Source organism: Diabrotica undecimpunctata, chromosome 9, assembly GCF_040954645.1.
Source record: "Diabrotica undecimpunctata isolate CICGRU chromosome 9, icDiaUnde3, whole genome shotgun sequence".
Lineage (NCBI taxonomy): Eukaryota > Metazoa > Arthropoda > Insecta > Coleoptera > Chrysomelidae > Diabrotica > Diabrotica undecimpunctata.
The window spans coordinates 47,607,186-47,679,274 of record NC_092811.1 but is presented as its reverse complement, the minus strand read 5'-3'; the positions used below and the strand labels follow the sequence as shown (position 1 = coordinate 47,679,274).

General features: G+C 31.4%; 4 protein-coding genes across 4 annotated transcripts; 1 reads left to right on the top strand and 3 right to left on the bottom strand.

Moving 5' to 3' along the window:
• Positions 1 to 5,931: 5,931 nt before the first annotated feature.
• Positions 5,932 to 6,447, bottom strand: LOC140450636 (uncharacterized). Its single transcript, XM_072544296.1, has one exon. It carries the CDS (start codon positions 6,445 to 6,447, stop codon positions 5,932 to 5,934), a length of 516 nt encoding a protein of 171 aa, XP_072400397.1.
• Positions 6,448 to 8,870: 2,423 nt separating this feature from the next.
• On the bottom strand, positions 8,871 to 14,204 carry LOC140450634 (uncharacterized). The gene is made up of 2 exons (XM_072544295.1): positions 13,848 to 14,204; positions 8,871 to 13,172 (listed from the first exon to the last, which is right to left on the bottom strand). Exons 1-2 carry the CDS (start codon positions 14,202 to 14,204, stop codon positions 8,871 to 8,873), a joined length of 4,659 nt encoding a protein of 1,552 aa, XP_072400396.1.
• An 18,927-nt stretch (positions 14,205 to 33,131) lies between these two features.
• On the top strand, positions 33,132 to 34,040 carry LOC140450633 (uncharacterized). Its single transcript, XM_072544294.1, has one exon. The coding sequence runs from the start codon at positions 33,132 to 33,134 to the stop codon at positions 34,038 to 34,040; it is 909 nt and encodes a 302-aa protein (XP_072400395.1).
• Positions 34,041 to 42,857: 8,817 nt separating this feature from the next.
• LOC140450632 (uncharacterized) lies at positions 42,858 to 44,536 on the bottom strand. Its single transcript, XM_072544293.1, has 3 exons — positions 44,372 to 44,536; positions 44,024 to 44,092; positions 42,858 to 43,969 (listed from the first exon to the last, which is right to left on the bottom strand). The coding sequence occupies exons 1-3, from the start codon at positions 44,448 to 44,450 to the stop codon at positions 42,858 to 42,860; spliced, it is 1,260 nt and encodes a 419-aa protein (XP_072400394.1). The 5' UTR covers positions 44,451 to 44,536.
• Between the last annotated feature and the right edge of the window lie 27,553 nt (positions 44,537 to 72,089).

The following is a 72,089-nucleotide window of genomic DNA, read 5'->3' as shown; positions in this document are numbered from 1 at the left end:
AAATACTTGGTTATTGTAGTTAAATATTTTATGGCGGTAATTTATATTACTTGCTTTAATTATAGATAAACTGAAATTAGTGTCTATTATATACTTTGAAAAGGCAAGGGTCCATTTTTATGTACTAGTATGTTTTTTAATGCATTGGCACTGAAACATTTATTATATTATAAATGTACGTTCCGATGTTTCAATTGCTACAGTTTATGACGAATAAAATATTTGTTTCATGAAGTAGTAAAATTTGAATTATAACAATTTATAAATCATTCTTAAAATTCCAATTTTTTACTGTCTAAGTAAACATTTACTGTGAAACTGTCTAAGTACTGTGAAACATTTATTATATTATAAATGTACGTTCCGATGTTTCAATTGCTACAGTTTATGACGAATAAAATATTTGTTTCATGAAGTAGTAAAATTTGAATTATAACAATTTATAAATCATTCTTAAAATTCCAATTTTTTACTGTCTAATTTCAGTATTTCGATTTTTAAATGTAGGGAATTCAATATCCAATATACTATATTTTAGATACACATAAACACATAGATACAGTTATGGCAGATACTAAAAGAAGAAATATTTCGGTACCTTAGTGTAACTTGATTCTCGGCAACATATCTGTTACAACTACATATAATATGTTCGGTCTTATTGTTTTAAATGCTTTGTGCTTGTACAAGCTATCATTATTTCAACTTTAAATAATTGTGTTTTTGTATCTTTCACTGTCAGGCATATCAAAATTTAATATTTAATTTAGAAGTAAATGCATATATAATATTCTTTTTTTTTGTCATTTGGTTTAAATATAGATCACTTATATTCTTCTTGCTTATTTATTTTTAAGTACGTTTTTGCAAAAAGCAACAACGGGTACAAAAGATATCGGGTATCAGGGGTGGTATTTGTCAATCTAAATGCCACTTACGACATATTAAATTAGAGGATATTTCTCCAAAACTGTATGACATCGCCTTAGATAAAAACATCACGTGTTTTATCCGCGTATATCTACAGAACAGAAAATTTTTCGTATCATTCAATGGTAAGATGAAGAACGCCGATGAATGGTCTCGCTTGGGGTAGCGTAATGGCACCTACACTGTATTACATTTACACAAATGATTAACCGATACCAGTAGATACTATAAGATATAAGATATAGAAATGAAAAAGTTTTATATAAAAGTTAATTTATCTTTAGATATGGGACATTTTCGGATCTCAAGTCAGTATGGTTTTACCCGTCTAGGGTAGCTCCCTAGAGCACTTTGCTCGAAGGGCTCTGCGAATTTTCTAAGACTCTGAAGCTGAGTTTTTTTCTTCTTAGAAAACCTGTGTTTTATTTCTACAAAAGTAAATAAACCATAAAGGCATTGTCTTTTTCAAGACAATGCCACAATAAGGGCGTACCGGCTAACTACGCAATATTGCAACATATTGCGCAATAGTTTGAGACATTAATAAACATGGAAACTTGCACCAAGATGCTATCGACTTTTCATATGTTTATTAATTACACCGGAGACGACACGGGTAAGCATCACATGCTCTCTTCTGTCTTTTACTTTTGGTTTCCAAAGATATGGATGTTTGTTAACTTCGTATAGCCTTAATGGAGTGTTGTTCCAAGTTTGTTGCCATTTTTGAATTATTTTTTGTTTTAAGTATGGTTTTAAATCGTTTTGTACCATTATATTACTTACTTCGGACATCAGGTTAGTTGGTGCGTTTTTAGCTAGTTTATCTACAACTTCGTTACCTTCAATTCTGACATAAGAAGGCACCCATAAAAAATGAACTTGGATGTTCTTATTTGAAATGTTTTTAAGTTCTTTTTTAATAAGAAGTAGAAGGGGGTTGTCTTTTTAGAATTGCGAATAATTCAGCCGAAAAGATGGTTGTAATTGACGACAATTTGAAACTAACTGAGATAGGTTTGTTAGACTGATGTCGATAGCCGGAATAGATATTGTCCGTGGCGCAGGGTTGCGGTTTGAGGAGGTATCATAAGTTTTTGGAAATTGAAAATTTAATTTGGATAAGTATGAGCGTATACGAAAGTAAAAAGGATGATCAATTTGATGTGTTTGAAAATTTATTTGTAAATCGATCAGCAAAAACGTTATGCAGAACTGGATTATTTCGGTTTCATGACACCGCTGCTGCATATGTTAGGCTTATTGGAAAATATGAATTTCACTACAACGAAATATAAACAATTTATGAAAATTTGATGATTTGAAGGAAAAAAATGTCAAATTAGGCTAGAGCAATAACTGAAACAAAAGAATCAAGTGGGAATAATGTCGAATCAATTTGAAAAATTATAATACCAACATAAAAACAAAAATAAAAGAGGCTCTTTGAGAAAGAAAAATAGACACACTTTATTAAAAGAGGTAAAAGTAAAATCTAAGAAAAAAATGCTTATATAAAATGAAGACCTAAAAGTCCGCCGGAGGGTTTGAAACAGATGTGAAAGAGGGCAAAAACCAAATCAAAGAATTGATTGAGATTAAGTACATCCCTAGAGAAAAATGAATAACATATCTCAGATAAATAAACGGAACAACAGAAACTGAGTATACACTTGTAACTCCAGAAATATCATTAAATTAATTAACGCAAATCGTACGAACTGAAATACAAGAATCCATCACACAGTTAAAAAATAGAACCCCCACGAACAAAAATACAGTAGAGTATAACTACTTTTGTACTCTAGCATTATGGTAAGAAGTTAAAAATATAAATACCTACATAATTATATTACCGAAAAGTTAATAAAAACTTCTGTTCGTTAGCGGCAAGAGAAAGCGTATATCAGAATGTATTATGAAAAATTTTGTTAGTAATACAGTATGCAATATAATATAATGACAAGAATACTTTTATATCTTTCCTCATGGCATATTTTTAAAACAAAGCTTCTATACTGGCATTGTATTACTTTTTCTCTCTACAGTAAAATGCTGAGGTGAGCGTCACGGAACTAGCGCCACAAGATGGCGTCGTGAAGGGTAGCTTCATAGAATAGCGGCTCTTGGCATCGATTCACTACTCTTGATCAATTCGTTTTTAGTCATCATATATTTACTCTAAAAAGAACTAACAAAATATAGACATTAAATGAGAAGTAAAAATTAAAAGAATAATATGTCACTAAAAGACTTGATTTGTAACGATTATCAAAATTTAATAAAAGTCATAAATGTCATCCGGTTAATAACAACATTAAATCGTCTGTCAATAAAAAAAGGGAAGAACAATTGGACAACACATAGTTTGGATTTAGAGGTGGATTGGGAACAAAAGAGGAATTGTGCGCAATGGTGGTACTATTACAAAAATGCAGAGATTATAATGAAAGCGTATTCTTATCTAATATAGATTTTCAAAAGTATTTGACACAGTTCAACCTGGTAAGCCCATACATGCATTAAAACACATAAACCTAGATACCAAGATATTAATTTAATAAAAAATCTACTAAAATCAAACAGCGGTCATGCGGGTGAAAGATGAGACAAATCAAGCAGAAATTCAAAAAGGAGTCAGCCAGAGATGTGTGTTGTGATGTGAAATGTCACCACAATTATTTAATGTGTACTCCCAACTAATATTTTAGGAGACACTATGGGAAAGAAGTAAGGAATGAAGTGAGCATCATTAATAACAAAAAATTTGCATACTAAACCCCAATTATGACAGAAAATATAGATGATTTACAAATTCTTATATAAATCATTAACAGCAAAAAGATAGGACTAAACTAAACAGATAAAAGTCAATGTTTACAAATAAGAAATTGAGAATGGTTATTAGATTGAGATCGTCGAATGTTATGTATGGTCGCAACTGCTCTATGGGGTAGAAGCTTGGACCCTGAAAGCCAAATCTGTAAACAAATTAAAGGCGTTCGAAATGTGGCTATATAGGCGTATTCTTAAAATTCCTTGGACTGTAAAAGTCTCAAACGAAAAAGCGTTAAGACGAGTTGTCTATCTGGACATCGTATCTGGGCCACATAGTTCAAAACGATAAATACTCTCTTCTACGCGTCATCATGCAAGGAAGAGTAGAGGAAAGAAAAGTCTTGGGAAGAAAAACAAAATCTTTAAATCTCAAAAAGAATATCTAAAGTGAAATTTAACACGCTTTCATGCCTTGTAGTGAAATTTTGTTTCTTATTACAATACCGGATCCTGGAAAATTTTAAATACATTAAATTAAATCTCTCGTAAATTATAAAGCCTATTCTTAGATTAAAATAACAGACTTCTTAGTATTATGATATGTAGTATTGTGATAATGTATAGGTGTCAGTATTCTTTTAAAAGAGATTTATAGATTGGCATATAAATTTCACGGTCATGTTTCATACGGTTTTATCTTTCATACAAACATTAAAAACCTTAAAAAGTTTCATTTTACATACAATTAGCACGTTGGCTCTGAAAATGACCTATAAATATGCATTGTTAAAAATCGTATAGATTTATCAATTTAAAATGTTCTTTGTCGTCTTGATTATTTATCTCAATTCGTTCCTAATTAAGCACATGTTGTCCACAAGGTACCTCTCTCATTTTTTAATTACTACTTTTTTTTAACTTTTGCCATAGTCTTTCTCATTTTCTTTATTTATATCGATTTCACTCATAACGAATATTGGGTAGTTTATTGTTTCATGAAACTTTCTCCTTATATGTCCGTATCATACAAGTTGTCTAGTTATTATAGCGTATATAATGTCGTATGTTAATTCCATTTTATTTAACAACAAAATACTAAAAACTTTGTTTTCAAAACTTTCACCAAATTAATTGTATCTTATCACTACAGCTGTTTCGGCAGAGTGCCTTTCTCAAGTCTCAAGTTTCTCGAATCCATCAATCATCTATTGTATTTCTTATCAAGATTTTGAAGCAGCTGTGCTCCATTAGTCCATTTTTGTTGCTTTTTGTCACTGTTTCTTTTTTTTCTTTATTGTCATCATTACGTAGCGCTACAACACTGGGTGGGTCTTCGCTAACTACAACTTTTTTCCAAGTTGATCGATTTTCCACGAATCTTCAATGAAATGTTAATTTTCTAAGATATGATTGGATGTTTTCTCTACATTGTATACTGAGACACCCAAGTGGCATTCTTCTGTGCTAAGTTTCTTCCATACCAGTTTTACAAGTTTGACATCTTGGCGTCTATGCATGTGTCCGATCTACCTTAAGCGATTTATTTTCCTGAACAATATCGTTATAAGAGCTTTCTTTATTCAGTATATGTTCTTATTCTATACGGATTTGTAGTGATATAATAATGAGGTTAAAAAATTTTAGAAGAATTATGCTCTGTGTTGGAACTTTGATTGATCTCCAACAATTATTCGGGAGAAAGCTTATTAAATTCCTTTCCCCGTGCGTGTACAGTACCAAATATTTTAGGACCATGGACTGTACAAGAGTTTCCTTCGATATAGATAAGCAGACTTCACGGCGATGGTTCAGTATGTGTTTGGTTTTGTAGGGGTTTGTACTTAGAGAAAAATAAGCGTAATTAATAGATACTACACATTTAATACCGAGAAAATATTTACAAAGGCACTATTACTAAATAAAGAGTTCGCTTTAATAAATTGTTCATTTTTATACCGGCGTTTTAGGGGCGCGCGACTATAGAGAAAACTAAATGCACTTTTTTTTACCGCACTTTTGACAGTCTGTCAAATACAGTCTGTCGCTAAGATAAAATTCAACATTTGTGGAAACGAAAAATAAACTGAAATTAATATAAAATGTTGTTTTTACAACATACTCGCCCCCGTTGAAGCGCTGGCTTTAACACAAATAAACAGATTATATTATGCCAAGAGAGCATGCGGAAGAAAAAATACATTACAATTATCATCTTATACTAACTTAAATTAAATCGTCATTGGGTAGAGGACACAATTTTGTAATAGAGCGCTTGAAGACTCCATCTTTAGTTTTCACCGAGGCAATTCTTACTCTCCCATCTTTTCCGGGAAAGACCTCAATAACTCTTGCTAGTACCCAATGAAGAGGAGGAGTGTTGTCTTCAATCAGCAACACGAGATCGTTAGGTTCTAGGTTTTTATGAGGGAGAAACCATTTAGGGCGATTTTGAAGTCTATTCAAATAGTCGATAGACCATTTTTTCCAAAACACTTGTTGGAGTTTGGACAAATGTTGCCATAAATTCAATCTGTTTTCAGGAATGTGGATCACATCTTTTTCAGGAAAGGACGTAAGAGATTGTCCAATCAAGAAGTGTCCAGGAGTAAGATACGTAAAATCGGAGGGGTCATTTGAAAGGGAGCAAAGAGGCCGGGAGTTGAGCACAGCTTCAATTTGACCGAGAACTGTAGTGAATTCTTCGAACGTAAGCTTAACATTGCCAAGGAGCCTACGCATATGATGCTTTGCGCTCTTTATAGCACTTTCCCAAATACCACCATGGTGAGGGGCTCGAGGAACTATAGTTTTCCAGCGAATATGAGATGAGGAAACGAAACGTCTCCGTAGAGAGGCCGGAAACGACTTCAATATGAACAGCTCGAGTCGACAAGCAAACGAAAAGAGCAATATACGATTTTAATAAAGGAGCCTTACGAAGGTTGGAAGACTTTATCTGAAAGGGGCCGCCAAAATCTAAACCGACGTGAGCGAACACTCGAGAGGAGTTTAAACGTTCTTTTGGTAGATCTGCCATGATCTGGGTAGCGGGTTTGGCACGAAACTTAAAACAAACCATACATTGGTGAGTGACTTTCTTGACTTCTCGTAGTCCATTTAAAGGCCAATATTTGAGACGAATTTGTGACAAAGTATTTTGAGGACCTGAGTGACAGAGTCTGACATGTTCTTTTTTTTTTTTTTTTTTTTTTTTTTTTTTTTTTTTTTTTTTTTTTTTTTTTTAATACAATTATATGACACTTATATAGATTTTGATTGATAGTTGTATCTTCATTTTCTTTTGACTCCGATACTGTCTACAGCGGCAAATCTCACTATTGCGGCTCTCAAATCAACCACTGCTTCAGGATCAATGATGACAGGCATAGCTCTATCCTCAGCGATGCTCGCAGTCTTATGTCCTTCGTAGTCTGTAATAAGAGCATCAACTGTAGCCTGATATTTGGCTCTGCGTGTCCAGCCTCCATACCCTCTTAAAGAAGACTCTCCGTTTACTTTCATGAGTAGTTCTTTTGCTACGTAGGAAAGGTTCTTGTACCGGGTACTGGCCACAACACCCAGATCTTTCTTGAACCCGTACCAAAGATTGCCTTGTACAACAGCGCGGAAATTTTCCCATTCATCCGGATACATACGGGCTATTCTTCCCCAATTGAAATCAGTGAAGATCCTGATTGCACGTCCTGTAATTGACAAGGCGGAGATACCAGAGCCCGCAGCTTGGGTGACCGTCAGTCTTAATCTCAATGCAGCGGGAGGCAATAGCCCCAACCAATGCTGAGTGACCTGCTGTATTGTCACATCTGTAATCCCCTCCCCGAACATGGTGTAGAAGACTTTACAACTATCTACATCAATCCTCAGGTTGGTCAGTTGAAGGTCAGTGGCCATCCCTTCCTGGATTTTGGTAATGAAGGCCTCTGAGATATTGCCTCTTTTTAAGGTAGCCATATACACATGGAGTATCATGCTTACGCCTCCGATTTTGAACGCATGTCCAGCCCTTGAAGCAAGATGTCTGAGGACAGCCATACAGTTCGCATCATTGTAATGCGGTGCAGTCTCATCTTTGACTCCGGTGAACACTTCAGCACCTAAGTCTTCGTAAGCTGCTGCAAAAGAGGCCGCATTAATATCTCCGATCAACCCTAGGACATTGTCATGAAGCAGAGCTCTAACACATCGTCGGAAAATTGTTCTAGCGTCATTCAAATCAGGGAATTTGACTCCAGGCAAGAAAGGACCCATCAAATCCGCCCAACTCCCTACTACCGCGGTTGCTCTAGATACCGGGGCATTGGGACGGACAACAAGACATCTTCCATACCATGCGAGGTATGCCATGGTAGGGACTAGATCATCCTGGTATGTAGCCGAGAAGGGCTCAATGTTGATGACAGACAAGAATAGTTTGTCATAGATAGGGTCGGTCCTGAGCCATGCCCGGTAGTACTCCCTGGTGTCTGCGGGACCAAATTCTCTTACCTGCGCCATGATCGTAAACCAATAAAAAGCTTAATAAAAAAGAAGCGAAAAACGTCCGAACGAGTCTAAGAACCAGAAATGAAGATATATTTTATAGGAACTTTGATTGATCTCCAACAATTGTTCGGGAGAAAGCTTATTAAATTCCTTTCCCCGTGCGTGTACAGTACCAAATATTTTAGGACCATGGACTGTACAAGAGTTTCCTTCGATATAGATAAGCAGACTTCACGGCGATGGTTCAGTATGTGTTTGGTTTTGTAGGGGTTTGTACTTAGAGAAAAATAAGCGTAATTAATAGATACTACACATTTAATACCGAGAAAATATTTACAAAGGCACTATTACTAAATAAAGAGTTCGCTTTAATAAATTGTTCATTTTTATACCGGCGTTTTAGGGGCGCGCGACTATAGAGAAAACTAAATGCACTTTTTTTTACCGCACTTTTGACAGTCTGTCAAATACAGTCTGTCGCTAAGATAAAATTCAACATTTGTGGAAACGAAAAATAAACTGAAATTAATATAAAATGTTGTTTTTACAACATACTCGCCCCCGTTGAAGCGCTGGCTTTAACACAAATAAACAGATTATATTATGCCAAGAGAGCATGCGGAAGAAAAAATACATTACAATTATCATCTTATACTAACTTAAATTAAATCGTCATTGGGTAGAGGACACAATTTTGTAATAGAGCGCTTGAAGACTCCATCTTTAGTTTTCACCGAGGCAATTCTTACTCTCCCATCTTTTCCGGGAAAGACCTCAATAACTCTTGCTAGTACCCAATGAAGAGGAGGAGTGTTGTCTTCAATCAGCAACACGAGATCGTTAGGTTCTAGGTTTTTATGAGGGAGAAACCATTTAGGGCGATTTTGAAGTCTATTCAAATAGTCGATAGACCATTTTTTCCAAAACACTTGTTGGAGTTTGGACAAATGTTGCCATAAATTCAATCTGTTTTCAGGAATGTGGATCACATCTTTTTCAGGAAAGGACGTAAGAGATTGTCCAATCAAGAAGTGTCCAGGAGTAAGATACGTAAAATCGGAGGGGTCATTTGAAAGGGAGCAAAGAGGCCGGGAGTTGAGCACAGCTTCAATTTGACCGAGAACTGTAGTGAATTCTTCGAACGTAAGCTTAACATTGCCAAGGAGCCTACGCATATGATGCTTTGCGCTCTTTATAGCACTTTCCCAAATACCACCATGGTGAGGGGCTCGAGGAACTATAGTTTTCCAGCGAATATGAGATGAGGACAAAAATTCCTTAATAGAACGAGAGCTTTCCTTTTCCTTGAAAAACTTATAGAGTTCAAACAGCTGGTTGCGAGCACCAAGAAAGTTCGTGGCGTTGTCACTGAATATTGTTTGAGGGAGGCCTCTACGGCTAATAAAGCGTTTTAGAGCGAGAAGAAACGTCTCCGTAGAGAGGCCGGAAACGACTTCAATATGAACAGCTCGAGTCGACAAGCAAACGAAAAGAGCAATATACGATTTTAATAAAGGAGCCTTACGAAGGTTGGAAGACTTTATCTGAAAGGGGCCGCCAAAATCTAATCCGACGTGAGCGAACACTCGAGAGGAGTTTAAACGTTCTTTTGGTAGATCTGCCATGATCTGGGTAGCGGGTTTGGCACGAAACTTAAAACAAACCATACATTGGTGAGTGACCTTCTTGACTTCTCGTAGTCCATTTAAAGGCCAATATTTGAGACGAATTTGTGACAAAGTATTTTGAGGACCTGAGTGACAGAGTCTGACATGTTCTCTGTGGAGGATGAGACGAACTACACGATTTTTTGGGGGGAGGAGAAGAGGGTATCTTTGATCAAAGGTAACGTCTGAGTTTCTGAGGCGACCTCCCAACCGGAGCATTTCATTCTCATCCAAAAAGGGATTTAGGGGTAAAAGACACTTATTAGATAGAGTTTTACCTTTCTTAAGCTCAGAAATCTCACTCGAGAAGTTGGAATACTGAAGCATCTTAATAATCTTAAGTTCAGCGTTTTGAAGTTCGCTGACTTCAAGGGTATTAGTTAACTTGCGAGAAAGCGGTTTAGCATTATTAGCAAATCTAAACATATAGGCTAAAGTTCTTACAAACTTTGAAAAATTGGAGAACCTATCAGAAAGTGAGGTGAAGAAATCTATTTGATCATTTCGAGCGTGGAGAATGATTTTCCTTTCTTCAGGCAACTTGGAAGTATACCCCTTTGGGTTGTATTTCAATAAATCCAACCGAAGTTGATTTAAAAATGGAGGACCATGAAACCATAAGGACGAATTTATTAATTCAGAGGGTAGCATTCCTCGGGAGAGTATGTCGGCAGGATTCTTTTTGGATCGTACGTGCCTCCAGTGAGCATTAGGAGAATTATCTAAAATTTGTGCAACCCTATTTGCTACAAATTGGTTCCAACGAGAAGGATGTGAACGAAGCCAAGCGAGAACAATTTTTGAATCCGACCACATATTTCTAGAGTCTAATTGAGATAACTTTTCTTTAACAATATTAGCAATCTTTGCTGTGAGTTTACTACACAATAGAGCACCCATGAGTTCCAATCTTGGAAGGGTCAAGGGTTTTAACGGAGCAACGCGACTCTTAGATGCTAGAAGGGAACAAGACACCTGTTCTGATTTATAGGTCACGCGTAAGTAGATACAAGCTCCATAAGCCTTTAAACTTGCATCTGAGAATGAGTGAATCTCAACACCAGTGATTTCTTGACTTAAAAAGAGACATCTAGGTATACTTAAGTCCTTAAAATGAGAGAGACTGCTAATAAAACTTAGCCATTCATGTAACGTATCTGCGTCAATGGTATCGTTCCAACTGATTTTGGAAATCCAAATCTTTTGCATTATAAGCTTAGCGACAACTGTAACGGGATTAATAAGACCTTGAGGATCAAATATTTGGGCAATCATTGACAGTACTTCTCTCTTAGTGTATGAGTTCTTTAGGGTGAAATCTGGAAGAGAGATTGAAAACGTGTCAAGAACAGGATTCCAGCATAAACCTAAAACCTTATTAGAGCAATTATCTGGAGCTATGACATAAGAAGAGTTTGAAGAGAGAGAAGAAATGTTTTTTAGAAACGAGTCCGAGTTAGAACACCATTTATGTAGAGAAATACATGCTGTTACAAGTAAACTAGTTAATTCCTTGTGAGCTTTGAGGAGAGTTTGCTCATCATTAGCACCGTAGAGAATGTCATCAATATAACAATTATTTTGAAGAGCGTCACTGGCCAGGGGATATTCAGTTTGATGAGTATTTGCCAGTTCCATTAAACAGCGAGTACTCTGAAAACTGGCGCTTTTAGTTCCATATGTAACTGTTTGCAATTCCAGGCACTCAATATCTTTTTCCGGGGAGTCACGCCAAAGTATGTTTAACAGAAAGGTTTGATCAGGATTGATTTTAACCTGTCTGTACATCTTTTGTATATCAGTTGTGAAAACAAAGGAATATAATCGAAAGCGTAGCAAAATATCAAAAAGTTCCGGTTGAAGAGTGGGACCTTTGAGTAGGATATCATTTAACGAGTAACTACTAGAGCTTTTCATCGAACCATCGAAAACAACCCTAAGTTTTGTTGTTAAGGATTCTTCCTTTACTACACAGTGATGCGGGAGAAAATATTTATTTTCTAAATTTTCATTAGTAAGAGAGAGAGGGACTATTCTAGCATGTTCGAGAAAAAGATATTCACTAATGAACGACTTATATTGAGCGTATGTATTTTCATTTTTTAAGAGCCTATTTTCTAAATTAATAAATCTCTTTAAAGCTACTTTAAAAGATTCACCTAATTTTTTATGCGCATTTTCGCAGACAAGTGGTAGGTTTACTTGAAAACGACCCGAAGGTAAAATACGAGTGGTTTTATTAAATATTTGTTCAGCCAATTCCTCATCGGGGGTTAATTTACTAACGTGGGGAACTTCTTCAATTTCGAAAAATTGTTGTATCAATTTATCTAAATTATTCTCTTCGGATTCGGACTGAACAAAGAGAGAAACATTTGACTGAGAAATAGCCAAGTTTGAACTCCGATGAAAGACATGAGGGGGAATAGTACCAAAAATAACATAACCTAAGTGGGTATTCTGAAGAATGGGAAGATTCTTTCCTAAACGAATGAATCCATCAGTCAATAATTCGCTACAGATGTCGCCAGCTAGAAGCAAATCAATTTTACCGGGAACAGAGTACGAGGGATCTGCGAGAGTGAGATTAGGTGGAACATTTATTTTGCTTCTATCTAGGGTAGCTTTAGGAAGCCTACAGGTTATACTATCAAGTACAGCAAAAGAAGTTTTGAAACTTCTATCCTTCACATTATAGGGAAAAAATTCTATGTTAATCATTTGATTTGACATTGAGGTGTTTTCGGATATGGTTGATATCTGTAACTGTTTAAAATAAGGGGTGAGGTTTAACTTCTCAACCAAATCACGAGAAATGAACGAATGTTGACTCCCATTATCTAGGAGCGCCCTGGCATGCATAGGTCTGCCATCTTTAGAATACACTGTCACTAAAGCGGTAGCCAACAATACATCAGTTTTAACTGATAAAGCAGAGAGAGAAGTGGCTGTATGAGAATCTGAAGTATTTTGTACTTCTAAAGGAGGTTTGAACGAACTGGTAGAAGCTTCGTTTTGGGTATGAGAATTATATGAAGGCGGAGTAGATGTGTGAGCAACACGACTGGAAGAGCCTTGAGACTGTTTGGGAGCTTGAGTGTTGCGATCAATCGAGAAAGATTGCCTATTCGTGTTCCTAGAGGAAGAGACATTTTCAGAGGTACTATGCAAGAGCGAGTGATGTCTTTTCTTACATATACTACATGAGCGTGAAGAGTTGCAATCTTGAGAAAAATGTTTATTACCCAAACAATTCCAACAAAGTTTCTTACCTTTTACAAAATTAAATCTTTCCTGTAAAGAGAGACATTTAAAATCATTACACTGATAAATTTTATGAGAATTACTTTTACAACATATACAATTAGTATCCGAAAACGAGTTTGTTTGTAAATTAACTGATGAAAACAAAGATGTTTTTAATTGAGGTTTATTAAATTTTTTATCATTATCAGAAACGTTTAATTTTTCTTGTATATCACATTTTTTCTCGAGAAAACTAAAAAACTGTGAGAGAGTAGGTAAAGCCTTTGAATCTATTTCATACTCAAATGACCTATGCGTCGCGAAATCTAATTTTTGTAAAAATACTTCGATCAATAGTAAATCCCAATGTTCGATAGGTACAGACATATTTTTAAGAGCAAGTAAAGTTTGTTTACAAAGAGTTAAAAATTCTCGTAATGATTTTGCGTTACTTTTAGCTAAAGATGGAGCCTTTAACAATTTTTGGATGTGTAAACTAATCACACGCGATTTATTTTCGTATCTATTCTTAAGCGTGTCCAAAGCGATCCGGAAATTTTCTTCTACAACTTCTATATTTTCTATCAAATGTAAAGGTTCATTTTTTAAGAAAGATTTCAGATATATAAATTTTTGCACATTGTTTAGCCCCACATTATTGATTATTAGCGTTTCAAATAGCTGATAAAACGCGTTCCAATCGGCGAAGTTTCCTGAGAATACCTGCATCGTGATTTCCGGCAACCTAACCTTAGCAGTGGCTACAGTTGGTGGAGTAGAGTTTGAGCTGAGCGAGTGGGAGGGTAACTTTAAGGCTTCTATCTTATGCTGCAGTCCAGCTAGTGTAGAAAAGTATTTTTCCTCCATCAGTACCCTGTCTTCTGTTTCAGAATCGGTTTCATCGATTTCTTCAATCTGATCCATCACGTCTTCATATTTCAGATAACACGTTTTCAATTCGGTGTGTCTGAGTTGAAACTGGAGACCGTCAGTTTCTGCATCTGCGTTTTCTAGTAACCAGTTCGCTATTCTGGTAATCTTGGCCTTCAGTGGTTTTCTCTTCTTCTTGAGATCTTCCATTTTGACTTTAACAAAAGGTACTACTCCAAAAACAAATGCCTAAGGCCGTGCAAACACCGAATTCTTTAGAGAAATTAATGTTTATATTATATACTAATATCTGTATCACACGGCGAAAATAGAGTCAATAATGTTTATATTATAATAACATGTAGAGCACACAACGAGAATAGAGTCAATAATGTTTATATTATATAATAACATGTGTAGCACACGGCGAGAGAGTTTATAGTTTATTAAAACGCGATAAATGTCTTAAATTACACTGAGAGTTTACTTTTCAATTAAATTTTTCGCACACGCGGTAAATGTCTACTAATAAATTTTTTAAAGAGATAGTCTTTTTGAAAAGCGGTTCACTTTGTGCATAAGCGAAATTATAATATGGAAAAATCTCACCCAATTTGTCCAGTAGTTTACAGCAACAGGCCACCAGATAAAATTCACTTCTGTCCTTTTGTTTTAGAGTTTATCGCGACACATTAGTCTTTTCGAGGGTCTTTTAATCACATTTATATAAATATGCAAACCTAAGAGTAAAGTACAAATAACGCGATCACCAAACACAAAATCCGTCGCGTTAGGACCAAAAATAATGTTGGAACTTTGATTGATCTCCAACAATTGTTCGGGAGAAAGCTTATTAAATTCCTTTCCCCGTGCGTGTACAGTACCAAATATTTTAGGACCATGGACTGTACAAGAGTTTCCTTCGATATAGATAAGCAGACTTCACGGCGATGGTTCAGTATGTGTTTGGTTTTGTAGGGGTTTGTACTTAGAGAAAAATAAGCGTAATTAATAGATACTACACATTTAATACCGAGAAAATATTTACAAAGGCACTATTACTAAATAAAGAGTTCGCTTTAATAAATTGTTCATTTTTATACCGGCGTTTTAGGGGCGCGCGACTATAGAGAAAACTAAATGCACTTTTTTTTACCGCACTTTTGACAGTCTGTCAAATACAGTCTGTCGCTAAGATAAAATTCAACATTTGTGGAAACGAAAAATAAACTGAAATTAATATAAAATGTTGTTTTTACAACACTCTGTATTTCTTTAGTGACATTATTATTAACCGTGATTATTGATCTAAGATATTTAAAGTATTCCATACTTTCGAAATTGAAGTTGTTGACTTTATTATTTTATCTAGATGTATTGAATTGCTCTCTTCTTTTGATTCGCTTGTATTTGGTTTTCATTTTGTTGATTGTAAGTGAAACATTTTTCGTACTCTCTTCACTTTGTTAATGTCGTTTGCGGACTGGAGAGAGTTTATTATGAAATCAATATCATTAGCATATGCTAGGAGTGCTTTGTACCTTGGTCCATTAATGGATTGCATCTTAAATATGCGTTATTTCTATTTTAGTAAGCTGTTCATACATTTTTTGAATATTTAAATCGAGAATCTGTATTTATTCGACTGTTTTATAACACAGTTTCTTGGCGCCTATTTTAATCTCTGTTTTTTTGGTTCGGTTATCATTATTACAAAGATTTTGCAGGATATCGACATAGGGAACTCGGTGGTATGTCCTTAACGTTTCCATAACCAACGTTCGAATATTTGTCTTACTGTAAAGTCATGACGATTTTACTAGGAAATATAGTGCTATTTAATAATATTAAAGTTCAAGCAACAATTCCTATATGCCTTAACTTGGTACTGATATCTCTGCTCCCCGATCACAGGTAGCAGTCAAGAAAACATTAAAACTGCTACACACATGTTTCCTATTATCCAACGATTAACCAGTCCAGGACTATACGCCTTATTATAGTACTGATATTGCTTCTGCCCCTCATAAGTGAATCCCCCTCATCCATTGTATTTCTTATACTTTCATTTCAATCCCTTCCAATCAAGATTTTGAAGCAGCTTTGCTCCATTAGTCCATTTTTGTTGCTTTTTGTCACTGTTTCTCCTTTCTCTTTATCATCATCGTTACGTAGCGCTATAACATTGGGTGAGTCTTCGCTAACTTTTCTCCAAGTTGGTCGATTTTCCACGAATCTGTAATCAAACGAAATGTTAATTTTTTGAGATATGATTGGAAGTTTTCTCTCCATTGCATACTGAGACGCCCAAGTGGCATTCTTCTGTGCTAACTTCCTTCCATACCAGTTTTACAAGTTTGACATCTTGACGTCTATGCATGTGTCCGATCTACCTTAAGCGATTTATTTTCCTGAACAATATCGGTATAAGAGCTTTCTTTATTCAGTATATGTTCTTATTCTATACGGATTGGTAAGCGATATGATAATGAGGTTAAAACATTTTTTTTATTATTTTTCTTTCATATATTCGTAGTTCTTTCCTATTTTGTTCATGATTCGCATCCATGTATTAAAATAGGTCTAAAGTTTGAATTATGCTCTGTGATTCTTTAGTGGCATTATTGAAGTTATACTTCTATACGCACGGTCGGCGTTGGAAATTTGCACGGGAGTGAATCTGTGAAACCATTACATATGTAAGATAATGAGTAAGAGAGAGACATAAGATATATTTTCTCTCTCTTCCTACCTCGGGAATAAAAATGTTCCTTTTGTATATATATTTAATATTATAAATATATTATATTATATTATATAATGTTATATACTTATATAATATAATATATATTAATATTATTATCTATGTGATATGTTTTGTATTATTTATTAAATGTTCATAATTATTTTAGGCTTTTGCATTTCAAAATAATCACTGTATGACAGACAACTGTCAATTTTGAAATCTGTTAGTATCATGTCTAATTGGCAAATCTTTTACGTGTTTGGTTCATACGCTGGTGTACGTGAGTTCGAATCCCAATATGAATTTCCCTTTTTTATTTTTGAAATATTTAAAAACCTCACGTTAATGTTATTACATATATGTAATATACGCAAAAATGCTAAATTTTAAAATTAAATGAAAATTACAACATAATCCGAGTTGTTGGTTTTTTATTTTTATCTTCGTAAAGTAAGTTATGTATATTGGCAGTTTTAAATACTTATGAATATTGCATTTTAATTTGTATTGTATTATTATATTGAATTAGGTTGCAGTGTATTGTATTGTAATTTTTATATTAATAACAAAATAAACAATGCATTTTACTGCCGAGTATGCGTAAAAAAATTTTTTTGCATTCAAGTCCTTTTATACATATATGAAAATAAAAATATATATTTTCATTAAAATATTGATACAATCCTTCATTTACTATACTCCTATTACAGGTCAAATGTTTATATACAGCAAACGATGCACCATATACCTATATACCTAATTATTTTTCTCTTTCTGCTCTCTCTTACCTATAGCATTAAATATGTAATGATTGTGCAGATTGACTCCCATCCCATATAAATTTGTAACGGCGAACGCGTGTATAGAAGTATAACTTCTACCGGCAGTCCCACTGGACTGCCACAGCCGTTTTTTTATTAACCACGATTATTTATCTAGGATATTTAAAGTGTTCCATATTTTCAAAGTTGTAGTTGTGAACTTTAATATTTTATCGAGATTTATTGAATTGGTCTCTTTTGTTGATTTGCTTGTATTTGGTTTTCATTTCGTTGATTTTAAGTGAAACATTTTTCGTGCTGTCTTCACTTTATTGTAGTTTTTGGACGGGAGAGTTTCGTATTAGAGTTATGAGATATATATCATTAGCATATGCTAGGAGTGCTTTGTCCCTTGGGCCGTTAATGGAGTACTTCTTAAATAGGTGTTATTTCTATTTTAGTAAGATGTTCATTAATTTTTTGACTATTTGAATTGAGAATCTTTATTGTATTCGACTGTTTCATAACACAGAGTTTCTTGGAGCATATTTTCATCTTTGGTTTCCCGTATCATTATTACAGGGATTTTGCTGGATATCGACATAGTGAACCCGGTGGTATGTACATGATGTTTTCATAACCAACGTTCAAAAAATTTTCTTACTGTAAATTCATAATTATTTTACCAGGGAATATATTGTTGTTTAATAATAATAAAGTTCAGGCAATAATTCCTATATTCTCGGTATATAACTCGTTAATGATAATTCTGCTCCCCGATACCAGGTAGCAGTCCCGAAAACATTAAAACTGCTACACTCATGCTTCTCATTATCCAACAATTAGCCAGTCCAGAACTATACGCATTATTATGGTACTGATATTGCTGCTGCTCCTCATAAGTGAATAGAATATGCAAGGAAGGTTTTGACAATTTAATAGGATTTTGTATGTTAGAATATTATTTCTCTGAGAAAGTGAAGAATATCTATTTGCTATCCGGATTTAATACATAAATTAAATAATAGAATGCTATAAAATAATGCTAGTAGCAGCAAAAAAAAGCGGTCTAATAGTCACTAATGAGAAAATCAAATAAATGTTCTTTAACATACAAAAGAGAGGATCTAGATTAGGGCATAGCGGAACAATAAAGCCATATAATTTTGAAAGATTGCAGCGTCTTAGATATCGTAGGTAACGTTGTTACATAAGAAATAAAAGGAAATATATAGGTAGCTAACTGATGTATATGTATATATAACCCTCTTTTAAATCCAGAAGTCTAATTCGAATCCATAAAATTAGGGTATATAAAATAGTGAGCAAACCAGTGCTAATATGTGGAGACGTGACGAGAACGTATTAATTAGACCAGGATTGCTAGAAAAGCCATCAGAGGTATTTTCCGACTTACAGAGGTCCGAGTACTAACCAATACCGAACAGAACTAATTCCAAGATCAAACACATATATAAAGATAGCAACGTCGTACAAGAAACTAAATCTCAATGCTAAAGTTGCGCTGGCTTTATCCAAAGACTCTATAGTAACTGCATTTCCAAGTTAAATTGGGAGGATGCCCCAAGAGAAAAAATGTCCTTAGGACTGCCACAAATGAAGGGGGAGGTAACATATGGTCAGATTTAGGAATAATGAGACTATCTACCGACCCATCATATTTATCAACACCTGCTATCCTACCTACAATCAATACTTATCTGTTGTGGACTATCAAATCAATTACATATAATCAATCGAACTAGGCTTAAAAAAATTATCCTAGAAAAGGCACTTCAGAAATATTGACATAAATTTTAAAAACGCCATTTACGTGGCTGTATTTTCAAAAAGGCAGTATAATCTTGTTGCGTTCTGACTATACGATGACGATGATCTTTATATAGAAAATATAGAAAATAAAAGCAAGAGAACTATAATTATGAAACGAAAAGATTACGAAATGAAAAGATTATATAAATCCCTTATATTTACACAGACTGGTTTACAAAAGGTGAACGAATGAGCATAAAAACACAGCTGTTTTAAAAACTTAATATTATTAGACGAATTTAGGATCAATTTCACTCAAAATATGATATGCTAAAATATGATACGACAGAAAAAAAGGCAATGACTTATACAGCTGATTGCCACATAAATATCAATGTAAATATAATAATTGAAATATGAAACCCAAATATGATAATTTTGCCACAGTATATGAATATTGTCTCGTACTGTTATATAGCAATTAGTTGTCACATTTTAACCTGTTTATTTCCTTATTATCCATATATGAGTTGTAAACCGATATTACAAGCTCATTTACTTTTTACAGAGACTATATAAGTACAGTTATTACTAAACAAATCTGACTCGAAATATCGTCTATAAGTAACAGTATGTAAAATTTAAATTTTTATGGAGTTCAAAGTAGAAGTCTTCACGAAATTTGAAGTTACAATAAGACCACCGCAATCGAGCGTACTTTTACTCTGGATAATGAATAATTATTTAATCGGTTAATTCTTCAATCACCCGTTCAATATGATGTTTGTCAAATCGGTCCTTCTTAGGACCAACTATTCTACTTATGTCTATAAATATTAAGGACATATCTACAGATACACACACTCTACTTTACTTAAGCTTATCAGACATATACGCTTAACACAAATGTGACGTATTTCTACTGCAGGAAGCAAATAGAGGGCCAAACCTAGGGTATTTGGTATTAAGCTAATCGCTGAAAATAACGAAATAAACATAATAAATGCCGGCAAAGAAGCAAAGAAAAACTTAAAATAAGAGAGGACAAAACCAGTCAGCTGAGGAAACCTTTCAACGATGTTGAGTTTGGATCCACTATCCACGTATATTATGAACAATATTACGGCTCCTGACTGAGGATCTAAACACAAAACTAATTATAAAATTTGGACAAAAAAATACAACAGTGGCTAATATCCAAAGTCTGTAGACAAGCAAAGTAAAGACAAAGTTGTTGCCTTGCTTAAACCTGACAAAAACCCCAACGACCACAAAAGCTATCGGCCAATATATCTATTTATTTTTTCAGCTATACACAATACTTCTGCATATGATCCTTAATATAAACCGATAATAGAAGGAAAACTTAAATTTAAAGATAAAAGTGGCTATATATGACAGGGTAGATCATGTTCGTCACACATACCTACTAAATCTTGCCCAACACAACGAAGACGGATATAAAAAATATCAGACATGAGGAGTGGTATTTGTCAATTTAAATTCTGCTTACGACACCTTAAATTAAAGGACATTTCTCCAAAATCCATGTGATATCCCCTTAGGTAATAGAACAACAGAAGATTTTCCGTATCACTCAATGGTAAGAAAAGATGAAGATTGAGAACGTAGAAGAACGGTCTCCTTTGGGGTACCGTAATGGCACCTACACTGTATAACATTTACACAACCCATTCCAGTAAATACTAGGACTTTTATTATGTAGACGATACATCTATTGTTGCAGAACCACAAACTTTTGTTGCTGAAGTGGAGAAAAATCTAAATCATATCTTAAACACAATAAAAATAGATTATAAATCAATTTTAAGCCAAACCCTGGAAAAAGTCAGGTGTGCTCCTTCAATGTCCCTAACAGAGACGCTTTCACAAATTTGAACATATACCTGAACCAATAGTGTCATGAAATCATTAAACACACTTTGTAATTTACAGAACTTTGTTTAAAACTAAATGGCAAACTAGAACCAGAAAAATAGTATTCTCCGCGAACTTGTCAGCTAAAAACGGGAAGCACATCCTTCCACTCTTAAAACGTAGACGCTTAAACTCTATGCTTCTGCTGCCAAATATACCTAGCTTGTATGGGTGGCATCAATACATACTTGACACGTAGATTTAGCTATAAATTAGTCAGCTAAATTAAGCGGATATTAAGACTCTCATCCATACATAAGCTCTACAATATCGTAGTTATCAATCCACCTAATATCCGAAGATAAGTAGCTAGAGAACAAAAGAAACAAGGTCTAGATTCGTAACATTCACTTCACGAATAACAACCCATTTTATGACTAGAATCAAGGAAAAACTGGCTAGATCAACACATCTGCAAGATATACAAAAAAATAAGCTGCTTCTCGCCATCTGAACCCTCAAAAGGAACTTCATTATGGTAGTTATCTTCCTTAAATCTGCCAGGAAGACTCTTGCCTGCAAACAGCGGTTAACCTGTGTGAATTTGGGGTGATAAAAGATTCATTACACTTTCTTCGTTGACTTTGCCATTCAAATCGCTCTTTTCTGAAGGGACAAGGTTTATTTATTTGAACTCAACATGTAAAGTACAGTCAGTAAGCTATTACTTATAAAGATCATTGCAAATTTGACACTAGCTACACTTATATTGACTACATATTACCCCTAAATAGGAGATAAAACATTCAGAAGTATGTAATATGGGTGAAGTGGTATAATTCTTGTTAGATAAATTAAGCATTCTTCCCTTTTTTGTGCACTACTATCCATTTTTACACAAAAATATCTATTTAAGCAAATAAATATTTATTTTGAGATAACCTTCTATCCAGAATTATATGTAGTACACAGATAAAACCAGAAATAAAATAATAAAAATCTGTATACAAGATATCATAAAACATTGGATGAAATAAAAAAAGTTCTTATTTATCGAATTCTTAAATAAAACGTATGAAGACATACTCACGTTAACAAAATACATTAGGAAATTTCCGCATATGAAAAAAATCCAATTTGGTAACGAAATCCTTTTGTATCTATAAAGCTATTTTTAGAAAAGCACGTACCTACCAAAACCAGGTAGTTAATAGTATACATATCTGTTACACACTATAATGCGTATGAACGATAACCAAAATAAGGAGTCCATATCAACCGTTCAGACTATTCGCGAGAAGTATACAGCTTAATGGCAGAGTTGCCAAACTATCAGAGCTTACTTAAACCGATATACCTATGGTTCCAACATACAGTGAAAAAGATCTGAACGACCCCTATAAGATATACACGTGAACTATGCAATATACATTCATGATACAGGGGTACTTAAGGGCTCCACAAAATTTTTAAAAATTATGAAACTATACATGTTGACGAATCGACAGAGCCAATATTATGGAATGGTCAAGTGAGCTCCGTATATTGGTGTCCAGTTGACCACGGAGCTCACTTGAACCTGAATTTTAACATGGGCGGAGTCCACTTGATGCCGTAGATATATATATATATATATATATATATATATATATATATATATATATATATATATATATATATATATATATATATATATATATATATATATATATATATATATATATATATATATATATATATATATATATTGATATGATTGGTGTTTAAAGAAAATAATTTATAAGTTATATACTAGATAATTTTAGATATAACAAGTATTTGGTTATTTTAAGAAGTTATATACTAGAGAATTTAATAAAAATATATTTATGTGAGGGCATTTTTAAGAAATTAGCATATAAAAAGTATTTTTTTAGTAATTATGATGTTGTAGATATATTTAAGTGAGCCATGTGACTAGGCAACCAGATATACATACTCTGAAGTGACGTTTAAGAATAATTACGAATATAAAGTGGGGTTATAATGATAATATGTTGTTTAAAATGTGTAATTTATTAAATTAAAATGTTTAATTTATATAAGTTACTGATTTAAATGTATACTCTGATCTGAAAAGCCTAAATGCCAACAAAATTCTCGATAGATAAGTAAGGAATTCTCTAGATCACCGGAGATGGCTTTGTTTGCGAAATGGTTTGTTCCAGAAAATTCAGACATGTATTTAATAGAACAAATGGAACATGATTTCTTACCAGATGGTTCTGGAACATCCAAAAAGATATAAATACCCGGTGATTTAAATTCAAGTCAGTCAGAAAGTTTAAGTCAAGCAGTCAGAAAGTTTAGTAAGAAAGTCGATTCAGTTAGTTATGAGTTTTTTTAGTATGAAAACTAGTTAGAGGCAGTCAATCAGTTACAATTGTTCAATATAGTGAGTTAAATCAATATTAAGAAACAGTATAAAGAAAATAATATTGAAGATTAAAAATTAGGTTATGTATAAATGATGATAATGGAAGAAGTATTAATTGAATATTAAAATTAAATGATATTTTGGTGATTGGATATTGATATATTGAAAAGAAGAATAAAAATAAATGCTGTTGCTGATTTGCTTGGTGGTTTATAAATGCTGTGAAGAAAAATATCTTAAATTGGTGGAAGCTGATAATTGGAAAAAGTAATTTCACAAAAACGGGGATAACCGAAGCTGAGAAGAAGACATTTGAGTGGTGATTATAATCTATATAGTGGAAAACAGTTCATTTAGGCATTCAGTGACAGAAAGGTACAAAATTTTGTTAATATAATTTAGTTAGTGTCATAACAATTTTAATTTTGAAGATATTTTGTTTAAATTTTACATTGTCTATAGAATTTAATTAGTTTCATAAGAATTTCAATTTAAAGATAGTTTATTTTAAATTTACATTGGCTAGGTTAGATATATATGTGCGTTTCATAATAGATATAATAAAGATAATTTAAAAAAGTACTTACAAACTAATTCTTTGAGAACCGCGATAAAAACCCTATATTATTAAAAAATACTCATTGCTCATCATTCAAACAAACAATACATCATAACAATATATATATATATATATATATATATATATATATATATATATATATATATATATATATATATATATAATCATATATTTCTTCATATGATCAAGTATATTTAATTAACTTTTTAGATTCTATGAAAAGTCATTAGTGCAATAGAGCACCAAATACAAATGATCCTGTAAGACCAGATCTGGCATACTATAATAGGAAAGGTTATTACAGTATAAACGTTCAAATGGTAATTAATAGCATTGTATGTATTATAATATATATATATATATATATATATATATATATATATATATATATATATATATATTAATTGTTTATTTTGGTTTAGATTTGTGATGCAGACTTAAAGATTTTAAATTGCAATGCTCGGTTTCCTGGATCATCACATGACTCAGCAATATGGGGTATGAGCGGTATAAAGCAGCATTTGGAAAATATGTTCCTAAATAATGAATTACATTCAACTTGGTTAATTGGTAAGTAATATAATGATTTTCAGGAGATAGTTAAAAATAAGGCAGAGACCATTTTCAAAGTTATTACAAAAAACTGTATTTAAAACTATTTTGGATGTTGAGACATTTGAGACAAATGTAAATCAATATATTGTGGCTTATTCCCAATATTCTCCTGAACGTGCAGAATGCCACAAGCAAAATGCTATAGAACAATATAATGAAAATAAACAACTAAACAGCGCTTTAGATGCCTTCTAAAACATAGAGTTCTTCATTATGCACCACAAGAAGCTGCCAAAATTGTGTTGGCTTGTGTGGTACTTCACAATTTAGTTATAGATAGAGACCTACATTTGCCAGAAGACGTAGAAGTAGAACATGAAGAGAATCTAAATGACCCTGTACAAGGTATAGACAAAATAATGTGCGTACTTAAAAGAAAAATATTTTTTTTTTGTTTTATCACAGGACCTCAAAACTACCTAAATGATGGCAGGAGAATTCAGGGGCAACTAATTGAAAGACATTTTAGATAAATTAATCTTTATTAAAATAATTCATCAAAATTATCTAAATTGCCAAAATGTTTAATGTATTCCAATTTTAATTTGGCCTTTTCCACCACAGCTAGTTCCTTCGTTCTTTCTTTATAGGCAGAAGCGAATTGTTTGATGCATTTTGCCAATTCAAGAATGTGTTTCCCCTTTGCTTGTTCAATATCTTGAATAGCTTTTTGGGCATCAGCAAATGCAGTACATGCAGACTGCAACATTTTTGTCCGGTATCTACTGCTGGTAGTTGGCTCTGCAGTTCTTGGAGTAAAATATTCTATAAATAAAAGAATTATTAATGTATGTTTAAGAAAAAAGTGTTAGGTTTACCTTTTTTGTTTGTTGATGCTTTTTTCGCAGTAAATCCTTCTAAAAATGAAATTTAAGAATAGGTATGGTATTTTGATATTTTACATGGGTATTTCTAAACAAAAAGTATATTTTTATGTCACACCATTAAAAAATATTTAAAATATTACTAATTTTGTTTGTCTGTTAATTAACTTCAAGAAATACAAGTGTTTATACAGAAGTGCATAAAAAATCCAATATTCTTTTAATACATACAATTAACATATTTGCAAATTTAAAAAAACAAAAAATGATTAAACTTTAATTACTCTATGTTTAAATATATAAATATTGTTGTAACTGGATCTTGAATTTTTTTATATTGTTTATAGTTTTTAATTTTGAAGGCAAATTATTTGTATATATTTGTAATTTGTATAGTATATTTGTAATTTGTATAATATATTATATATTTGTATATCTTAATTTAATATTTTTTATTGTTTATTCTTATTTAGTTTCAATAGTGTAAAAATCTCTTTTCATGTTATGTCCCACCTGGACATTTTTACATAATATTTTCTGTCTTTTGGTTAAAACTGAAAGTTGAATTAATTAATTGTAAATAAGCAGAACATTTCAACTAACTTGTTGAATATTTATATGGTGAATTAAGAATGTATAATTCATAGTTTTTTTATGTTTTTACTGTCACAACAAATTCTGTCTCCAACGTTATCTGAACTGAATTGGCTGATAATGGCAATAAATAAAAGTTAATAATTATCTTTTCCAATGTGAAGAAGGTACTTGTCAACACTAATAAAGGCAAACATGTTGTATATTTTAAGAACATTCATATTTCCATAAAAAATAGTTTTTCTGTTTGAATTAGTTCATGTGTCAAATATCATAATTGATTGTGCTATAAATATTGTTCATTATAGTACTTATTGTATTTATTTAATTCCAAAATATAGTAAGTACATTCTAATTATTTTTTCTTCATGTGACAAAATCTTCTAACAAAATATACATTTGTCTGAGAAATACCTACATGCACTTTGTTTCTTTTTTTTTAATTAAAAAATAGATACATGTATATACCTTCTTCAGTTCGCCTTTCCTCCTCCTCCCCCTCGCCCTGTGTTGTGATCTAATAAATAATCTACAATAAATGTTTGTTTTATTTATACACAACCATAAATATTTGAACATACCATTTGCAGATTCCTCCATTTTTGTAGCATAATTGTGGATTGTTTCTACTAAAGGAATATCTAAAATAAAGAATATTTTTAGAAGTTATTTTTTAAATTTTAAGAAATCTTACCTTCAACAAATACCAAATTGGTTTCTTCATTTACCACATCTACTTTTAATGCTGTAAAAAAAGCTATGAAAACATTTTGTTAATTAATTGATCATTTCTCTTAACACTGGTAGAAGGTTGTGGAAAAGTATCGAAGATCTCAGTATCTCCTAAAGGAGTTTTTGATATTACATTTAGGAGACGATCTTCGGTGTCACTCAACTGTTTATTACTTGCAGGTCCTCCACCAGTTTTCATTAGACTAGAGTGAATTTCCCTACTTTTCCTCTTTGTGTTTACTTTCCACTCGAGAAATATCTACGGGTATAAAAGTAATTATTTATATTTATTTATTTACTTTTTGATTGCAAATATCAGAAATTCAATTTGGATTTATGCAAGGCAGGTCCACAACAGGCACAATTTTTATTATTAGGCTAATGGAAACAGTGAAAGAGAAAGATTTACACTAAGTATTTCAAGGCGTCAGACATGCATTAAGTTGTTATTGCAAAAAAACCCTTAAAAATGGTAATTGTTCAATATTACACTTTTTTAAATCTAGGTCTTTGATTGGACTAATTTAAAATATTATTATTTACCTTTTTCCACTGTTCCGCAGATTTCGCTACCACAACTTATTTATCTTATTTACTTCACTGGGTTTTGTTTTACCCGTCAGTAACACCCTATTTTCTTCTACAAAGGCTATTAAATTTTCAAGTTGAAATTTGGTGTTTTTTTTTTAAACGTTGAGCCATTTTGTACACAACACGAAAAGCAAAAATGCAATAATTGAAATGCACAAGAAGAACGCGACATGGACCGGGAAGTTTCAAATAAAATCTTGGTGCCAGATGTGCGCTGAATAAGATGCGTACTTCGCTGCCTGTTATTGACGTCTGTCTTCTTCTAACTTATTCAATTTCTGTATAGTGTTGTTCTTGTCGCGTAAGACAATACTTTCTTCTACTTTAACGTTTTGAGAATAACGTGCTTCATAACGTGCACGTTAAAAACTTGATACATCACATCTAATTGTTGGCAACACGTTATACAGACTGTTATGATCAAACGTTATTTTAACATAACGTGTTAACATGTCATATAACGTTTGTTATACATCACAGGGCCCATTATAGCCTGTTTTAATACTGTTATGGCGAGTTGTTTAAAGAGTGATTAACGTTAAGCATGCAGATTAAATCGAGTTTACATTCGATTTGTGTTGTATAAAACTTTAAACCCTACATTTGACCAGCTGTAAACCAAACTGTAAACCAGCTTTAGCGACGGTTTAACTTTTAAGCACGCTCTTAAAAATTTGTGTTTATTCTGTCAACTTCAACTAATGTCAACTTAAAAATTTTAATCTTTGTTGTGTGACCGTTTTATGTTAAACAATTGTTGGATGTTGTTAAACGATATGACCGATGATGAAGATTTTGCAGAATTGGTGGTTCTTGTAAATCGGGCTCCTCGACATTTTAGAGCTCGAGTTGACCATTTCCAGAAGTGGACTGACGAAGAATTTCGAAATCGTTTTAGAATGTCAAAACCTGTAGTGCGCTATGTTTTGAACAAAATTGCTTACTCAATTACTTCAAGAACATTTAGGTTGGTATAGGTATTTTAGTACGTCTGATTGAAAATTTAATATGTTATTTTTTAGGAATCATGCACTGTCTCCCGCGCAAATGCTTTTTGCTACTCTTAGATTTTTGGCCACAGGTTCAATGTTTGTGATTGGAGACCTAAATGGTATAGATAAAGCAACTAGCAGTCGTGTTATAACAAGAGTAATACATGCCATAGCTGCACTAAAAAATGAATTCATAAAAATGCCACAAACCAATGAAGAAATTGATAGTGTTCGTCAAGGCTTTTACAACATTTGTAGATTTCCGAGATGTGTAGGTGCTTTGGATTGTACTCATATAAAAATAATATCTCCAGGAGGTAATCAACTTGAAATCCACAGGAATAGGAAAGGATTTTTTTCATACAATGTGCAAGCGATTTGTGACTCCAGATTAATTATAATGAACTTAGTCTGCAGATGGCATGGATCGGCACATGACTCTATGATATTCCGTCATTCTCGCTTGCGTGTCAATATGGAAGCAAATGTGTATGGAGCAGAAAGTTTAATAGTTGGAGATAGTGGGTACCCACACGCTATTTGATTACCCCTTTAAATAATCCAACAACTAGAGCTGAACAACTTTTTAATGAAACCCAAATACGTACTCGTAATACAATTGAAAGATGTTTTGGCATATGAAAACGTCGTTCTCCTATCCTAACTTTAGGAATAAGGTTAAAACAGGAAAAAGTGGAACCTATTGTAGTTGCAACCGCAATTTTGTACAATAGTGCAACTTACATGAATGATGAGTTTCCACATGTGAACGAAGAAGAAGTAAATGCTATTCAATTAACAATGCATGTAAATAAATATGCTACAAGAATATGTAATCCTAATGGCAATAATACCAGAAATATTTTAATAAATGAATATTTTCAAGCCCTTATAAATAATTAAATATATAAGTTCTATGTAAATATTTTCTATTTGTTATATTTGTCCAATATCTTAATAAAAATGTATGCAGTTAGGTGATATTTTTTGTTGTTATATACCTAGTTCAAATGTACAAACAAGTAAGTTTATGTTAGTATAATGGTTTTAATAGTAATGGTAGCAAATAAAAACATTTACATAAACAGAAAATTATCGTTATTGTAAAAATTATAAATTATGAACTATATGTACAGTGACCAGGTACATTTTTGTGTTTAGCATAGTAAAGTAAATCTAAGTTAGGCTGAGGCCTTTCGGCTATAAAGCCATCTTCAGAGCTAATTTTATTGCTCTGAAGATGACATTATAGCCGAAAATGCTCAAATAAACTTAGCTTTACATTAATGTGCATTATAAATACAAAAATTTTGAATGCATACTAGTCTTAACAGTCCTTCATACTATATGTCTATATTTACATGTGACTATCTTTGATTGTTTCTAAGATTAAAAATACCAATAGTATTCAAAGCACTTAATTTTATTTAATGAATTCTGTAAGTAGTTCGCTGTAGAAGAAATAAAAATTTGTGGAAAAAATATTTATTGATTAATTAGGTAATTAAAACTTATGATACATAATTGTTTTTTTACATCAGAATTTATTTTCTTTATCCTTGCTTCATGTTCCTTCCGTTCAAACTCCATCCTTATTTTGGATTCAACTTCCATTAATTTTAGTTCTTTTTTATGTTTTTGTTTTAAATGCAACATTTTCAACTCATGTTCCTTCACATGTTGTTCTCTTTGTAGCTCTGTGAGGTGTATTTTCGATTTAGCCCAACTTCTTATTTTGTTCTTCATTGGTTCATCCTTAAGTTGCACTGTAACAGTCACAATAAATAAAATATTTGTAAAGATTAAACAATAGAAAAATACCTTTAGTTTTAGTTGCTTTCAATTCATTTGATACAGGAGTGCGTAAAGTACTAGGTGTGTAAGACTTCCAATTTATATGGTCAGTTTCTGTAAAATAAAATAAAACATATTTAAAGGATCACAACGCAGGACCTTGTAACTAAATTTTTGATAAACATTTTATTACTGTAGTTGTAGAATAACTGCCAACATCTACTGGACAATGGTTGACACTGACACTGTCCTTAATTAACAACAAATTACAGAAAATAGTAGCTCGTACACTAAACATGCTTAAATTTTATAAGCGGCACCGTTATATTTATATAAAAAAATAAATACAGCATATTTTTTTAAGCTTTTTTTAAATATATTTTCTAGTAATATCTTGATAACTACAAATTTCCTACCATATGCAATGAAAATAAAGCATTTTTAATGCTCTACTGTATAATTTTCAAATTATTAGTTACAAAGTCCTGTGTCTGAGTCCTCAATTTGTCTATTTATTATTTCTTTATTAATATCAATATATACCTGTAGAACACATATTTTCGCTTTGCATTATTACTACTGTTCTCATCAATTACTGGTTCATCAATGAACTCATAAGTAAGATCTTCCTGGATTCCAATCTTGTCTTTTTCTGAAACACATTTTACTTATCACATGATCCATATAATAAAAGCGGTTTTAAATATCTTACCAGTGCAAACTATCATTGGAGTGTCTTTCTCATCTTCTAATGCTAAAAAAATATCAATTATAATAAATAAGTAGTAATAAACAAACCACTTTTACCTGCACTAGCTTCGGCATCATCGTCATATGAGCTTGTGGTTCCAACCACTTGCGGACCATGAATATATTTTATAGTCTCATCTAATTCGGTTATGATAATATTATTGGGGAGACCACCACCTGTGCCTCGATAGTTTAGCTTTATATCCGCAAATTTTTTTGCAGTTGTGCGCAAGTTTTTATATTTTGTTTTAAGTACTTTACTTGAACGGAAGACTCCCCCTATTTGTGAATTAAACTTTTGGGTAATTTTATCCCATGTTTCCTTCCTGATTTCTTCCTTGTTTAGCCCTTTCATATGCTCCTTTACTAAAGCTGCCAACAGTTGAATTTCAGTCTCAGTAAAATTAGTTGAACGTTGCCTATTAGCCATATTCAATTAATTTTTACACTATAGTTATTATCAATAATACAAACTTTTTAGTAGGTTATAATCTTCTTTCTTTATTTGGGTTATAATTATCATAGAACACTTGCAGTATGACATCTATTTGACAGATTTAATACCAACCTTTGTGAAATTGACTTAATCATGCGCTTGCTAAATCATCATAAGGATTAGCATTATACAACACTGTTTGCGTAGTAATCTAGTTTAACTTTAAGCCAGCTTTTATACAACTTGCCCTTAAGGCCCGCCGCAAATTGAACACAGCCCATGCACATCCCACGCGCAGACCACGTGTGATCCAACCTAGCCCAAGTACACGTTTTTCAATAATAACGCATATTGAACACAGCCCACGCCCATGTCAAATATTTGTATTCTTCGTTCAGTACAGAAAATGGCATCAAACGAGCAACTTCTGCTCGATTTAGAATCTGAATCTGAAAGTGACGAAAGATTTGTTATGTTGCATCTTCTAAAAAAAAAAAGAAAAAGAAGTAAAACTAATGAGTATTTACAAAAAAGAGAGAGTCATGGAGAGTTCAAGTTATCCAGTGAAATTCCAGATAATGTCTTTAAAGAGTCGTTTCGGTTAAACAGAAGACAGTTCAGTGAGGTTCATAAATTAATTAAAGAAGATAATACCGGTCAAGAGTGTAATGCTTAAAAGTCCATTGGAAGTAAACAAAAATTAGCAGTATGTCTAAGGTAAATATTTGAAAAATTAAGTATTTTTAGAAAAAAAGTTTTTTTATTTAATATTTATCTAGTTTATTAACATTCAATAAATTGATTCAAAAATCATCAAAATTTTTCGAGCAGCATGCTTCATTTCTCTCTTCTGATCTTAAAGACCCTGTATGTGAAGGAGAGAATAATTCTGGGTACTCTTGGCTTATCACATAATAACTACTAGATTGGCTGGTAGATGGAGTAGATTGCTGGCTGTACATCTCAGAATTCTTCTCAACTTCCTTCTCGGCCATATCTTCAGCCTGAGAAACAGCTTGGAATAGTTTTCTCCTTATATCTTTATGGTATTTTTTCGGAAGATTTTTGTCGTTATGTTATGTCGTACATCGAGAAAAAAAATTGGTATAAACCATCCTTATTGAGATCATCCTGTATTTTATGTTTTAACAGGTTTTCTCGTATTTCGTTCCTCTTCTTTGCCCTCTTCTCACTGTCCTCAAAAAACTTTTAAATAACGGGATCTGTGCGTACGGTGGATTTTTTTAACCTTTTGGGGCTGTGGTTCTGAGAAGATTCTATTATTTCTTCATTATTTCTTTCTTCTATTATAATTTCACTCTCTTCCAACTGATTTTCTTCTGATGGAACAGATGGGTATTCAACAGTATTTCTGTTTTTCATATACGGTTTCAAGAAGTCCATTTGCTTTTGGTACTTCCATAACCTAACTGGTGTTGCCTGTTGTCCACTTTTTTTATGTTGTCTTCTAAGAGCTTCTCGGTGGCATTCTCTTAGCTTTCGCCACTGTTCCTTAGCAGCTGCGGCTATAATTAAAAAAAAACTATTAATAATGAAAAAGGTTTAAAGCAATTGATTTTATATATGTATTTTAACAAATTAAAAAGTTGGTGGTATCAATTTCACATTTTTTCAGGTATTTGGCCACTGGTAACATGTTTAAAACTGTAGCATTAAGCTATAGATTAGGAGAGAGAACCGTATCGAATATTATATCTGAAGTATGTGCAGCTCTATGGCAACGTTTACAACCCAATTACTTGCCTGAACCAACAGTGGAATCATGGAGAAATATTGCTATGGAATATGAGAGAAAATGGCAGTTTTATAACTGTTTAGGTGCTGTTGATGGTAAACATATTGCCATTCGGAAACCGCTTCTTAGCGGATCTTCCTTCTACAACTATAAACAATATTTTTCCATTGTTTTGATGGCGACTGTAGATGCAAATTATCGTTTTACAACTGTAAACGTGGGTTCTATGGGTAGGTTTAGTGATGGAAATATATTCGCCAATTCCTCGTTAGGAAAAATGCTAAACACTAGGTCTTTACAACTGCCTGAACCAAAAGCGTTACCTGGGCAAAATATAGAAACACCGTATGTCTTTGTTGGAGTCGAAGCCTTTCCTCTAATGCCAAATTTAATGCGTCCATATCCCAAAGTGAGAGTGACTGGCAATTACCAAAGCAAGGTTTTTAATTATCGATTATCCCGAGCAAGGCAAACAGTAGAAAGTAGCTTTGGAATATTAGCAGCTAGATTTCGGGTGTACAAAAGACCTTTTGAATGTAAATTGGATACCATAGATAAAATAGTGTTGGCCACAAATGTACTCCACAATTATTTGAGAACTGATATTCTCTCAAACGCCAGTAAACAGGAAGAAAATGACGAAATAGACAACAATTTGTGTGAAAGTAACTTGAGTTCCCTAGCACCAAACCGAAATAGAAGTTCTAATGAAGCATTTTCTGTTAGGCAACGTTTCACTGATTGTTTCAATTCTAACAACGGATCTGTTGACTGGCAACGTAAGGCTGTAGAAAGGGGACACTTCTGATTAAATAATATGCAAATTATTGTAAGATTATCTCAAACATAGTGTATTGTGAATAAATGATATATATATTGTAATGATGTATTGTTTGTGAATATTTTAATGAGCAATGAGTGTTTTTTAATAATATATATATATATATATATATATATATATATATATATATATATATATATATATATATATATATTGTTATGATGTGTTTTTTTTTTGAATGATGAGCAATGAGTATTTTTTAATAATATTATAGGGTTTTTATCGCGGTTCTCAAAGAATTAGTTTGTAAGTACTTTTTTAAATTATCTTTATTATAACTATTATGAAACACACATATATATCTAACCTAGCCAATGTAAATTTAAAATAAACTATCTTTAAATTGATATTCTTATAAAACTAATTAAATTCTATAGACAATGTTAAATTTAAACAAACTATCTTCAAAATTGAAATTGTTATGACACTAACTAAATTATATTAACAAAATTTTGTACCTTTCTTTCACTGAATGCCTAAATGAACTGTTTTCCACTATATATATTCTAATCACCACTGAATGTCTTCGTACTTCGGTTATCCTTGTTTTTGTGAAATTACTTTTTCCAATTATCAGCTTCTACCAATTTAAGATATATTTTTCTTCACCAGCATTTATAAACCACCAAACAAACCAGCAAAACAGCATTTATATTTATTCTTCTTTTCAATATACCATTATCCAATTATTATAAGTTGATTTATACTAATCTCCAATCATAATATAATTTTAATTTCTTCCAATATCCATCCAATATTCTTCTAATATACTTTTTTAATCTTCAATAATTATTTTTGTATAATTATAAATGTGCATTAAAATATATGCATAATTTTTAATCTTCATTTAACTCACTATATTAAACAATTGGACTATTTGTAACTGATTCACTGACTCCAACTAACTTTCATATTTCTTACTAAACTTTCTGACTGACTTTCTGACTAAAAACTCTTCTGACTGCTTGACTTAAACTTTCTGAACAATTGACTTCAATAACTAAATGAGTCTATCTTCTACTAACTTTCATAATAAACTGGCCATCTTGAATCCAAATCACGGGTATTTATATCTTTTCAATCTTCCAGAACCATCTGGTAAGAAATCATGTTCGATTTAGTTCTATTTCTTCTATATGGATGTTCTCGAAAAAAGTATCTGTTCGATCCACCGACATAATCATTATTCCAGAATGTTCCAACATAAACAAAGGTCAAATTCTGCATTCTGGAAAATTCGTTAATGTTCTATTGATAATTTTGTTGACATTTAGGCTTTTCAGATCAGAATAAACATTTAAATCAGTAAATATATATAAATTAAACATTTTAAACCAACATTATTATTATAACCCCACTTATATTCCTAATTATTTAAAATGTCACTTGGAGAGTAAGTAGATCTGTCTGTCACTCACATATGTATAGTTGGTTGCCTAGTCACATGGCTCACTTAAATATATCTACCACATTATAATTACTAAAATACAACTTTTTACAATTATTATATGCTAATTTCTTAAAAATGCCCTCACATAAATAATTTTTATTAAATTCTCTAGTATATATCTTCTTAAAATAACCAAATACTTGTTATATCTAATATTATCTAGTATATAACTTATAAATTATTTTCTTTAAACACTAATCTTATCAATATATATATATATATATATATATATATATATATATATATATATATATATATATATAGGGTTTTTATCGCGGTTCTCAAAAAATTAGTTTGTAAGCACTTTTTGAAATTATCTTTATTATATCTATTATGAAACACACATATATATCTAATATAAACAATGTAAAATTTAAAACAAACTATGAAAATTCTTATGACCCTAATTAAATTATATTAACAAAATTTGGTACCTTTCTGTCACTGAATGCCTAAATGAAAGTGTTTTCCACAATAAAGATTTTAATCACCACTCAATGTCTTCGTTGTCAGCCTTCGGTTATCTTTCTTTTGTAAACGTTGTCTTGCCAAATACTCCACAATGTTTTAATTATCAGCTTCTACCGTTTTAGAATATTTTTCTTCCTAATAGTATTTAAAAATCAGTAAAGTATTGTTCTCTCCTCTTTTCTATTTATTCGTCTTTCTAATAATCTTTTTTTTTTTTTTAATCACCAATCACCATATATTAACTCCAATCCAACATACATTAACTCCAATAAATATGTCTCCAATCACAATATACATAACATAATTTTTAATCTTCAATAATATTCTCTTAGTTCTGTTTCTTAATCTTCATTGAACTTACTATATTGAACACCTGGACCTTCTGACTGACTATCTTGAAAATCTGACTAACTGACTGACTTTCTTGTCAGTCATATTTCACTATATTGAAATTATGACCGACTGACTTTATACTGACTTCATACTGACTGCTTACTGACTGCTTACTCACTCCTTGAATCCAATTCACATCATATTTATATCATTTTCTGTTGTTCACGAATGTTCTTAAAAAAATATCTGTTCGAATCTTTCTATTTCATAGACATAACCATGTTCGCGAAGACTCTAGTGCGAACAAAGGTTAAATTCTGTCTATTGACGTCTTTCTAGATAATTCTTTTTATGCTATCTAGAAGATTACTATTCTAACTAAAATTCTATCTAGAATTTTATGGAAATTCGGGCTTTTCAGATCAGAATACAAATTTATATATAAATTACACATTTTAAATTAATAAATAACACTATTTTTAATCCATAATTCTATATAAAAGTTCATACTATCCAATTCACTTAAGTGTATACTTGGTTGCCTATAAAGATGGCTCACTCAAATATATTTACAATCTTATAATTATTAAAATAAACAAATTCATTGCAAAAACACTTTTTAACTTATTATTATGTTAATTCCTTACGAATTCCTTAAGAATAAATTATTTTTTTTAAACACTATTTTTCTTTCTCCTATGTTTAATATCATCTCAATATATATATATATATATATATATATATATATATATATATATATATATATATATATATATATATATATATATATTGTAACGTTTAAAACGTTACATTTTTGTTCTTATTAATTTCAAAGTACTTTCCACTATTTTCTGCGCATACTATTTGATTTTTATTGATAATAAGTTCTTTTTCCTTTGTTTGTATTCCTATATTTTATTTCAATATTTTGCTATTACAAATAAATCCGCTGATTAATTTCTTAAGTCCCCTCGTAGTCCTACCTTCGCTTACTTTATAGTACAAGAAACAGAAACCCCACTCCTAAATAATTTACTTCTATCAATCCGACCCGATTTAATTTCTTTTTAAAATGAACCAGCAAACGAGAAGGTATTATTAAAAATATAAGTCCTCGTGGTCAGAAACTTCCAACGGTCTGGGTAAGTTAATACTTTGCTCTTTTTACAACATATTTTCATACTTTAATTAAGAATATATCGTATAATTTTGTGTACGCAAGTACTTAAAAACTGCTTACAATTTTTATTTCCTTTTTACCTTTGCTGTAATAATAATAATTCAATATAAATCGTATTTATCGCACAACTTTGTCTTTTTCATTTTTCATTTAATAATTTATCTATTAATTACAATTATTAATTTGTGAGTTTTGGCAACATCAGAGAATTCTGGATCGGTATACAGGTCTCGGAGAGAAGAGCTTTCCGCTTGCCAGAATTCTTCTGTTGTTGGACAAAACTCGTGCCATGACGAGTTTTATAGCGGCTTTTGTTTTTCTAGCCACCTTGGTTTTTATTCAAGAGAATCCACCTTGGTTTTTATTCAAGAGAATCCACCTCGGTTTTTATTCAAGAGAATCCATCTTGGTTTTTATTCAAGAGAATCCACCTTGAAGAATACAAAAATGAAATTGTTTTTTTTTTTTTTTTTGAATAAGAAATCCATCTCGATTTTGGAAGTCCGCATGGCTTTGGATTGGAGAGGGATCCACATGGTTTCGGCTTAGCGGCATGGTTTTTGCAGACATTGTATGGTCCGAGTTGAGAAGGAAACAGCAGGAGGATTTCTCATAGAGTAGAGCTAAGTTTCTTTATTTCTTGAGATTTTGTATATAGATGCTTAATTCCCTGTTGTTAGAACCTCAATTTAATTGTTATTACATTTTGAATTATTAAAATATAAATAAATAAAGATATGTGTTAAAGAAATTATTTTATTAATAATTCCCGATTTCTCAAATTAAGTTAGTTTATGCCGAACATCACCCCTGAGGGGTTTCAATGTGCAATGGGTGAGCTAGCCGTTACAATATACAGATTGAACGAATTTAAAACGGAACATACAATTTAATATAGGTCTGTTTGAACTGCATTTGAAATAGTGGACCAATATAAAACTTGGACAAAAATAAATCCATACCCGGTGATAGACATTGTATAAAATATCGTTCAACTATCTGTCTCCTTTAAAGGAAAGAGGAGCTTGCCTAATAGTCAGAGAGATAGAGCCGAAATTTTGAACTGATCAGTAATAAGACATTTCTCTATTGGAATATATTCATTGTAACTGGGTTAAGACTTTGCCTTACAGGCGGACGCCCCTCGTGGTACAGGGGGTGGCTATACAGGGATGAAGTTGTAATTTTTTTCGGAAAAATTAACGATCGATAATATGGCTGAAAATTTGCCCAGAGTAAGATCTTGGTATAACTAGACGAAATCCCAAAGGGCGGACGCGAGAGTGGATACATAAAGGGTGGCGGACAGGCGTGAAATTGCAATTTTTTGGGGAAAAATTAACGATAAGTAATATGTCCGCCATTTTCATGGCTCATTATTTAGCCCCTAAAAACTCTAAATCGAAAAGAGCGGACAGCTGGGTTGGTACAGAGAGCCATAAAACGGGATCAAATGTACCACTTGCCTGCGCATTTTAGGTCTCGGTAACAATTTTCAAACTGATTTTATTATGATATTTTTATACCGATTGATTTGAAAATTTGTATGCTCACTTCTGTTACTATTCTGAAAAGCGTCAAGTAGAGTTTTCCTCAAAATTTTCCAAAAAAATTTCCGTAAATTAAAATTTTCGTAATTTTTTGAGGTAAAATCTAATTTGTAGAATCCTTTCGATTTTCTGTCAGTTATACCATGATTTTTTTCCAAAAATTTTCAAACGATTTTTCCGATAAGAAAAAAAAATTTAGAAAAACTTTTCTAAAACATTTGATAAAACTCTACGTCATCGTCTGAATGTTTTATAGAATATTTTGTAGTTTTAAAATGATATTATGATAATGTTTTTTTATTTTTCAAACCAAAGTCATATTTACTTTACAAATCACATTTTTTTCTTAAATATACCTCTGGGCAAATTTTCAGCCATATTATCGATCGTTAATTTTTCCGAAAAAAATGACAACTTCATCCCTGTATAGCCACCCCCTGTACCACGAGGGGCGTCCGCCTGTAAGGCAAAGTCTTAACCCAGTTACAATGAATATATTCCAATAGAGAAATGTCATATTACTGATCAGTTCAAAATTTCGGCTCTATCTCTTGGACTATAAGGAAGCGATAAGTGGTTTGACAGCATAATAACTGCTTGTGTAGTCTAGTTTTTTCAGTGATTCTAGGCAACCTATTTGGGTGGAGTTTTGACTTGTTCTTGAAAGAATTCAGAATCCAGCAGCCCGCTGAAGTATTGGATTTTTATAATATAATTATTTGACAACCTTTTGTTGGCCAACCACCTAGAGCGGAGTTGAGCCGAAATACATTGATTTCGTATGTTCCGTTTTAAATTCGTTCAATCTGTATATATATATATATATATATATATATATATATATAATATATAATATATATATATATATATAATATATATATATATATATATATATATATATATATATATATATAATATATATATATATATATATATATATATATATAATATATATATATATATATATATATATATATAATATATATATATATATATATATATATATATATATATATATATATATATATATATATATATATATATATATATATATATATATATATATATATATATCGTGGGCATACTGCAAAAACTGACCAAGTCAAATATGATGCTTTCGAGATAATTGATGTTGAATATTTTGTAATTTTATTTGAGTTTATTTCTAAATCAATTTAAAAGGATATGTATTTTTTCTTTCCAGGTATTAAATGGTTGAAGTTAGTGATTCTAAGTATCTCAAAAGATCTTTTTGTTTTTCGCAAAAAAAATTGACTTGGTCACTTTTTGATGTAGAAATTTTCTCATATTGACATCATGGCCACAAAATGATAATTATTGATCAATAATAAAACACAAAGAAAATACCTATGTCTAATTTTATTTATTTACAGTGTAAGGCTGAAGTTTCAAATAAAAACATTTACTTTATTTTTTAAATTGGAAAATGATAACAAAAATGTAAAAGTTTCTATACTAGAATTAATCTGACTCCGAATCGGACAAGTAGAACTAATCCAAATCCGAATCGGACAATACTGATGGCTCTGGAGCAACATCTTTTTTTCCACTCTCTGATGGTATTGACTGATACCAAGCATGGAATTCAGAGGGAATTGTTCCTGTCTTACATAATTTTAGAAGATCCTCTTTTTCAAACCAAAGTCATATTTACTTTACAAATCACATTTTTTTCTTAAATATACCTCTGGGCAAATTTTCAGCCATATTATCGATCGTTAATTTTTCCGAAAAAAATGACAACTTCATCCCTGTATAGCCACCCCCTGTACCACGAGGGGCGTCCGCCTGTAAGGCAAAGTCTTAACCCAGTTACAATGAATATATTCCAATAGAGAAATGTCATATTACTGATCAGTTCAAAATTTCGGCTCTATCTCTTGGACTATAAGGAAGCGATAAGTGGTTTGACAGCATAATAACTGCTTGTGTAGTCTAGTTTTTTCAGTGATTCTAGGCAACCTATTTGGGTGGAGTTTTGACTTGTTCTTGAAAGAATTCAGAATCCAGCAGCCCGCTGAAGTATTGGATTTTTATAATATAATTATTTGACAACCTTTTGTTGGCCAACCACCTAGAGCGGAGTTGAGCCGAAATACATTGATTTCGTATGTTCCGTTTTAAATTCGTTCAATCTGTATATATATATATATATATATATATATATATATATATAATATATAATATATATATATATATATAATATATATATATATATATATATATATATATATATATATATAATATATATATATATATATATATATATATATATATATATATATATATATATATATATATATATATATATATATATAATATATATATATATATATATATATATATATATATATATATATATATATATATATATATATATATATATATATATATATATATATATATATATCGTGGGCATACTGCAAAAACTGACCAAGTCAAATATGATGCTTTCGAGATAATTGATGTTGAATATTTTGTAATTTTATTTGAGTTTATTTCTAAATCAATTTAAAAGGATATGTATTTTTTCTTTCCAGGTATTAAATGGTTGAAGTTAGTGATTCTAAGTATCTCAAAAGATCTTTTTGTTTTTCGCAAAAAAAATTGACTTGGTCACTTTTTGATGTAGAAATTTTCTCATATTGACATCATGGCCACAAAATGATAATTATTGATCAATAATAAAACACAAAGAAAATACCTATGTCTAATTTTATTTATTTACAGTGTAAGGCTGAAGTTTCAAATAAAAACATTTACTTTATTTTTTAAATTGGAAAATGATAACAAAAATGTAAAAGTTTCTATACTAGAATTAATCTGACTCCGAATCGGACAAGTAGAACTAATCCAAATCCGAATCGGACAATACTGATGGCTCTGGAGCAACATCTTTTTTTCCACTCTCTGATGGTATTGACTGATACCAAGCATGGAATTCAGAGGGAATTGTTCCTGTCTTACATAATTTTAGAAGATCCTGCTTTTTAAGTTTAGAAATAGGAATTTCTTTAGAGTATAATAGTTGAATTTCTTTTATAGGATTTATAACTCGTTTAGTACGTCCAACTACATTGAACATAAGAAATTCTGGATCACTATAGTTGTACTTAAATAGTATATATTGCGGTTTATCTGCTTCATATCGCATACATTTAATTTTTAGCCAATTAACACGATTTCCGTTTTCATCAATGGTTCTATTTTTAAGAGTATTAGCAGCTAGGGTCTTTATGTCAAGAAAATCATTATACCTTAATTCCTGTACGTTATATGGATCACTTCTTTTGTTTCGGCCTCTTTTGGAGCGTGCCAGTCTAAAATTGTTTAACCAATCATGCATAGTGTATACTGGAACATTCTTTTTAGCATTTTCTATGGCGCTGTGCATGGAATCTACTTCCATATAAGAATGCCCAGATTCCAAAAAATTATGCTGTACAATATTTAAATTGCTGTTTTGTACGATAAATAGAAATAATGCTGCAATAAACTGATTTCTGTTTTGACCGCTACAGGTATCAGAGAACAAACTTATTTCGATAATATTTTGTGGCAAAGATTTTATAAACTTAAGCAGGCATGTACCTATTTCTGAACTGCCCCTTTGACCATTAATTTCAGTCCATGCGTAGCAGTGGGCTTTTTGACTAGCTGCTTCGTAAATTGTGAGATTGTACGCGCACAGCTTTCTACTGTAATACATTGGTGAGACATCTGAAGAAGGTATTTGCAGAACGCTTTGTAAATCAAACGTGACACTTAAAAAACTATTATCAGTCATGAGACTCTTTGTCAGATTTTTTTGCTAAATTTGCTTCGTCTCGTCTTTTAATGTGATTCTGATATTTTTCTTCTAAATCTGCAGCTTTTGTCTTCAAGTAGTTCGTGCATGTTAGGCACTGATCCTTTTTAGGCTTAAAAAAGGACAAATTAAAGTTGGTACCAAAAATGCGACGGTAAGTTATTTGAGATGCGTATTCCTTTCCCGTTTTCTTGCAATCTTCCACATATAGTTCGTACATTTTTGCGATAGATAAATTAGAATCTAAATATTCTCGTTTAGTTGATGATCTACAGTAGTGAGATGCCATGGTTGGAAAACTTTGTACATGCGCTTTGATTGACGCTATAATATCAGGTTTGGTTTTATTAGCCGGTTCCTTTTTGCCACGTTTGTCGTTAGCTGCAAATATTCCTATATCATTTGCTCCAGAAAATGCCTTATCCACTGGCCCGTGGCTTATACACAAAGTGCGTAGAAAGAAATTCTTGCAAACTCGAATTTTTTTACCCTGGTTTAGGAAATGATAGTACCTACTTGCAGTTTTGAGAGCACCTGTTCCAGAACGAACTCTTCTACAAGTAGGTTCTTTGCTCGCAACACAACAGAGAATATAATCTTTTTGACGATTATAGTCTAATCTCCAAAATTCCGAGCATAACTGGTTTCTGAAATCATCATTAAAACTAAGAGAGCATTTGAATTTACAAGAGTTGCAATTAATCAATTTTGTTTTTTTTGCTGCAATGACTGTTCCTTTTGATTTGTAAGGCAAACTTGACATTCTATTTTTCTTTTTAATATTTCTTTTCCATCGGGAAGGGTTAGCTCTTCTCCAACGACATTCTTGTTTTGATAAGGGTACATCACTATCAGTTGATTCAACATTTGATAAACCATCATCATCACTCGGAATATAGTTATCACTACTGCCGGTAGAAAAATCTGAACCACTATCAACGACCATTTTCTCAAACGTAGGTGACACAGGTATATTACTCACCTCAATAGAGCTATTATGTTCTTCACAATGTTTGGTATTCTCTTTTTCATTATCAGACGTGGTAGTTGAACATCCTTGCATTAGAGTAGTATTGAATGAACCTAATTAAAATATTAGTTTAGGATAAAAAGATCAGTTTTAAAATGTATATTTACCTTCCGTAGTGCTGGTTCCAGCTGACAAAATAGGAATGTGTTGTGATGTTGATTTAGAAGACCATAGTTCTGAAACCGTTACTTATTATTAGTCACCCTAATTTGATCTCATTATTATGTTTTATATTTTAAAACAGCAAAATGATCAACAACAAAAATCTACATAGAATATTAACTTTGTATCAGCGGCATTTACTGTTGATGGTTAGGAAGTGGGGCGATAAATATTATTTTTTAAGGAAAACGTTTATCTGCTAAGAGCTAAGTAATAGATACTTTTATAATTTGTTGTCCTCATCATAACCTCAAAATTATTTTCAATAAATATTACGAAATTACAACACTCACCTGCGTTATTTTCATGTGAAGTACTAGCTTCGCCTTCATCTAAACACATTTGTACTAAAAACTTTCCCCTGGACGTCATAATGAAAGATAAACTTAATATTTCCTTTTCCAACACGTGATAATTCAACTGATAAACATACAACGTGTAGGTAAAACTAAAACATCAAAAAGTGACCAATTCGTAATTGCCAATTGTCGCAGTTCAATGTTGATATGAAATGTGAATCACATTTCATGCAAAAGTGACCAAGTCAACATGATCATTTCTTCCAGTCTATTGATACGCATACCGAGACATAGACATTTGGATGTTATGTGTGTTGCGGCATCGTGCCTTTATATTTTGACTTGGGCACTTTTCCAGGTATTCGGTTACGTCTTTCGAGTGACTTGGATTGATAAACGAAAAATCGATAAAAATTGACTTGGTCAGTTTTTGCAGTATACCCACGATATATATATATATATATATATATATATATATATATATATATATATATATATATTTATATATATATATATATATATATATATATATATATATATATATATACATATATACATAAATGTTAAAGAAATAAATTTAAAGAACATGTCTGATATTTGTTTAGAACCCTCTACTTTTATAAACCTTTTAAATGACCAAAATATACATAAAAGAAAACTTTCCCTTAAAGAAATTATTATTGCTTGTTTTTCATTACTTAAATTTTTGTAATGTCTAAGTACATATTTTTCTTTACATTTCAAATTAAACCTTTAACAACAACTGATTCTAAAATAAGGAGATAGAAGCCAAACTACAATATCTCCGAATTTAATGATTTTTAAAAACGATGTTAACTGTACTTAGATGAACATCAAATAATATTGTAACAATTGTTGAATGTATTTGTCACACTACAGTATGTAAATTAATAATGTTGATACAACATCAAACCTAATATATTAGTACTAAGTTCAATTAAAAATAAAATTACTTACCGTCTGTACAATTACATTCTTTGTCTATCTTCTCCCACAAACCATCCTTTAGTTTTGTTCTCATGTAATCTTTATTACTAGTAACATACAAGACATTAAAGCTTCGAACAATTTCAATAAACTTTTCCATTTTTCACTAAATAACAACAAAAAATTGGTCACTTAAACAAAATAAGTAAGGTTAGGTAGGGACCCACGACCCACGAAATTGTGTTGCTAGCACAACTCTATCCACGCCAACAAGTCTGGCATTAGCCTGGCCGTGGTTTGGGTTTAATATGCGTCGCTCCGTCTAAAATCACGTTTTACAAAATAACCCACGCGTGTGCTGCGCATGGGATGTGCATGGGCTGTGCTCAATTTGCGCCGGGCCTAAAGGTTTTAAGTGTGTTACATTTTGTAAAATAAATTTTTTAGAATGACTGACGCCGGATTTTTAAAGGGACAGTCTGACAATTTACCTTTAGTGGATATGTTTATGGTTTAAATTTTTTCTCCTGCTGAAGTTAAAACTAACAGATAGGATATAAACCATAGTTAATAGTTCTACGTATATTATAAATCGATAAAAGTATTTTTCATACAAGTAAAAACTTATTAAAGTTAAGAGGAAAGGAACAGAATGTAAAATTTTGACGCCTGTAATCATTTTTTTCGAATCATGAGAAAACTAATAAGTACTTTTGAAAAATTTAAACGCGGAATGAAAGATTACTTTATTACCGAGGGCCGAAAGTCCCTTAGAATGAATAAAAAGTTTCTTTTGAATGAGATATTTGAAATTAAAAATCACACATTTTTTTTTTATTTTTCACCCCTGTTACTTAATAAACATTGTAGAAGTTTTCAGAGACTTTCTGCCCTCGGTAATAACGTAATCTTTCATTCTGCGTATTCTGAGAAAACTAATAAGCATTTTTGAAAAATTTAAAGGCAAAATGGAAGATTGCATTATTACCAAGGCCGAAAGTCCCTGAAAACTTCTATAATGTTTATTTTAATAAGTTACAGGGGTAAAACAAGAGAAAATTTAAATATAGTGATTTTTAATTTTAAATATATGATTTAAAAAAAATTTTTTGGTTACTCTAAGTGACTTTCGGCCCTCAGTAATAATGTAATCTTTTATTCTGCATGTAAATTTTTTAAAAATACTTTTAGTTTTCTCAGGATTAGAAAAAAATGAATGCATGTAAAACACATTGGCTCGAAATTTTGAGCCTACATCCCTAACTGGAATTCACACCAAGGCAATGGGCAACCGGCAATACGCGATACGCTACATGCGATATACAATATCGTTTCGTGCATTTGTTCTCATCGAAGCAATATATTCATTCGATATACAAAATGTCCGTCGTGAACAACGTCGTAATTTCTTATTACATGTTACGACGAATACGATTAAAAGCAAACAAAAAGAAACGTCGATGTTGGGTGCGACCTTTTCATGTGAGAAGTTTAGTTCATTCAGTGAGTGTGGTTGCTACAGAACTGAGTTTGGACCCTGAAACATTTAAAAGTTTCTACAGGATGAATAAAGAGAATTTCTCAGTTTTGCTGAGACTTGTTTCTCCGATTATCTTCAAGAAAGATACGAATTACAGATTAGCAGTAAGCTCCGAGGAACGTCTGCTAATTACTTTGAGGTAAGTGTAATTTGGCAAACAATAGGTTCTAATGACTGGATAAGAAAAGTTTTATATTTAACTAATACCAAAAGTATTCTAGTACAAAAATACGATTACAACATAATTTCAAAAGAAAGAAGAATTAGTTTACTATTGCATGTTCCAAGTAGCAAGATATTCAGCTGCCGATACATTAGAAGAGTCGTCGTGACTCCACTGGGAACATGCCGACGAAGAAGTGGGGCATGCAAATTACAGATTTTGTTCTCCTTCCTGCTCCGCCAATATGTTGTCGATTAACTAACACTGATCTCTTAAACCTCCGTTTTCTCCTGGAATCCATTTGCATAACATCTGGCAGCAGGCTCTGTAGGAATTCCAAGTCTGCACTGATGGGTTTTTCTGCGTTAGTTTGCCGTTTCATATATTCTATAAAAGATTTATCCGCCTCATCTGACAAAGTAGAAGTCACAGATGCTGCGCGATTCTTTTTCTTTAGTGTATGAACAAGATGTTTAGGACGACGCAGAGGTAATTTTTGTCCTTCTGCGTGTTCAACAGCACTACCTTCACAGTCTTGTGTATGAGGGGGGTCTTCATTGTCTTCTTCTATGGCGGTTGAATCTGTATTATTGGTACTCGTATTATAATCTGTCTACCCAACAGAAGGAGTTACCACGTGAATACCATGTGAACTCATGAAATATTATAATATTCCTACAAACAGTCAAACTAGTCAGAATTCGTGGCAAACAGTTGACCAGTGAGAGAACAATAATACTGTCATTAGTGCTACCCTCCCTACTCGCGCTGGTCGACTATTCGTTCATAGTTTCGGACGGTTTGGCCGCTTGTTCGAAGAAACCTATTGATACCGCCATGTTAGCATTAAACCAGTGCCGTACCAGAAAAATAAAATAAAAAGTTATACAGACAAACATTGAAATGAACGATTATTTTATAAAAAACATGTTATGTACATCACAATAAAAAAAAAACGTAAATTTCAATAGGATTAATTGGGAGCGTTATAAAAGCTTGAGATACCGCTAAAATGTAAATAACGCAAGCTTGACTGTACGGGAAATATATATAGCGTTAATTTTAAAAAAATTTTAACATTTGGCGTAGAAGTGGAAAATACAATTTTAAAATATAACTTTAAAATACAACCTCAATCTGACACTATAGTTTAGTTTAAGTTTAATAGTTTAGTTTAGACAGTAATAGTTTAAGATATTTCCTCAATATCTGTCCTGAATTCACAATCTGATTCAGTATCTGATTCGTTAAAATCAATAATTATTGGAGATATGTGGCTGGCATCAATTTTTTTGGCTGTCTCCCAGTATTCATTAATGATATCTTCTGCATGTCTTACATATTGCTTCCATTTTTCTGGTGTAACCTTAAAAATTTTACCCCAATTATTATCTACGAATTTCAGTACGCTTGAATTACCTGCTCTAATGCTTCTTTCCAAATACTTAATACAGTACTTTCATTTACAGTACCTGCAGAACATATTTTTGTATCATAATATCTTTTAGAATCTGACCAAACATTCTCAATTGGGTTAAACTGGCAATGATATGGAGGCAATCTCAATATTCTATGACCATGTTGAAGTGCCAATACATCTAATCTGTAGAATAAAACAAATATAATCTCATTTATTAAATATCTCTTAATACATACTTGAAAACTTTATCTGGTAAATGTTTTTTCACCATCTCCAATAATTCAAGTTTCATCATGGTTGTTGAAACACATAAATGTCTCCCCTTTAACCATTCTAATAAAGAGTGTTTAGTCCAACTTGAATTTGGTATTTTTTCCACTAAACTGGAGTGGTAAGGTGCATTGTCCATAATTATTAACGACGGTTCTTCTAAATTTGGCAAAAGTTGATATTCAAACCATTTTTCAAAATTTTCTGCATTCATCGAATCATGATAATCTCCAGTTGTTTTTCCACTTTTGAAAATTAGACTGCAATTATCAATGAATCCATTTTTACAACCCGCATGGAGTACAATATATCGTACACCTTCTCCGGTCTTCTTTCTAACAGCATTAATGCTGCCATCTTGCCAGCTCTTGCGGAATCCTCCCTTGCTATATATCCAGGTCTCATCCAAAAAAACTGGTTGTAACGGGTGTAAATCATGTTGATTTTTTTTGTAGTCTTTTAAAAACTGTAATCTTTTATATGCCACATGTGATTGTTCCATTAGATATTTTCGATTTGATATGTTACAGTTTAACCATCTGAATTTCAAATCTTTTAAAACCCTACTCAGTGAACCAGTAGAAATGTTAATTTCATCTATGTCCTTCAGTTTTTCCTGAAGAGTATGAAGGGTAACATGTTGGCCTAAAATTAACACGAAACAATATAAAGACGCTAGTGATATTTCAGTAGGTTATGGCAAACTATATTTTGATACAAACCTTCACTAAACATTCTGTATACACGAGTTCTAATAACATGTTCATATTTATTAGTTAATGAAGGTCCTAGATTTTCACATACTGAAGTACTCATTGCAACAGAATAGCTAGCATCTGTTTGGATACCTTCATTTGCCAATCGTCTTACTGTTGGTAACGAAACTCCTAACGCTTCGGCAACACGCTAAAATGTATAGTATTTAAACTACTATTAATATTTTTTAGAATAATTTAAAACTTACTTCACGAACGGCAGAAACTGGTAACAAAGTTGTCCCAGCCTCTTTTTCTAATTGAAAATAATTTAATAATTTTAATATTAGGCTTTGTTCTTTCTCGGTATATCTCGGCATATTTAAAATATTTTTATGACAATAAATACAAATTTAAATTTTCACTGTAAAATGTCCGAAAATACTAACCTGGAGTGACAATTATCATTTTATCAGTTGACATTGTCAAAGTACTGTCACTATTGAGACCATCTGCGTCAAATTATATTTATGCGCATCATTGATTGGATATCTATTTAGCGCATTCTAAACTCCAACCAATTATATATCCGTAAGTAGAATTCGCTTTAATATGCAAATACCCGTGAACGATACATAATTTTTTAAGTTCTATGTATAATAATCACAGACATACGTTTTTTTCTGTCACTTCTAGCTTAATGCGTTAGAGAGAATTCGAACAACTATGACGCACTGAAAGAAGGGTTTGGGATGAACTGTACATTATCTGACTGCAGTTCAGTGACAGTTAAATTGTAGCTATTAATTTTGCTTTTATAATAAAATGTTGATGAATTCCCTCTTGGTGCAGGCAAACTGCTTGAAGGTCCTAGGTAGCAACTATAATGTTTCCTTCGCTTAGTACTGCTCTTTTTTTATCTTCCTCTTTCTCTGCTCTGGATAGAACTTTTTCCCTTAAATGCGTATCATATTTCTGATTTAATACCACTTTTTCGTCTTCTGTGGCATTGTTGTAAGAATTGCAAAGATCACACATATCTTTTTTCGGGGTGAAAAATGATATATTAAAGTTGTTGTTGAAAATTCGTGAATGCATTGTGATATTTGCATAAGGAACGTTTTTTTTTTAATACATTCATTTTTATAGTCGCGGTGTAAGTCAGCCAGGCTTTTCCCACCTTCTATATATTCTCGGGTACTTTTTGCATGGAGGTAATGGCTTTCGATTCTTGGTATACTATTAATATGATCAATAACACCATCTTTTATTGCGGAATCAACTTGAGGGTGGTGTCCGTGCTTTCCCCTAAGATCTTCTTGAAGAAATTCTTCGTTTAATTTAGCTATCACAGTTCTAATAGGTCGATCAGATATGTCCAATGTGGCCTTGAAAAATAATTTGCAGACGTACCTTAACGTTGCTAATCAAGAAATGAAACGCATGGTTGCACTGGCGTCTGCTTCCTTCTTTCCTATACTGATATTGAGGTTTAATAGGAGTTATACTTCTAGAGATAAATTCTCGCTGAGATTGCAGATTTCCAAGTGAGCAGTATTTGTTAAATATTTCTATCCTTTTAGGTTCGTCTATTTTGTTTGAGCATTGTAGTTTGCATTGTTCTCTACAGGCTGGCTGTAAATTTTTTGCAGGAAACTTTGTTTTACGGACTGATAATGATTCATATGATTTTCCAGCATTTCGTAGCAATTTTGATTTCGATTTTTTCCATTCAACCGGATTTGCTTTTCTTTTTTTACATTTTCTTCTGTCATCTGCTTGAGTATTATCTATCTCTGTTTCTTCCTCCTGCGATGTTGTTGGCGATGCACTTGATACGTCAGAACCAGAATGTGACATACGAAAATCTGGATCCAAGTCTGAATCATCCACATTTTCATCTGACGATCCGTTTTGTTGTTTTGTTGATGTAACCCATTTCAATCTTAACCTCACTGTATGGTTGTTTTCAGTGCATTCCCATCTAGAATGCGTATCTTGATCTTCTGGTACTGTGTCTACTAATTCTACCTCTGCAGTTTGTTCGATGTGTATTTCTTGACATTCAGGTACTGGGTTGCTCGGTTCTATTTCTTTTGAATAATTTTCTTGTTCTTCTGGTACTATGTTTCCCAATTTTATTTCTGTTGTTGAGTTTTTTTGTTCGATGTCTACTTGGTTACATTGTGGTATTATAGTGCTGGATTTTATTTCGTTTGCAACATTTTCATGTTCTTCTGGCACTATGTCTTCCAATTCTACTTCTTTAGTTGAATTTTTTTGTTCGACGTCTGCTTCATAACATTCTAGCACTATGGTGCTAAATTTTAGGTCATTTGAACCAGTTTTTTGTTCCATAGCTTGCCACATTTTAATGGCTGCAGCAGCCAGTGCCAGTAATTTACCACCTCTACTTCCTTGCTGGGAGTACATGATTAATCTGTAAAAAACGAATTTTCTGAAGATATGCTTGTAAAAATATCTACGTAAATATATTATGAAATTAATGTTAGAAACATGAAAACGAAAATTATTATTATGAAAACTTACACGAAAGTATTAGTAAAGGAAAGTATAAAATAAGCAGTTTTTTTATTAACTTTGTATAACTGTTAAAAGATTTTTACACTAACCCCATATACATTAAAATATAATATGTGCACAAATTTTACCATTAAAAATTGAGATCAATAACGTACGAAATTATTTTTAAAATTATTCAGAAAAACTCACAGTTCGAGAGATAACATAAAATAAAAAATACGTAAGGTCTGGTTTTATGCAGTGGATACGTTCTACAGAAACGCGCATAAAAAAAATCGCATTAGAAATGACTTTACTTGCCTTGAAAAAGTAGATAACCATTCCATAGTTTTCTAAAATCACATAAAACCAAAACGTTTGTCCTCCAAAATTAATTGTCTTTGATGTTTTTTTTTTCATTATGGGCCAAATAAAATCTTAACACAAATTAAAAAATGGCAAATACGGTACTGATATGGAAAAACCTCTTCTAATGAAAAATGAAATTTTATGACTCTCACGTTAAATGTTTCAATCAATAAATCAAAATGTGCTGCTCATTATACTGCAACTTGATATCAGCAAAATTTAAATTGTCCACTTATTATAAAATAGCACCGCTAAGAGAAAATTTAATTTCAAAACAACTACAGATTGTACAGAATGATGTAATAGCAACATCATGTAACCAGGGGACTCCCCGAATTACAAACACTATACTTTGCTTATCCCTTTCAGGCCTGAACTTTTTTTGAGTGAAAATTAAGTTTCCCTTTGAGTAAATACGATATACACTATCCAAAAAAGGTATAAAAAATGCAGAAAAAAAAATTCATAGTTTGAATTTGTCAAAAATGACATATCACGTTCGTGCGCTCTCGGCTTATGTTCTATCAACGCACGATCGTGAGTGTTTAATAAAACTCACTTTTATTAAACCTAATTAAGATTAGGTTAGGACCAAATAAAAATTAATTTATAATTTTTTAACATTTATTACATACAACCTTAAATAAAACAAAAACTAGGAGTAAATTTCAAGCAATTATACGTGAACATATTGTCAGGTACAGAAATTTCAAAAAAAAAATTATTATTTTTTATGGTAATCTCTAAAACAGGACTTGTTGCGTGACAAACACAAATAAACATTGCACTTTTCACATCGTAACTTTAGACCTACTAGAGCAATTTTCAAATCTGCATGTTCTAGGAGCTGGAATTTCATCAAAAATAGGAAAATGTTCATAACAATCATACCTCCTTGAGTCACTTGGATTATTGGCTGGTCGATACCTTTTTTGGTTTACAACTGGATCAATATCCATAGATTGAGTGTCTTCACTTGTTGATGAAGGATTTTTAGTTTTCGTTCCAATGAGACCATCTTCTAATCTGAACTGAAGCAAATCTGCTAGTTTCTTTTTCCATATGTGCGATAATATTCCATACCTTGGTCTAGAACGTCCACACCTCCCATGTTGGTATTGTAGTTGTGAATAAGCTTTGGCAAGGAAACTTGAATATAAGCTTTAGAAGTTTTATCCCAGCGATTCACATTCACTGTATTGTCAGCTGATGTACAATTCGATACCATAAGCACATATTTATTGTCTTTCCATTTAACAACAACTAAGTCTCCACACACAAATTGCTGTGATTCGCCTCGTTTCATACAACGATCTTCTTTAAAAGGTATCTTTCTCCGTTCTGGAAGTCTGTTCATCATCAAAGTAGCTGTTCCATTAAGTTTCATTTGAGATAGACGTTCAATGAGGGGTATTGATGAAAAATATCTATCAAAATAGAGACAGCTTCCTGGAGGAATTGACTTTGATAAATGTAGAATCACAGCTGCGGAAACTCCAAGTGATCTGTCAGGGAAGGGACTCCTTGCACCTTGATATACCTCAAAGTCTATCATTAGACCGTCGCTTGTTGTAGTCACAAACACTTTTAGGCCTTGAGGTCGCGGTTTGTTTTTAACTACTTGTCTTAAACCATTTGGACATCTTCCACAGAAAGGAATAATCTGTTCGTCAATGGAATAATTACCTGGATGTCTTTCTAATCTGTCACATGCTCATTTAACTGCAGTTATGATGGGTTGTACCTTCCAAAGTGCATTCGTATTACCTTCAGGTGCTATGTCCTCATCAACTACATGCAAGGCTGTACGCAATGTCTTGAAACGGTCTCGTGACATTTGGCTTGATACCATGTGAAGTTGCATCTCTTGACGCCAATACATGTGAAGTCTAGGATAAGGGATGCATCCCATAATCAAGTGTATACTTATTAACTTCTTTATTTCTTCACTGTTTGTGTTCAGCATGTGACCTGTCTTACGCATATAATAATTATTTGTACAATTTGCAGCTAAATCAAAGAAACCATTATTTAAATAATCGGAAAAGTACTCCATAGCATTTCTGATTGGTTTAGGTGTACTTTCTGGGTAATTATGATTTTTTTGCTGAAGTGTCGTGTCTTTCCATTGCCTCCTTGCTGAAGAAGAGCTCGTTGAAGGAACAGGTTCTTCATCCAATACAGTTTCTTCAATATCCTTGTCATCGATGTCATTTTCAAATGTTTGTACCTAAAAAGCATCATCATTTTCGTCATCTAAATCTTCTATTTCAGACTCGTTGCCATCATTTAATAACTCTAGAGCCAAATCGTGGGTAAGAGGCACACCTGTAATTAGAAAAAAAATATTTGTATCATTTAAATAGAGAAAAATTAATAAAAAGTTAAACCAATAAATATTTAGTATTTTTAATTTCCTGCTATTGAAAATTGTATTTGTGACGACAACTCACTATCGTGATATTCAAATATTATGGGACAAGATCTCTACAAACAAACCAATAATTTCTTAAATCTTGTTTATTATTACGAAGATTAAACTTAACTTATACCACAAACCCGTTACCATAAAATAAATACATAAAATAAAAACAAAATATCTTTTACTTACGTTTACCGGTTTTGTCATCAAAATACACAGCCATCTTCTCGGGTATTCTATTGCAAACTAATCGCGAATTCGTTAAATAATTTCAGTTGTGCTGATAATGCATGATATACACAACATATTGAATCATCTATCCCAGTAAAAATATGTTTATTTTGATATTGATACCCATATAAACATAAGCTCACGATCGTGTCAGCCGGTCACGAAAGGGTTATATCTGGATGTGAAGAGTTAATATTAATAAAATTATTATAGTAGCTGTTAATAATAGAAAATTTGGATGAAATATAAACCGCACAACTTCAAAATCGCATTAAAATAATCTGCATAAAAAGAGACCTTAGTGTATATAATAATAATATAAAAAAAAATTTAACACCTAATTAGTTTAATATTACTAAGATAATATTACTAATTTGACCGCGTAAAAAATTACATTAAACTTACCCTATGCACGAAAAGTGACACAACTCAAAAGTGACGATTTTCTTGATTGGTTTAGGAACACCTTCCAGTACTAACGCTGAAGTGACATTGTTCTTGCTGTAGCGAATGACGAACTAGCCTTCGATAAAAGTGACACAACTGCCCTCAGGTGGACAAATTTATAGTTAGAGATTTGACGGTTTTCGTGAACGTTGGGACACTTCATTGATACGTTTCCATGGCATAACCCCAAAATTCCCAATTTTTCTTGCCGGCGTGCGATATGATGAAGAATACTTAAAGATGTTAATGGATGCTGTAGAAAACTTCTGGTAATACCTTATATATTTACACATTTATGCAACTCATTAAAAAAATTATAATATATGTATATACAGCACGACCAGTTTCACTTTGTATTTAAGATTTGGATGCGAACTGGTGTTGACATTAGGTTTTTCCAAATTTTTTAAATTTCATTTTGGAAACGTCTTGCCAAGTAAAATGCCTGCACGGCACCAAAATAAAATTCAGAAAATATGGAAAAACCTAACGTCAATAACAGTACACATCCACATCTAAAGTGAATCTTGACCAAGTCATGTTTAGGCAGTTTCGAGAAAATGAAGTGTAAAGTTTTAGAAGTGGCTATAAAATCAAACATGATAACTACACAGTTTTGAAGGTTTTATGTTTCGAGGGTTAGTCATCTAGAGGCAAATACTTTAGTTAATAATAAAATAACTCTTATGGTACACTAACAAAAATGCAATAAAGATGACTTGGTCACTTCCGATGTAAGATAAAATTAACCAATATGATTTGGGCATGTCTAACTTGACATGGTAAAACTAACGTAAGAACCGATAAAAATAAAAAAAATTGTTTGTAGTATAGATGTTTATTGCTTACATACAATAAAATTAATCAATATCAATATCGCTATCTGAATCTGATACTGCTGGTTCTGGAACTCTATCAAGCGCCTTATTATTCACAGGCAAAGACTTGTACCAATCATGATATTCAGGCGCAATTATGCTACTTGTTATAAGTTTAAGCAAACTGTTTTTCTTCTTTTCCGTTATTGGTAACAACGATTTATATAATGGCTGTAGATCCATCGCCGTTGCTGTTGGTCTTCCTCTTCCAGCTACCCGAAGCACATGAAACTCTGTCTCTGAAGGTCTGTATTTAAACAAAATACATCCTGGATTAGCCTTTTCATACCTCATGCATTTTATTCTTAGCCATTCAACCTTGTTTCCTTTCTCATCTTTGCTTTTATTTTTAATTCAGGTATTTGCTAGAGCTTTTAAGTCAATGAAATCAGAAAATCTTAATTCTTGAACATTATAGGGACTACAACTTTTATTTTTATTGCGATTAGAACGTGCAAGTCGGAAAATGTTTAAAAGGTCATTGTGTGTAAAGATGCATACATTTTTCTTTGCTTTTTCGACTGCAGAATGCATTGAGTCCACTTCCATGTATGTGTGCCCTTTCTCCAAAAAATTATGTTGGATAACATCAAAATGCATGTGGTGTACAATATACAGAAAGAGAGCAGAAATAAATTGATTTCGGTTCTGTCCACTACAGCTATCAGAAAAAACACTAATTTCTTTTATAGTAGTTGGAATACTTTTTATCCAGCAGAGTAACGCAGTTCCTATTTCACAACTTCCCCTTTGACCATTTAATTCCGTCCAAGAAAAGCAGTGAGCATTATTGAGTTTCGCAGCTTCATAAATAGTCAAATTGTAGGCACATAACTTCCTTGTATAATACATTTGAGAAACGGCCGAAGTTGGAATATTTAAAACGCTTTGTAGATCAAAAGTTGCACTTATAAAATTAGTATCTGCATTTGCTCTAACCTTGTCATTGGCCTTGAGTTGATTTGCTTCGTCACGTCGCGCAATATGAGCTGTGTAATCTTCATCCGATATTAATTTCTTTTTGTGTTTCTCGCATACTTCACAAAGATCCTTTTTCGGGTGAAAGAAAGATAAATTAAATTCTTTCCCAAATATACGACGATAAGTAATTTCGGAAACGTATGGTTTATTATCTTCTTTGCATTTATTGACGTATAAGTCATACATCTTTGAAATTGATAAACTTGGATCTAGATACTGTCGCTTTGAAGATTTTCTGCAATAATGGGAGTCCATCGCAGGAAAGCTGGCAATATGTTCTCTTACTATTACTATCATGTCTTCAGATGTTTTGTTAGATGGAACATGATGACCTCTGTTATCTGAAATAGCAAACAATCCATGTTCATTTGCTCCCTTCAAAGCTGTATCCACAGGCCCGTGGCTAATGCAAAGAGTTTTAAGAAAGAATACTTTACACACTTGAATTCTGTGCTCATTCTTCTGGAAATGATATTTCCTAGATGTTTCCTTCTTAGTGCCTGTTCCAGTACGAACCCTTCGATATTTTTTCTTAGTCCTCGAAACACAAGATAGAATAAAGTCCTTTTGCCTTTCATACTGTAACTTCCAGAAACTTGCGCATAACTTGTCACGTTCTTCTTCAGAAAAACTGGTTGAACACTGAAATTTACAGTTTTTGCAGTTGACCTTTTTTGGTTTTTTTGGACTTTTTATACCAGTTTTACTTACGTAGGGAATACTTAACGATTTGTTCTGTTTGGCAATATTCTTCTTCCATTTTTCTGGACTGGCTTTTTTCCATCTTGGTTTTTTTACTAATACTTCATCCTCACTACTTTCATCTTCAGTGGCAATGTAATTATCATCACTCTCTGTTCCAAATGGTTCTGATTCAGTCTCACTCGTTGTAAATTCAGCATCTACATGCAGTTTGATAGGTATTTGATTTTGATTACCACCCGATGAACTGTTATTGAGGCTAGTAGTTGGATCTGAAATAAAAGAAGTTATCAATAATCTCTAATCATTTCACTCGTATATTATTTATGTAATACCCCTTTGGCATAACTTGAAATATTTTATTAAAAATAAATCAAAATCAATCAAATACAATAAAAGTAATATCTAACCTATAACGTAATTTTTGGAACATAATATAAATAATTACATACCTGTAATGTTTACTGCAATTTCATTTGTTAAATTTTCTGCACACAAGGAGGCTATGTACTTCCCCCTGGAACACATTTTTTGAATATTCTTTGCGTTAGGACAATGATTTTGACACAAAATTAAGTATCCTTGTACGTAACGTCTACTTAAGTTAAATTGATCAGACAAGTTTAATAACAACAACCTACCGAAAAAAGTGACCAAGTCGCCTTGGTCAGTTTTGGCGGTAGCGAATACCAGTATTATGACTTAAGCATTCTAAGGCATGCCTGAAACTAGGCAACCATATTTATATCACGAGTTGGGCATTTTTTCTGGAAAAGATCTTATAGTTTTAAGTCATTTGGTCAATAAACATCAAAATGAGATTTTTTTGACTTGGTCACTTTTGGCAGTATGTCGACGATATATTATATATAAAGCATAATGTGTAATGTAGGTATGTACCTATAATTAATTTATGATTAATAAAACCACTTGCACTACGAGATTAGTTTGATTTGTTTTTATTAAATTACTTTTATTGTGTTTTTCCTTGACCAATCACTAGATAGATGAATTTGCGAATCTAATTGCTTATATTTTATTCAACATAGTATATATTGCAAATAGTGAAATAGTAATAAGATGAAATATCAGGTTTTTAGCAACCATTTTCTTAAAAACATTCTAAAATTTTTTTCTAAAACTAAATAACTACCTACAAAGTATAAAAGTAAAACCTACAAAAAGTTACTGTCCTGAAATTATTCCTGATTGCAACTTGATTAACCCACACACTATTTTGATAATATTATCTGAATAACACAAAGATTTATTATCAATACATATGTATTGATGAAATGGTGCTAAAAATGAAAATTCTCTCAATATACGAGTAATTCTTTCCACATGAATTTTCAAGCTAGCTATTCGTTTGGTCTCACATCCTCATCTTTACTAGGTTTTGTACCTACAGAGGCACTCGGTGGCCTAATTAGGAGAAAACCGTTAGACCTAAGTAAATGGTTAATATGTTTAAATCCCCTATCTGCCATAACAGCAACATTTGTAGGTAAAATATTTAAATATTTAATATTTAAATATTTAAAAAACACTATGTTATGCAATGACAGCATCAGATTTACGACCCCCAAATGCTGTCGATGTATAATTTATGATACCATCAGAAGTGCAACATATTAAATATTTAAGTGTATTACATTTTTTATATTCTGACCATGTTAAAGATTGTTTCACTGCATCTGTTGGTTTCTCTATCTCTAAACAATCAATTATACAATAAACATTACAATATCGAGCTCGAAAAGCTATTGGTAAATTTGATTTCACGAATGAAACCTGAGGTTGTATTATACATTTTCTTAAATATTTACTTATAACTGGAACAGATTTCGAAAATATTTTTGAAGCATAACTTTCAGTTATACCAAAATCATCTACTAGAGCTATAAAAGAAAGTCCAGTCCTGATTTTTTTTAGTGTTAAAAATATATACCTAGAATTTACCGTGTAATATTTTTCTAGCAATTGAAATGTGCAGTATGCATGTTCTGGTAATCCCATATACAATCTAGGTCTGTTTTGTAACTTTGTAATTGTACAATTCATTGTTAGATTTTTAAATTCACTTCTCTTTTCATCATTAAGTTTTGTCACTTCACCGGGCGTTAAAGTATACTCACTACTTCCACTAACACTTTCACTAAAATTTTCATGATCACTACTTTGTATGATTAGACTAGTATATATATTCTGTCTTTGTTTTTTCTTTCGTTCTGCGGCCTGTTTTCTAATTTCTTTTAAATTTTTTTCGCTAATTGCAGACTTACCCTTGAAGGAACGTTTGGACGTTACATCTTTTGTCACCCGATTAGTCACTGTTTCCACCTTTTGTTTTTCAGGTGTTTTTGATTTTGAATCCTTAAAATGACTTTTTAATTTAGCATCCATACACCCTGTATTAGTCTTTAATATAGTTTTAATTGTATTTGGTATCTTCAGAGTAGAATGACTTTGCTCATTTAAAGTATCATAACAAGTAGAACTAGCACAATTAGGAACTAATTTCATTTGAGGTTCAACCACAACGTGTTGCAAAATAGTAATTTTTGGACATGCTTTTGAGGTCTGTGTTAACGATTTCACCTGTTTCTCAGGTGGTGCTAAATTATTGTCGTGTATTATACCCTTATTTATGTTTATTTGTGTTTTTTCAGTACGCATGCATTTCTTTTTTCTCTTTTTTTTTCTTTAAGTTTTTTTCGTATGCCCTCTCTCTGTCTTCTTTTAATTTTGCCTTAAGAATTGTTAGCTTTTCATGCATTATTTGGAAATAATATTTATATCAACTAAAACAAAACAAGTTGTTAATACACTTATTATTCAAGACCGTCACAAAGAAATATCGTGACACTATGCGACGGTCTTGAACGTGACGGTCTGGAAAATTTTACAAAATGTATGCATCATAACCTTAAAATGCGTGGCCAATGGGTTGATGTTATATTTTAACCAAGAAGCAATAACTATAATTTGTAAAAACGCAAAAACTTATTTTTATAACTTTCCGTATTTTATGAAGATATGTGGACGGTCTTGATACTAGAAAAACCACGCTAAGTTATCAATGTAATTAAAACGTTGCTGTAAAAAAACCCTAAACAAACTCACTTCGAGACACGTCTTATCGAATGCGGTCTAGATCCTTCGTATATCACGTGATAGTAACTTTCAGATTGGTGGAAAATATGCAGTCGTAGTGTGTAAAATATATATGTGTGACGGTCTTGAATTAGAACTTCGGGACAAGATATTATAGAAAATATTTAGCTTTCTTTTAAAATTAAAATTATAATAAAGTTATGGACATATTAAGTACTAATGAAGATTAAAAAAAAAATAAATAATTTATTGTTCCGGGTACATGTTAGTTTTTCAACAGTACAATGTCAAAAATGGACGATCGGGACAGGGACTGTCTTGAAATATTAAGAGATTAAAAATATTTTTGTGCACTATTTACTAAACTATTCATATACTTTATCACTTATTTAGATAAATAATGTTAGAAAGTTAATTTTTGTAAAACTTTAAACCATAGAATTAAGAAATATCAGTTATTTGCCTAGAGGGACGTAAAAGTTACATTTAACCAGGAATCGCCCATATATATATATATATATATATATATATATATATATATATATATATATATATATATATATATATATATATATATATATATATATAAATATATATATATATATATATATATATATATATATATATATTGTTATGATGTATTGTTTGTTTGAATGATGAGCAATGAGTATTTTTAATAATATAATATATAGGGTTTTTATCGCGGTTCTCAAAGAATTAGTTTGTAAGTACTTTTTTAAATTATCTTTATTATAACTATTATGAAACACACATATATATCTAACCTAGCCAATGTAAATTTAAAATAAACTATCTTTAAATTGATATTCTTATAAAACTAATTAAATTCTATAAACAATGTAAAATTTAAACAAACTATCTTCAAAATTGAAATTGTTATGACACTAACTAAATTATATTAACAAAATTTTGTACCTTTCTTTCACTGAATGCCTAAATGAACTGTTTTCCACTATATAGATTCTAATCACCACTGAATGTCTTCGTACTTCGGTTATCCTTGTTTTTGTGAAATTACTTTTTCCAATTATCAGCTTCTACCAATTTAAGATATATTTTTCTTTACCAGCATTTATAAACCACCAAACAAACCAGCAAAACAGCATTTACATTTATTCTTCTTTTCAATATACCACTATCCAATTATTATAAGTTGATTTATACTAATCTCCAATCATAATATAATTTTAATTTCTTCCAATATCCATCCAATATTCTTCTAATATACTTTTTTAATCTTCAATAATTATTTTTGTATAATTATAAATGTGCATTAAAATATATGCATAATTTTTAATCTTCATTTAACTCACTATATTAAACAATTTGACTATTTGTAACTGATTCACTGACTCCAACTAACTTTCATATTTCTTACTAAACTTTCTGACTGACTTTCTGACTAAAAACTGTCCATCTTCTACTAACTTTCATAATAAACTGGCCATCTTGAATCCAAATCACGGGTATTTATATCTTTTTGGATGCTCTAGAATCATCTGGTAAGAAATCATGTTCTATTTAGTTCTATTTCTTCGATATGGATGTTCTCGAAAAAAGTATCTGTTCCATCCACCGACATCATTATTCCAGAATGTTCCAACATAAACACAGGTCAAATTCTGCATTCTGGAGAATTCGTTAATGTTCTATTGATAATTTTGTTGACATTTAGGCTTTTCAGATCAGAATAAACATTTAAATCATTAAATATATATAAATTAAACATTTTAAACTAACATTATTATTATAACCCCACTTCACATTCGTATTATGATTAATTTCTGTCTGTCAATTTACTGTATAGTTGGTTGCCTATGCACATGGCTCACTTAAATATATTTACAACATTAAAATACAACTTTTTACACTTATTATATGCTAATTTCTTAAAAATGCCCTCACATAAATAATTTTTATTAAATTCTCTAGTATATAACTTATTTAAAATAATCAAATACTTTTTTATATCTAATATTATGTAGTATATAACTTATAAATTATTTTCTATAAACCCCAATCGTCACAATACCCCAAAATAATATTTAAACTAAATAATTTACTTATTATTTCTTTAAATATTAATTTTCTCATACCTTATTAAATTTAATAAATCAATTTTTTTTTAATTTAAAATGTGTTAAATACATCCCTGTTCGCTGTCTATATCAAAGCAGAGAACAACGGAGCACAGTTCGGCTATTCTATGGTCAAACTGTCATGTCAAATAAAGCAATGGAAACTACGGAGAAAATAAACATAATCTAATCATCTATTATTGTGTTATGTTTATTTATAGACAAATTTTAGGAATTATTTCCATTTAACAGGCTTTCATCCATATGAATTGGTAAGTTTTACACTTTATTATTATATTAGAAAGACATTTACACAATCAATTCTGTATCTAACCCCAAAATTATGATTTTTAGGGCACAAACTAATTTCCATATGTACAAAATTCAACAAGTATGATGTCAAATTGATTCACAACAAAGAAATCTACCATCTATCTATGAAATGGATCTATCAGTAAGTTATTAGTGTTATTATATTTGTGTTAAAGGTATAGAAAACATTATTCAATCTCTTCATGATATTGAAAAATGTCATTGATATGAAACATGCCTCTTAGTCTGTTCTCTGCATCTATTAACACATAACTATTTAGTCCATTCTGATTTTCAATTCTGTATGGACCTTCAAACATTGGTTGAAATTTCTTACAACGATTTTCTTTAACATTACTTTTTCTAAGTGAACGAATTAACACTAGGTCTCCTTTTTGAAATGTGATTGGTTTTTTTATATTTCGATTTTGTCTTCTGATATATTTTTCAGCTTTCCTCCTAATTCGGTTATTCACTTTCTGCATTACTTGTTCTAACATATCCTGATTATATTCACTAATCCACTTTCTGTTTCCTATATGGCCAAACATTAAATATTCTGGTACTTCCTCTGTATTCAAATTATGTGTATTATTTAAAAAATACTCTACTTGTGGTATATGTTGCTGCCAAGTTTCGTGTTGATTTTGGCACAGTATCCTTAAATATTTTATAACTTCTTTAATATATCTTTCTGCAGGATTTGCCTGAGGATGTCTGATACTTGTAAAATGAATGTTGATTCCCTTTTTCTCACAAAATGCCCGAAATTTTTGGTTGTTAAAATATGTAGCATTATCTATTATGCAATTTCTAAATGGTCCTATTTCTTCGAAAAATTGATTAATATATAATTTTAATGTTTTAACATTTGTTCTGGAGCAGGGATATAGTTTAATAAATTTTGTATATAAATCAACTATCACTAGTATATGCTTTTTTCCTGTTGGACTGAGAACTAAATTTGAAATAAAATCCATGGAAACTGTATTTAGTTTTTCATATACAACATTAGATTTATATGTGTTCTGGTTTTTGAAATTCTTTTCTTTGTTTAGTTGACATATTGGGCATTGGGTAGTAATTTCTTTTGCTATACTTATGTCATTCTGTGCAAAATAATTGTCCCTAAATAGCATCCATAGCTTTCTTGAACCAATATGCATATAATTGTTATGTAAATTTTTCAATATTTTCTTTGCTAAAGTTCTAGTTATTACATATACTTCTATTCCATTTATTATTTTATAATAAACTCCATCTTTCTTAAGGACTTTTTGTTTTTCACTCAAATTGATCTGATCTCTTATAATTTCTTCTTTAGAATATAATCCTGTACTTTCTACTAATTGATTTAATCCAATTTTTATTGTTCGCTGCCCTTTTTGTGGTGTATTTTCTAACCTTGATAAAGCATCTGCCACTATATTGGATTTTCCAGAAATGTATTTGATTTCAAAGCAGTATTCACTAAGTATTAGACTCCACCGATGTATTCTACTGTTTCCATATTTGTTATTTAATATAGACGTTAAAGCTTGGTGATCTGTTTCTATTGTAAATTCATTACCCAACAAATAAAATCTTAATTTTGTGACACAGTGTATTATACTTGCTAGTTCTAATTCTGAAACTGAGTAACCCTTTTCATGTGGCTTTGTGATTCTTGAAATGAATTGTATTGGGTATTCGACCCCATCATGTATTTGTAATAATACCCCTGATAATCTCTCTATGGATGCATCTGTTCTTAATATGAATGGCTGTGTGTAGTCAGGATAACATATTTTTAAATTTGACAGAAAAATGTTTTTAATTTCTTGGAATGCTAGTTCTCTTCTCTGATCCCATCTCCATTTTACACCTTTTCTCAGTAGTTCAAGTAATGGAATTTCTTTTATACTTAGATCTGGTATCATCCTTTTATAATAATTAATTATTCCAATAAATCCTCTTAAAGTTCTTAAATTGTGTGGTGTTTTATATTCCTGAATGACTTGTGTCCGTTCTGGATCCATTTCGATTCCCTTAGTATTAAGTTTATAACCTAAATATATTACTTCTTTTTAAAAAAATGTACATTTTTCTTGATTTATTTTTAGTCCAACTTTGTCTAATCTATTTATTATAATTTTTAGGTGTTTCTCATGATCTTCAGCCGTTTTAGAAAAAATTAATATATCATCAATGTAGTGAATTACAAAATGTTCATATTGATCCAAAATATCATGAAGACATCTACATAGAGCACTGCAAGATGATTGAAGTCCAAATGGTACTACTTTGAATTGATATACTACTCCATCTATCTGAAATCCTGTATACTGTCTACTTTTTCTTTCTAGAGGTATTAACCAAAAACTATGCTGTAAATCGATTTTAGTGAAAAATGACATTCCTGTAATTCTTCCTAGTATTCCATCTATACTCATTGGTGCTTCAAATTGCTTTTCAGTGATCTTGTTAATATTCCTTGCATCCAAACATAACCTGATTTCACCTGATCTTTTACGCACTACTACTATAGGATTTATAAAACGTGTGTCTGCCTTCTCAATGATTCCATCTTCTAACATATTATTAATTGTTTTGTTTACTTCTTCTCTGTATTTATATGGTATTGGGTATGATTTTGTTTTAAAATCTTTTTCTTCTTTAACTTTTATACTATGGATATAATTTTGTGCAATTCTATTTTCTTTATTGACAAGTCCCTTGTGATGCTGCAATATGGAAATGACTATTGATTTATATTCTTCAGGGCAATTTAAAACTTTCATCATATCTTCTTCTTTACAAATAAAATTATTCTTCATTATGTACTCATTATTCCTTGCTTCCAATTTTACGCACTCCACCTCGTAGGGATCCATCTGCTTAAAATTTCCATTTCTTAAATATTCACTACAATAATTATTCTTTACATTCTTTTGGGACATATCCCTATCATCAAAATACATTTCTGCTTCATAAACATCATTATTTTCTTTTAATAATATCCTATCAACTCTTATTCCTTCTTCTACCTCATCTTTCTGCATAAATTTAATTATTTGCCCTTCCAAAGTTACCATTTTTTCTTCAAAATCTATCTTTACTTTCTTCTTTTCCAATTCATCATTTCCCATTAATATATCAACATATAAATCCTTGACAATAAATCCTTGCATATTAATTTCTTTATTAAGAATATTAATTTTAAAATTGGCTAGTTTATCAATTTCACCCAACTTCTTATTATTTGCACCAATAATTTTAATTTTTGGAATCTTTATTATATCTGATAGTTTTAATGTATTAAAAATAAAATTCTCCGAGACTAAAGTACTTTCTGAACCAGTATCTATCATAATTTTAATCATTTTATTTTTGGCCAAAGCATTTATATAAATTAAATTAATAGATTCAATAATTTTCTCTTCATCTAAAGAAATAAATTCAGAAGGTTTTTCATAATAGCAATGGCCTAACTTGTAATTCAGAAAGTTTACTGCACAAAATTTTGATTATTAGAATTGTCAGATGGTATCTGACCACTTGGATCTGATGTCCTATGTCTTTCCCTACTATGACTTCTACTCACATTTTCTTGCCTTGATCTATTTCGTTCCCTGTCTTCGCAGCTTCTATTCCTTCGAACACAATTTACCTGTCTGTTATAGTTAGGTCGCTCTGTATTTCTTCTATTGTTAAAATCTTGTCTATTATTATTAGTACTGTTATTAAAATGTTGTCTATTATAACTAGTATTTTTATTAAAATTCTGTCTATTTTGATTACTGTTATTATTATTAAAATTTTGTAAACTATCACCATACCTAGTGTTATTGTTATATGATTGTCTATATTGTTGATCATCATTTTTATTATATTGAAAGTTATTATTGTTTTTTCTGTTGTTATTATTACTTGTCATATTGCCTCTTTGTATTCTTTGAATAAAATTAATAAAACTATCTATTGTTTGAATATTTTGTACAGTTACTGTTTGCACAACATCAACATCAAAATGTCTAGATACATTTAAGACTGTTTCATCCTCTCTAAGTGGTGGTTCTAAATATTTTGCAACTGTTATCAGTTTTAATGCATAATCTACCATATTTGATTTTAAATTGTGATTATACTTTCCAAAATATAGAATTTCTCTAAACTTTGCTTGCTCTAATTCACCCCAATAATAATTTAAAAATTTATTTTCAAATGTTTGAAAGTTATCTAAATCATTTTCAATACTAGCAAACCAAGTTGCTGCATTGTCATTTAATGTCATTCTAATATAATCTTTAATATCATTAATATTATTCACAAATCTTAATTTATGTTTTAAACTATTTATGTATACTCTAGGATGCAAATTTTTTATATTACCAGAGAATTTAATCCCAGTCTCATTTGTTAAATTTAAGTAAGGTCTCCCTATGTCTCTCATTTGTGAAATATCATCTATTCTCTGTTCCACATTTCTTATTTGATTACTATTTATTTGGATATTTTGTTGTATATCGTCTAATTTTTCTTCTGTGTTTCTCCTGTCTTCGTTAATTTTTACTTCTAAGTTACATTTCTGCAACTCTATTTTCTGTTCTATATCTATCTTATTATCTTGAATAATCCTCTTTACTTCTGTCCTCTCATTGTCTATCCTTTTCTTGTAGTCATTCCGTATACTTTTTATTTCATTTGCTACTTTTTTCTCTGCAGCTTCAAGTTTTTTATCCATTTGTTTTACAATTTTATTATTATTATCTTCTATTTTCTTTTCTAATTTTCTATGATTCTCTTCCAATTTCTGTTCCATTTTTTTCATGTCTTCTTTGACTTCTTTTGAATTCTGTTCCATTTTTTGTTCTATTTTTTTTTACGTCTTCTTTGACTTCTTTTGAATTCTCTTCCATTTTTTGTTCTATTTTTTTCATGTCTTCTTTGACTTCTTTTGAATTCTCTTCCATTTTTTTCGTATTCTCTTCTATTGTCTTGTTCATCTGCATCATTAATGACATCAAAGCTGCCATATTGACATTTTCCTCTCTTTCTGGATTCATTTCTGCAGTATCTTGTGGAACTTGAACTAAACTCTCCTCTTGTATAGGTTGTGTTTCTACTTCCACATCTTCTTCATTCTTTTTGCTTCTTGTACCTTTCTTTCCTTGAGACATTTTGAGACTTTACTTGTTCAAATATAATTAAAAATAAAATCTATAATTTTTGCTTTCTAATGATAATTAATTTAATTATATGAGAGCACTTATCTTCCCAAACAAATTCTTTTAAATAGAGAGCCACCGCGTTGGGCGCCAAATTGTTATGATGTATTGTTTGTTTGAATGATGAGCAATGAGTATTTTTAATAATATAATATATAGGGTTTTTATCGCGGTTCTCAAAGAATTAGTTTGTAAGTACTTTTTTAAATTATCTTTATTATAACTATTATGAAACACACATATATATCTAACCTAGCCAATGTAAATTTAAAATAAACTATCTTTAAATTGATATTCTTATAAAACTAATTAAATTCTATAAACAATGAAAAATTTAAACAAACTATCTTCAAAATTGAAATTGTTATGACACTAACTAAATTATATTAACAAAATTTTGTACCTTTCTTTCACTGAATGCCTAAATGAACTGTTTTCCACTATATAGATTCTAATCACCACTGAATGTCTTCGTACTTCGGCTATCCTTGTTTTTGTGAAATTACTTTTTCCAATTATCAGCTTCTACCAATTTAAGATATATTTTTCTTTACCAGCATTTATAAACCACCAAACAAACCAGCAAAACAGCATTTACATTTATTCTTCTTTTCAATATACCACTATCCAATTATTATAAGTTGATTTATACTAATCTCCAATCATAATATAATTTTAATTTCTTCCAATATCCATCCAATATTCTTCTAATATACTTTTTTAATCTTCAATAATTATTTTTGTATAATTATAAATGTGCATTAAAATATATGCATAATTTTTAATCTTCATTTAACTCACTATATTAAACAATTTGACTATTTGTAACTGATTCACTGACTCCAACTAACTTTCATATTTCTTACTAAACTTTCTGACTGACTTTCTGACTAAAAACTGTCCATCTTCTACTAACTTTCATAATAAACTGGCCATCTTGAATCCAAATCACGGGTATTTATATCTTTTTGGATGCTCTAGAATCATCTGGTAAGAAATCATGTTCTATTTAGTTCTATTTCTTCGATATGGATGTTCTCGAAAAAAGTATCTGTTCCATCCACCGACATCATTATTCCAGAATGTTCCAACATAAACACAGGCCAAATTCTGCATTCTGGAGAATTCGTTAATGTTCTATTGATAATTTTGTTGACATTTAGGCTTTTCAGATCAGAATAAACATTTAAATCATTAAATATATATAAATTAAACATTTTAAACTAACATTATTATTATAACCCCACTTCACATTCGTATTATGATTAATTTCTGTCTGTCAATTTACTGTATAGTTGGTTGCCTATGCACATGGCTCACTTAAATATATTTACAACATTAAAATACAACTTTTTACACTTATTATATGCTAATTTCTTAAAAATGCCCTCACATAAATAATTTTTATTAAATTCTCTAGTATATAACTTATTTAAAATAATCAAATACTTTTTTATATCTAATATTATGTAGTATATAACTTATAAATTATTTTCTATAAACCCCAATCGTCACAATATATATATATATATATATATATATATATATATATATATATATATATATATATATATAAATAACAAGCGAGTCTTCTACAGCTGGCACCGCTTCTCGCATCCTAATTTCCAGCGTTTTCTGTCGAAGCAATCTTCAGTTGTTAGATCTCTGGCGGTCATTGAATCGTCCACGGAGTCCATTCTTCTATTTTTTTTGCCCATCTATTTTCAGGCATTCTCTGAAGGTGTCCATACCGGTTAAGTCTTTTGGCTTCGATTGTGTCTATTATGTCTAGATCGATTTCCATTTCTCTCCGAATATCTTCGTTTCTCACCCTATCAAGTCTAGTGAGCTGGCAACATCCTTTCCAGTAGTTCATTTCCATGGCCTTAATTTTTGATTTGTTTCTTTGGTTTATTTCCCAGAGTTCGGCGCCGTACAGCCCAATACTTTCTATTATTGTTTTATAAATTCTCCTTTTATTTTCTTTTGTTATTTTTTTATTCCATAATAGTCCGTGTAGCTGTCTGGTGGATGATGTTGCTTGGCCAATCCTGGAGTGTATTTCTTCATTTCTTCGCTACTTCCTGCGATTGATGTTATTTGGACTCCCAAGTATTTAAAATTGTCTTTTGGTTTTATAGTTCCCGTTTCGATTTGTAGGCTTTCTGGTTTTTCTCCTACAACTAAGTACTCAGTTTTTTGTATATTAATTATGAGGCCCATTTGGTATACTCATCTTCCAGTTTTCTAAGCATATAGCCTACATCACTCTCGTCTTCAGCTAGAATGGCTTGGTCGTCAGCGAAGTGTATCGTGTACAATCTATCATCTCCGATTGGGATGCCCATATTGCAGCACTTTCTTCTCCACATTGAGAGTGCCTCATTTAGATATATTTTGAAGAGTGTAGGTGCTATGCAGCAGCCTTGCTTTAGGCCCCTAGGAATTTCTCTAGTTAATCTATTTCCAGTTTTAATGTTTGCCGTCATATTTTTGTAGAGCTGTTGTAATGCTTGTATATTTTTTTTGCTTATTCCTTGTTTTTCCATTGCTACCCAAAGCATTGAAAGTGGTACACTATCGTATGCCTTTGTCAGATCTATAAAGACTATATGAGTTGAAAGGTTGTGGGCTAATCTTTTCTCGAAAGCCATTCTGTTCTTCAACATCTGTCATCTCTTTTTCAATTTAGTTTTTTATTATTTTTCCATACAGTCTTTAGAGTGAATGTATGACACTTAGCCCCCTGTAGTTTGAACAATTCTTTCTATCTCCTTTTTTGTAGATGTTGTTAATATGTGCTTTTGTCCACTCCGGTGGTAAGTCGTGTCCATTATAGAATAAGGTGAAGACATACGCCAGTAATTCCCGTAATACTTGTGGGCTATGTTTTAATAATTCATTTGGTATACCTTGTGGTCCGCATGACTTCCGATTTTTGAGAGTTTGTATTGCATTCTCGACTTCCTGTACTGTTATTTCATCGTCTTCACTGAATTACAGTTCCTATGTTGTTGTACTGATGTTCGTGAATTGAGGTCTTGTTTCAGTCAAAAGTTGTGAGTAGTATTCGATCCAAGATCTTTCTTCTATTAAATCTATTCTACTCGTTTCTTTTCTGTTTGTTCTCAGATTTTTTACTATTTTCCATGCTTCTCTTGATCTTGTTGACCCTATATATTTGTTGAGTTCTTCGCATTTACTCCAGGAAATATTTTTTGCTTTAGTTACTAAATTTTTTACTTCTCTGTTTGATCTTGCATATGTTCGTCTATCATCTGGATCATTTTTTTGTAGCCACTTTTGATATGCTTGTTTCTTGTTGTGTACTGCATTGGCGATGTCATTTGTTCACCACAATGGGGTATTCTTTTTGTTCTTTTGGATT

Coding starts and splice junctions, on each gene's coding strand:
- LOC140450636 (XM_072544296.1), bottom strand. CDS start 6,447: ATGCGTAGGCTCCTTGGCAATGTTAAGCTTACGTTCGAAGAATTCACT.
- LOC140450634 (XM_072544295.1), bottom strand. CDS start 14,204: ATGGAAGATCTCAAGAAGAAGAGAAAACCACTGAAGGCCAAGATTACC. Junction 13,173..13,847: donor TGCCGGAAATCACGATGCAG/GTATTCTCAGGA, acceptor CTCTCTTTACAG/GAAAGATTTAATTTTGTAAA.
- LOC140450633 (XM_072544294.1), top strand. CDS start 33,132: ATGTTTAAAACTGTAGCATTAAGCTATAGATTAGGAGAGAGAACCGTA.
- LOC140450632 (XM_072544293.1), bottom strand. CDS start 44,450: ATGACGTCCAGGGGAAAGTTTTTAGTACAAATGTGTTTAGATGAAGGC. Junction 44,093..44,371: donor TTCACATGAAAATAACGCAG/GTGAGTGTTGTA, acceptor TAACGGTTTCAG/AACTATGGTCTTCTAAATCA. Junction 43,970..44,023: donor TGGAACCAGCACTACGGAAG/GTAAATATACAT, acceptor TATTTTAATTAG/GTTCATTCAATACTACTCTA.